This window comes from Pocillopora verrucosa, chromosome 13 (assembly GCF_036669915.1).
Source record: "Pocillopora verrucosa isolate sample1 chromosome 13, ASM3666991v2, whole genome shotgun sequence".
NCBI classification, from domain to species: Eukaryota; Metazoa; Cnidaria; class Anthozoa; order Scleractinia; family Pocilloporidae; genus Pocillopora; species Pocillopora verrucosa.
The window spans coordinates 8,085,915-8,143,122 of NC_089324.1; the positions used below are offsets into that span (position 1 = coordinate 8,085,915).

Sequence of the window (57,208 nt, forward strand, 5' to 3'; positions counted from 1 at the left end):
TAGTCCCTCCTTTACAGTATTTTTTTATTTGTTTGTTAGGTTGATTTTTTTGTTGTTGTTGTGGTTGCTTGAGGAATGATATGGTTAATTCCATTTCTTCGATGTTAACCTGACTAAGAAAGCTAGGAACCATCTGGTTAAAGGTTAAGGACTGAATCAGAACACAAACGTTACAAATTAATTATTCTGTCTTGCGTGTGACTTACAAGCATTACCACATGCACTTGGCACCTGCATTTGCGTGTTTTAGCATGTAATTTGAGGCCTTTTTAGCGCGCAAAGCTCAATTTGCTGAGATGAGACTGACAAGATTTACCTGCCAAGTGCACATCTGCTAACGGAAATTCTACAGTGATGTCATTCCATGTGGCGGCTTGTAGGAGCACACGACACGCATTTTTTTCCATTGTTTTTCTCAGTTTGATATTTTTCAAAGTTCTATTCTAACCTTCAAGTCGAGCTGGATCTCTTTCAAATCTTTTCTTCCCTCTAAGAAGAGCTCTTTTATCATCAAAGTTGTCGCGAAGACAGGGAACTAGTAAAATTCGTCTGACTGTCATTTCGTCTGGAGTTGGCTATTTTGCGATAAGTCTAACGACTCCGTGGCAAAGACATAATTATGTAGGTTCTAGAGCGTGTCACAACTTACAATAACATAAAATCACACTATAAAATCCTTTGATGTACTAGCAGCTCAGAGGCTGAAGAGACGTCTTCCATGGATGGTAACGCTTATTTAGAACTGACTTCAGCTAGTAATTTTATAAGTCCGCGAGAGGTCAACATTGGAATCCACATAACTTGCCTCAATCTGCTGTTCAGTTCACTATTTGTGTTTTGAGAATCCATTGTATTGGCCATTATATGACGGCTAACTATTAATTTCTTTCTGTTAAAGTTAGAAGAAAAATTTAACGGTTAACCTTTTTTAACAGTAACGGATAAAATTCGACAATTTTTACACCTAATTTGCTAAATTATTTTACCGTCTTAAGGCGAAATAACTGTTAGTCCCATTTATTTCAAATTTAAAACAGCTTTGGTTTGCGCGCGCCGATCTTAGCGTGCGCTTAAAATAATGCAGAAGTTCGTGACACGAATTTATCCCGAGCTCACTAAAATCTCGAATTCGTGCTAGGAACGACTATACAACGGTCAAAAAATGTTCTACGTCTAAATCAACATGTCTCTTTCATCAAATTGGCATGGTCGACACTCGAATAAGTTTCGCTCATGATAAGATTAACGTTTCAGTCGGGTCTCATTTTCTTACTGTTGCTAATAATCTGTTCTTGCACTGTTAGTTTATTATGCAGTCTTGTGCAGGCTTTCTCATTTGTTAATTTTAGCCATTTTACAACTAACGATTGATTTTTTTTCCGCTAAAGTTAGCAGAGGAAAATTTCTCGGCTAACTATTTCCACTACTAACGATACAACTTCACGATTTTTTTTGTCTAACGGCTTCGTCGTTTTTTCTGTTTTACGGCTAATGGTTAACCCCGTTGAGATCCTCTAGTGACGAGGTTGAAAAACTTTCCTGTGGCGAAAAGGTTACGACATTAGGAAAAGAAAGAAGCAGAAAGATATCACGCTCGTTAACTTGAATATAACCCTTAGGTTAATGCCAATAATTACCAAATAACCAGGGAACCAAAATAAGTTTTGTAGAGTTTAAATATCCCCATCCAAAGCTACCATAGGAGCTTAGATTCACTGTCCTGAGTGCAGCCGTCTCTTCCACCGACACATCGGGTAGCGGGAGCAGAGCACAGGCCTAACCTCTCTTAATCAAAACCTCAAACTAAATAATTTGAGATAAGCTATCAACAGCCTGAATTTGAACACTTGGAAGACTGTTAAATTGAACTATCAACTGTAATGTTCTATTTACTGATGGTTTTTTTTCTTCCATAAATGCTCTTACAGTTTGATTTATCACTGGCATAGTAGTAGGAAGTTCAGTTTTGTCTGTAATGATACAAAATGATCAGCAATCATCATGGCTTTGTTTCAAATTTCGCTTCCTTTGATTTCTGAGTGATCAATAGTAACATATATGTAAGAACAATGATCAGAAATTTATGTAGTTTTGTAAAAAAGGTGTATAGATAGTCATGACCAACAAATGAGATAGCTACTTCTTGGGTATCTAGTGTTTCTAAATCAACTGATAGTTACCAGCCAGACAAAATCTGCAGCTAGATTCAGTTACTGCAAGTTACATGTAATGTTGTTACAGCATGTGTATGCACTACAACAACTTGAGGGTCATCTCAAAGAGGGCGCTTGTGCTTTAGATGTTGGTTCAGGGAGTGGCTATCTCACAGCTGCTATGGCTTATATGGTGAGTACCAATTAGTATTAACATGCTCATGTATAGTAAGAAATTGAGAATTTACTATTGTCCATCATTTTTATCTATTTGTGAAACATTAACTCCATTATTATCTGTATCACTGTCATTATTGTATCAGTACTCTAGAACTGTGACTGTGGTAGTAAATTGGCAATAAAGACAACAAGACAACTTGGTTTAATCAACTCAGTTAATAATGTAAATTTTCCTCCATGAAGAGGTTCTAAAGCTGACGTGTCGGTGTTGGCCCTAGGTTAGATCTCATTCTTTCCCATTTTTTAAATAAGTAAATCAACTTTATTTGACAAGAGTATCACTTAACAGTTATTCAACTGAAAAACTAGTGGTCTGAATCCTTTGAAACTTCAGGTTGGAGAAAGTGGAAAGGTTCATGGAATTGATCATATTGATAAGCTTGTCAAAGATTCTTTGGCTAATATTAAAAGAGGGAAGCCTGAACTTCTTGAAAAGGGCAGAGTCAAAATTGTCTGTAAGTGTTTCATTTTCTTGCATAAGTGTGGCTGTAGAAAAATTTGTCCAAATCAATTGTTGCTGACGGCTGCATGTCACTCCAATTGAAAATTGCATTTGTTCCATTTACTGCAGCTGGTGATGGGCGCAAAGGTTATGAACCTGGGCAGCCCTACGATGCAATCCATGTGGGAGCAGCTGCAGCAGAATTACCGTCTGCTGTGAGTAGAAGATAAACTTAAATCTTAAATTTAACATGAACCCTTCTTTGGAAAATGTGGATATGTGATTTGTATACCACATTTACAGTAGTTTGCTTAACCTTTTAACTCCCTTTGTGACCAAGGCAGAATTTTTCTTGCAATATCAATACAATATCAAGCAGACAACTAATGCGCAGCATTAAATAGCATTCTTTGAAATAGAATAATCTTTTAGTGAATAACATTCATTTATTTTCATATGTATATACATTTTTTACCCCAAGCTTCTAGAGCAGCTTAAACCAGGAGGTCGTCTTATTTTTCCAGTGGGAGCAGAAGCGCGGAATCAGGTTCTTGAACAGCATGATTTACTTGAGGATGGTCAGATTATGAAGAAGAATCTGATGGGTGTCATCTATATCCCACTCTGTGATAAAAAAAACACCAGTGGTCAGGTTGTAAGCTGTCTTAAACTTTTATGGCTGTTTCTTAAACTGTTTTGATTTTTGTTCAAAGTGGATTGAATATTTCCTTTTGCATGTATGTGTTCCAATGGACCTACAATCTTATGAAGAATTGAAAGAAATTACTGTTTTCAGTCACTGAGTTGAATGGGAGTCAGCTGGCATAGATTTGGCTGAAAGGGCCTTAGCCTGTGTTGGTTTGTCAATCAAATATGAAAGTGTATACAGGCAACACTGGGTTACATGAGAGCTGTTTATTCCAGCACAGTTTATATGATCTCTCAATTTGCTCCTCTCTTTTTCTATTTTTAGAGTTCTAAATAAAAGAAATAGGCTACAAGTGGATTTTGAAGAAAGCCAATAGCATATTTCAGGCTTTAATGCTAGTTTTGTCTGTAACTTGTTACTGTTCAAGCATTCTTATCAATGACATAAAATCTTAAACAGAAGCTCTCTTCAATGAAAAGTTCTGCATACTTTAGTATGAAAGGTGAAAAGGAAGAATGAACAATTTCTTCAGATGGTTTAAGCGGAGGATCTTTTAAATGGAAACAATACTAAAAAGTGTGTTTTTATTACTAAGATATTTGTTATTTGTCTAGTTGTCAAGAGGTAGGTAGACATTATCATTAAAAGTTCAACAACAGCTTACACTGGTGTACACGCGTTTGAGGGATCATTGTTCATACCTTCACCTGTCAACTGAGACTAACTCCCCCCTCTAATGTCCAAAGTTGAACCCCATACAGAGTGCTTATTGTGGTTGCTAGTCATGCGCAAAAGATCGTTCACATTGCAGCCGAAGTCACGAAACCAGAACAAAGGTCTTGCGATCGATCAAACATATCAGATGGAATATCACACCCCTAATGGTTTCAAAAAAAGAACAGCAGACCATAGATATAATGTATGAATGCATTCATATCATACAGGAACTAGAGAAAAAGTTCATATTCAAGACAGCCGTTCTGCTTCTTCGCATGATGATGAAATTAACAAATAGATTCCATGTTGCTGTGCGTCTTCGCAGTAATAAATAACAAACGATGTCAAAATGTGGTTAGACCAATTATTATATATTAAAGAAGGAAAATCTTGTTGATGGTGACGTGATCTATGCGTCTGTCCTCCTATAGATCATGAGAAAGAACCAATCAAAATTGTTCGGCGGACCAGAAGCTCTTCCTCTGTTTTCATGTATGCCCTTTACCTGCCAGCCAAACGTCTAAAAAGAAGCTCCACCACGTTGGCCGATTTGTGAACGGGCAAGAGCTAGGAGATGGTTGTGCATGTGTGCCTCTTATGCGTCAGCATGGCTTTTCGTGGCCCAAACGCATGAGATGCATGTCGTTTCCTGAACTCGTCGGTGATAAGCCGTGCATGGAAGGAAACAGAATTGTAGCAAATGGAACCTCAAGGACACCTCATTCCTCAGTGCCTGTTCTCCCAACGGAAACAACCCAGTTAAGAAATGTGAGAGAGTGACGAGTGGCTGTTCTTTCAACGAATAAAACCGCAGAAAAGAAATGTGAAAGGATAAAAGTACCTTTGGTGAAGATGTTGGCTACAACTTCACTTTCATGTCAAACATGACGTAAAAAGAAGCAGCGCTTGAAGCTCATTAATTCCTTCCGTCTATCAGCAACCAGTGCTCCCCAGTCCTGAGGCTCTTTCTCTGCTCCATTTGTGTTCCCACCTGTCAACCAAATGTCACAGACCAAATTTCTCCTTGCCACTCCCTTTTTACTCAAGGGAAAAGGTGTGCACCTGTTATGTGCCAGTATGGCTTTCGATGGCTAGCTAGCGGCAACAGACTACGCGTAATAATTAAATAGATTCCATGTTTCCGAGGTTCTGTCTAATAATAAGTCACAGATAACGAAAAATGACAAAATGACAAAATGTGGTGAGAACAAACAGTGGCAAACGAGGCACAGCTAAGCGCGTCGCTCCTACAGATCAAACGCATATGAAATACACAGAGATGTCTTCGTCAAACACAACATTGCCGATCAGATTAACAAAAAATCACGTTTTGATAAAATAAGAGTAAAAAAAAGACTAATAGTATTCTGTGTCAAATTTGAATTTAGCTATGTCAGCTTACTGATCGATATCCGAAATAGAACTTGTTTGACTTGCGGGTGAATGGTGAATCGACTATTGCAGATAAACTGACAATAAACTAACTCCTTTGAAAAAGACGTACCACCTAGATTTTTCAAACAAACTAAAACTAATTAAAAGGTGAGGTCAATGTGATTGTTTTCCTTGTCTTCCCCTGCAATTCCGATATTCAAATGGTCCTTTACTCAGTAATTTTTACGCGAGAAATTTTCGAAAGAGGGGAATTTGTTATTATCTCGCTAAATATGTAGAAAAAGGGTAGGATTTAGAGCGTATTTGTTTTCAATTGGCTTCAATCTTTCATTTAAGTGCTATCACATTAATAGAATGAGAAATGGGGTTAAATTTTGAGCTCGGTAATGAATTAGAGAAATATGTTTTTGGTCACATCACGAGCATGGGAAACAGGAGAATTTATGAGTCCCTCTTGAGGAATGGAATCTCAGACCTCCTTGCTCTGGCACTAAGCCACTAGCTCACCATAACGAGTTTCGAAGGATTCACAGTGAGGTACGCGATAAGGATCCGCAAATTCATTTTAAACAACTGCAGAAAGTACACGAGAGAGCGTGACCTCGCCTTTTACTTGTAAATTTGATATACATGTGAAATACACCAGAAAAGCGTTTGAGAAGCATGTCAAAAGTATGTTACCATGCACACAGTGTTTCCTCGATTTTTTTGTTTAGTTCTTAAGCCTGCATGCGAAAAACGTGTTCTCAAACTTCAGAGCCTTGCACGTTTTAGAGGCTTGACAACGATTTGTGATTGAGCCTGAACAAGGCGGAATTTTAAACCTTGGGCCTTTGATCACCCGCGTAAATATGATTTCCTTTTTAAGAAAAAATAAAAACCAAACCGCCCTTGATTAAGGTCGCATCGGAAACACCAAAAATTTGATAAACGCTTCGGTGTCACAGCGAATTAATACGGTATCTGCATGAAACAACCATTCTATCTGTTTCACTCTCAGAAATGAATTACAAAAATTTTTTGAATAAAAAACTGGAATACTTACCAAAAATTACGTAGAAAAGATATGCTTATAACGTACTTTAACTTTACTTTAATCTTTAATTGCAATTAAATTGAATTCAAAGATTATGTCTCTGAGATGTATAATTACCGCATTAACTCCACTAAACGTTGCGGCATTTGATAGTGTTTTGATTTTTTTTTTTTGCGTTTCCGATGCGGTGTTTAATCAATGGCTGCGTTTATGCCAAGATCTTCTCTGATAAGTCTCTGACATCAATTACAGAGGATCACCTACAAATATATTTCAGAACCGCAGCATGTTTAAAGCTCCAGTAGCTCCCATTTTGAAGATTCGTTTGAAGGGAGTTAAAGTTAAATGCATTGTAATGAGCCCGTAATTTTTTGTTGCTGTCGTTTTAATTTTTTTAGTCTTTGTTTTTGCCTATTTTGGTTTTATTGTTTGTCTTCTTTTATTGTTCTTTTAATCCTGAATAAACGTCGCTTTCTTTCGACTGAGTGAAATTCTCATTTGAGGGCGGTGTATCCCTAAGTGGTGTAGAAAGGTTTTCATTTGCTCAAGATCCAAATGTTAATCTCCTTCTAAATTTTCAAGTACTACAACATTTATATCCACTTATGTTGCTTAGAAAGCTATTGAATCAGACGTAGCGCTATCTCCCGAAGTTTTAGGTATTGTTAATACAAGGCAAGACCATCAAGATGGATGAAGAGTCCTTGAAAATGTTGATTAAGTACATGAATGTCTCTTAAGTCCCTGCTTGAGTAGAAGAAATCCTTCACTCAAAATTAATCAGCTTACTTATTTTGTTTTTGTTTACAAGGGCAAAGATGAAAACAGAGAAGGTACACTTTTGACGCGACGAGCCTCTTATGCAGGCGGTGATCATCTTCCACCTGTAATCCTTTCAGCTCACGCAATTTTCTCTTTATCTTAATGTAACTTGATAGTAAAATTATTTACATGCTGTGTCCACTTCAGTTTTCTTGAAAAGCAAAAAACTTCCTAGCTCTGTATGGGCCTCTTTCGTATCCACGAAAATGTAAGCCAACTGGAGGGTAAAAAAGAGTTATACTCTAATGTAAAGCCCACATCAGTCTAAGTTATATTTTTGGCACTCAGTTTCGATGTATGAATAAAAATGTTTAGTATCAAAGAACATAACTTTTCCCGTTAGATTAGGGTATACACAAAAGAACCGGAACAGATGATTTCCTATTCAAGAATTGGGGCCGGGTCGCACTTGAGCCAATTTTGTTTACTTCCAATTTTTGGCGAGGAAAAAATTGGCAAAAATTTCGCGAGGGCCAAATTTTGGCGGTGGTCGCATTGGACCAACATGTTTGAGCCAAAACTTCGCTGATTGACATATATGTCATGTCACGATATCTACAGTCAAGAAAACATCTCGTGCATTGCTTGTGCAAGAATGGATCGTCATATACAGGTGACTATTTTCGCGGCTTTCGGGCTTTTGTTGAATTTTGTGTTTCAGTCTCAACAGAACAACGCAGCGTTTTTAGTATTGTTGATGCACTATCAGCTGGCTTTTCAACGGTTAGTGTCTGCTGTTAGAAGACGTAGGGTTCGCTTGAATTGGTGCCGATCCAGGGTAGGAGTCATTGGCATTTCCAAAAAACTGCCGCTCGTATTCCGCGTTTCCATTGTAAAAACCATAGAAAGAAGGGTCAGATAGACCGGGAAAAAAATTATTTTGTCCCGACATCGTACGTGCTAACCTGCACTAGCCGAACAAAGTAATTTTTCCCGCCGTAACTTGATCCAAGTATGTTTGAAGAAAAATGGCAGCTCAATGGTTAAACAAACAAAATTGTTTGCTTTGCCAAAATTTGGAAGCCTTCGAGGCAGCACTTCGGCTTCTCTGAAGACTGGCGAAAATTTGGCAATCCGCAAAAAATTGGCGAGTTTTTGAAACTGGGGGTCGCACTTATTTTACGTTACTTGGTGACAGATTTATTACTTATACAAACAAAATTGGCTAAAATTCGCTCTAGTGCGACCCGGCCCTTGGTTAACCTATTTCCTTCGCGAATTCCTCATTTTAAATGCCATCGAGGTAGAATTTCACATTCTTTAAATGCTTAAACTTTTAAAACTGTCACTATGGGAGTGTGTTAAAAACTTGAAGCTCATGCCGATCGATTTTGCTTTCATAATCCCACAAACTTTAACTGAAGAATCGAGATCAACTCACACCGAGTAAATGAGAAATAGAGCAACAACAATCGTTATTGACTACTGGGACATCAGTCTCGAGCTGATTTTGCTGTTTTGCTCCTGAAAACGTTTTCGAACTTGGGGAAATGGCAGAGAAAACTTTGCCGGAGATTGATCAAAAGCCATAATGATTAATGGGCGCTAGATCTTTGTTAACATGAAATGATTAATCTACAAGAAATTAGGGCTAAACTGATTAAAGTTGCGTTGCACCTTTCTCGACAAAAAGATTTTTTACAGACGTTTGGTGGAGTTCTATTTCACTTTAAGGCAAAACTAATTGAAACAAATTGTAGCCAATAAAGATTTGCGCAAAGCTATAAAGCTCAGTAATTAAATCCACTATTTTCGGTAAATCTCGTTTAGCTAATCGTATCATTTGTACAGTCCAGACAAGGTCATTGCCATTGACTGGTTAACGAAACCTTAAGCTTGGATAAACATTTTATCACGATTTTGACAAGAATTACGTACATAAAGGGCTTGAGTCAGATATCAACAACACTCTCACAATAACCATTGCAATGGCTGAAATTCAGTGCGTCGTTTTCACGACCTTGCTGCTTTTGAGTGCGCTCACCTGCGTTTCTGGTAAAATAGGAAAATGTGAGAAGATCAAAATACCATTGTGCCAAGGCATTGGCTACAACTTCACTTCCATGCCAAACATGTTCAACCACGACACGCAGGAAGAGGCAGCGCTTGAAGTTCATCAATTTTGGCCGCTAGTAGAGATCAAGTGTTCGGCGGACCTGAAGCTCTTCCTCTGTTCCATGTTTGCTCCAAACTGCCAGCCAAACGTCAAAAAAAGAGTTCCACCATGTCGTTCGATTTGTGAAAGGGCAAGAGATGGTTGTGCACGTTTAATGCGTCAGTATGGCTTTTCTTGGCCCAAACGCATGACATGCAAAACGTTTCCTGAACTCGGTGGCGATAAGCCGTGCATGGAAGGAAACGGAATTGTAGCGAACGGAACGTCAACGACAGCTCATCCTTTAGAGACTGTTCTTCCAAAGAAAACAACCCCATTTAAGAAATGTGAGAAGATCAAAATACCTTTGTGTCAGGGCATCGGCTACAACTTCACCTACATGCCAAACATGTTCAACCACGACACACAGGAAGAAGCGGCGCTTGAAGTTCACCAATTCTGGCCGCTAGTCGAGATCAAATGTTCGGCTGACCTGAAGCTCTTCCTGTGCTCCATTTATACTCCTATATGTCAGTGGAACTATGGGAAAGAAATTCCCCCATGTCGATCGCTTTGCCAAAAAGCAAGGGAAGGTTGTGCGCCTCTTATGCGCCAGTACGGCTTTTCGTGGCCCAAGCGATTGAGATGCGAAAATTTTCCGAAACTCGGCCATAAGATATGCATAGGACCAAACGGAAATTCAGCCAAAGGATCCGTAACGACATCTTTACCTTCAGTCGCTGTTCTTCCAACGAAAACTTTGACCGCTCCAAAGAAATGTAAAAAGATAAAAATACCTTTCTGCCAAGGTATTGGCTACAACCGTACCTCACTACCAAACATCAAGGAGGAAGATGCCGTCTATTTCCAACAGTTCAGGCCACTATTTGGAGGCAAGTGTTCTCCAAATCTGAAGCTCTTTCTTTGCTCCATGTACGCTCCTGAATGCCGACCGAATGTCACAGACCCACTTCCTCCTTGTCGCTCGACTTGCAAACAAGCGAAGAGAGGTTGTGCTCCTTTCATGCGCTTGCATCACGTTCGTTGGCCCAAGAGATTGAGATGCAAAAATTTTCCAAAAGCTGGAGGCAAGAAGTCGTGCATAGACCCGAACGGGATTGTACATAAGGGTGCATAAACAATACCTCCATAACAACATCTGCAGCTACTACCAAACAGAGCGGAGAACCAAAAAGACTGACTTTTAAACCGCAACATTTGGGCGCCATTTTCTAATATTGGATGTCATTTATATCATTAATCATACATCGTCATATTTTGCGTTAGATGTGTTATTTGAAAAAACAAGCCATACGGTAATGATGACGTGGATTACCGAAAGCTTGCAATTTTGAATCTTAAATTTCATAAGCAGTTTTAAGCCTTATTTGAACTTTAAAATTGATCGTTCAAGTTCACTTCTACTCTTCTTCTATTTCTGAGAAAGATGTGCGCTAGCGGAGAAAAGTAAATAAATATTAATTTGTATTGAGGTCAAAGTAAAAGTTATATGAAATATAATTTTCAAATGTGATGGGAAGGTTGTCTTGTAAAGATCCCTTCCATATAACAGTCAAGTTTTAATTACCCCATAAAAAACAAAAATATCAGTAATCTTTGAAATAAAAGTTATATTCATTGTTTTTCTTGGTCGACCAGTGCACAAAAATCCAATTTGTGTGAAATAAATAAATAAAGTGTTCTCTTGCTGTATCACAGAATAGAAGTGTGTTTCGGTTGCGTGAGGTTAATTCATGCCATAGCAGTTGATAACGGGTGATTTTGTTGATTCACAACAATCACTCTTGTCTAAGGCGGTTTAGCACTAATCTTCATGTGTTCGAACACCATTCAGTAGACATCATATCCTTGACCCTATGCGGTGGCCCATTTGAACAAATCGTGCACAAGGTATGGCTTGAGCCAAGGTGCCAACCGAAGATCGTTGTTTGATACCTCGTGTTGATTAATTCAGCTCTGCTAAGTCTTCTCGCAATCAAAGAATATTCATTGTTCTCTTGAAAATAGCGTCATAATGTCAATGAAACGTCAACTTTTTGGTAAACTTTCTTCTTTTGTATCTCCAAATTTAAGTTTGTATTCCGGCTTTTACACCGTTCCCCTGTTAAATAAGGCTATTGTGTTTGCGCTTGAGTTGACCCTTAAATTCCAATGATCTAATTCTCCCTGACTGCTACGCATTTCCTTGCAGAATAGTCACGAGAATCTGGTGTTAAATCAAGATAACAATCTCTACCTGATAAGTTTGAGTATTCTCATTACCTGTTTGTTAAATAATGTATGAGTGTTATAGTGAGAAGTTACATGTTAATCCGGCATTACTGGGAGTTAAAGTGTGAAGCTGAATGAGTGAAGCAAAATGGCCTGGTTACTAACTTGATCTACATGCTGTAGTCCAAGAAGTATTAAATCAAAGATTCTAATTAATCGGTGTAATGATACAGGACTCTTTCAAACACAGTTTCCGTGAACCGGGTAAATCTTGAGCAAATGCTTGTCCAAGCAAACAAATAAACGCCTGAGTTGAATTTAATTCCCCTAATTTCTATTTTCATCACTATTAATATTATTATCGAACACTATCTCTGATTTAAATGTAATTTACTTTTCTTTCTTTTTACTTTGGCTTTGGAGACCTGGAAGAAAATATCTTTGTAGTAATATATCCGTTTGGAATAAAACCAATAAAAATAAGAGCTCGTGTTTATTCCAAACATTGACAAAGGAGAGTTATGTATAAAAAATTTTCCTTCCTTTGCTGGCTCGTTTTCTTCGTTTTTACAGAGTGAACCTACAGTGAAGAATCAAAATCAACGCGAACAAAGTACATCAGAGATAAGACGACACAAACAGATTGTCATATAGTATTTTTGAGACAGACCGGGCGTAGTCAACGACATCTGAAGAGTCTGGACCCGGAAAGATGGAAAAATACAAGGGAGGAGGTTAAAAAAAAGAACAAAAGTTATGTTCATTCAGAAATAGTGCCTGATCTGCGACACCCTGAAGGACTGGACATTATTTCAGCTAAAGTTAGCGAGCCTCTTCTCTTTCCTTTATATGATATTTAAAACACAATCTCTTAGATCCAGAGTTGGGTGACAAAGTTCAAACCGCATCATTTTTGCAGTGCCTTACCTCTCATAAATTAACTAAAGTAGTTCTCTTATTTTCTCCCTTGAAAGTTTAATCTAAAAACAGCGGAGTGAAATTATTGAAATAACCTCTTCTTAGGGTCTTCATTGTCGTAATTAAGAATTTATAAAAAAGAAATATTCCCACCTCTGCAGTATTTTTTGTTAATTTGTTTGGTTGATTTTTTTGTCGTTGTTGTTGTTTGAGGAATGATATGGTTAATTCCATTTCTTCGATGTTAACCTGACTAAGAAAGCTATGAACCATCTGGTTAAAGGTTACGGACTGAATCAGAACACAAACGTTGCGAGTTAATCATTCTGTCTTGCGTGTGATTTAGGGGCATTACCACATGCACTTGTCACATGCATTTGCGTGTTTTAGCATGCAATTTGAGACCTTTTTAACACGCAGAGCTCAATTTGCTGAGATGAGACTGACAAGATTTACTTGCCAAGTGCACATATGCTAATAGATGTTCTACAGTAATGTCATTCCATGTGGCGGCTTGTAGGGCACACGACACGCATTTTTTCCATCGTTTTTCTCAGTTTGATATTTTTAAAGTTCTGTTTTAACCTTCAAACCGGGCTAGATTTCTTTCAAAACTTTTTCCCTCTAAGAAGCGCTCTTTTATCATCGAAGTTGTCGCGAAGACTGGTGACTAGTAAAATTCGTCCGACTGTCATTTCGTCTGGAGTCGTGGTGTGATATCTCCAAATTCTACAATTTCTAGTTGGCTATTTTGCGATAAGTCTAGCGACCCCGTGGGAAAGACATAATTATGCGGGTTCTAGAGCATGTCACAACTTACAATAACATAAAATCACACCATAAAATCCCTTGATGTACTAGCAGCTCAGAGGCTGAAGGGACGTTTTCCATGAATGGTAACGTTTATCTAGAACTGACTTCAGCAAGTAATTTTTTTAAGTCAGCAAGACATTGGAATCCACATCACTTGCCTTAATCTACTGTTCAGTTCACTATTTGTGTTTTGAGAATCCCGAGGAGGCTCATTTTTACGAAGTAAGCTGCTTTATTTCATAATGTATACTGAGTTATGGCACTTAGGGGCCACCGTAAAAAAGCTAACAATACAGAATTTTTCGAAAAAAATATATAAACTATTTTTCAGCTTACCGCTGTATTAAGTAACAGTCACAAAAAGTATAATACTTTTACATTTTGCCACGAAAAAAACTAATTCAGAAACTTGATTTTCTGCCGTAATAAACAATCAGAGTTGCCGGAACCTTTTAGTAATTACACAGCAGCACAGAACGCTAAAAGAAAATAAAGAGCAATTAGAAAAGGTTTAACAAGAGGGTCTCAAAGGGATGATGGCTTTTATGGCTGACGATTCAGATTTCAACCATTATATGACGGCTAACTATTAATTTCTTTCCGTCAAAGTTAGAAGAAGAAAAATTTAACGGTTAACCTTTTTTTAGCAGTAATGGATACAATTCGTCAATTTTCGTCAATTGCTAAATTACTTTGCCGTCTTAAGGCGAAATAACTGTTAGTCCCACTTGTTTCGAATTTGAAACAGCTTTGGTTTGCGCGCGCCGACCTTAGCGTGCGCTTAAAACAATTCACAAGTTAATGACTCGAATTTATCCTGAGTTCAATAAAATCTCGTATTCGTGTTAGGAATGACTACAGGACGGGCACAAAATGTTCGACGTCTAAATCAACATGTCTCTTTCGTCAAATTGGCATGGTCGACACTCGAATAAGTTTCGCTCATGAAAAGATTAACGTTTCACTCGGGTCTCATTTTCTTACTGTTGCTAATAATCTGTTCTTGTTTTGTTTGTTTATTATGCAGTCTTCCAGCCTATCCATAACCTTGTTTAACTTCCTCTATCTCGAAGTGTCATTTTCAAAATTTCCATTTCAAAGATATGTCAATTCATTGCTCTTTCTCCTGCTGGTCAAAGAAGCTTTCTCATTTATTAATTTTGGCCATTTTACAACTAACGATTGATTTTTTTTCAGTTAAAGTTAGCAGAGGAAAATTTCTCGGTTAACTATTTTCACTACTAACGATACAACTTCACGATTTTTTAGTCTAACGGCTTCGTCGTTTTTTCTGTTTTACGGCTATTGGTTAACCCCGTTGAGATCCTCTAGTGCTGAGGTTGAAAAACTTTCCTGTGGCGAAAAGGTTACGACACGTTACGCTCGTTAACTTGAATATAACCCTTAAGTTAATGCCAATAATTACCAAATAACCAGTGAACCAGAATAAGTTTTGTGGTGCTTTAAACATCCCCATCTAGAGCTGTTATAGGAGCTGAGATTCACTGGCCTGAGTGCAGCCGTCTCCTCCATCGAGACATCGGGTAGCGGGAGCAGAGCTCGGGCTTAATTATTACCATCCCGATTTGAGCACTAATAGGTCTTGGTCTTAATAGTACAGTGTACGCGTCATCCTTGTAATAAGACAGTTTAATGCCTGTGTAAGTGGAACACGTCATGTGCGCGCGCTGTTGTCGCGTATTTCGCCAATTTAAATGTTGTTTTTTATGAAAACGTATTACCAATGCCTAGTTACTTTCTCAAATTTTGTTGAACTTTTTACAATTGGTAACAGGACTTCGTGTCTTCCAATTCTGTCTGTAATCTTACTTGCGATTACCATTATTAATCGCCATCTTTCGAAGCAAAAACCATATCTTATTGGCCTTCCAATTAACTGCCTCGCCCCTGATACAACTCTTTACATTCCTAATGTTACATAATAAAACTACCTCGTGACATTCCTAATGTTACATAATAAAACTACCTCGTGTGTTACGTAATAAAAATACCTCGTGCAGTTCTTCCTGCTTCAGTTCTTTCATTTTCATCCCCTTACAACTTTGAATTGTTTCTTTCATTGATCCATCTGGTCATAATTTTTCTTTCACAAAGCTATTTAACACGACTTATTAAAACATTCATTTACATTTATCATCCAACGAATATCTTTTCTTACGCACGATTGGTCTAAAAACATCACTTGACTCAGCTAAAACTGGGGAATATCCGAGGATACACCACAAGTAATATTCCCCAGTTTTTTAACCTTCATTCCACAACAATCAGTCTTAGTTTAGAATTTAATTTAAGTTAAGGGAGCGTTTTAGAAGAAGGAATTTGTACCAGAGAACATTGAAAAGTGAACATCCCACGCAGTAAAAGACAATCTGTCAGTACACATCTTTTTCCCACGTGTTGAAGGATGATAAATACATGAGCCCCCCTTCGGCGCAAAAACTACATATGCTGGTATATTTGTCCGCGGACATATTCTGTTCCTTGAACTGAACTCTTCGCATCTCGGAACAGATAATGTTCGCGGACAAACATCCATGCGTACTTTTGAGCCAAATAGAAGATGTTTGTTATTCATACCTCAGTGTGGGAAATTTATGAAATGGAAAGTGGGAAATTTGGACGATTTTAATTGGAGTGGAAGTCGCTTAAAGGAAATGAAGAACAAAAAAGATCATCCACTTAAAAGGACAGTGACATACCTATCCACTTGAAATCACATGAGAAACAGATTCTGTTTACATGGAACTATGCAAAATAAAACAAACTTATGCAAAAAAACAGCTCATAACATTTCTTGGCTCACTTAGCTCACTTAACAACAGGCAGAAGAAAAATTGTAGATTCGAAGAGAAGGCGGGAAAAAGATGAACCTCACCAACAAACTGCAGAATACCAACCTCACAGATTGTTGGTTTCTTCTTTTCGTATCAAATCATTTTTCAGTTCTACCTTACACTTTTTTAGTCGTCCAAATAGTGATCCTCATAATTACCTGTCCTTTCACCATCGTACTGAACGTTATGGTCATCTTTGCTGTCAAGAAAAGAGACGACTGCAAACCACGTCCAACATAGCCCTTGCATGCCTAGCGACAACTGATACGATCGTCGGGATCTTTGCCTACCCAATTATCATATCTTATGAAATATTGATTCTGCAAGGGGAAATCTCTGGAGAAGTATGTCAACTTCAGGAAGCAGCCAGATATTTAGCGAGCGTTGCCCTCTTCTCTTCGTTCGTTCACTTGGTTTTAATGACCGCAGAACGCTACATAGCCATCAAACATACCCTCACCCACCATGGAACCATCACCAAGACACGCGTGCTAATTGCCTCTGTCGTAGCATGGATTGTCAGCGCTGTCTTACAGATCCTTGGGATAATCGACCGTAAAATTTCCATTACTGTTAACAATGTGTTCATAGTTGCATTTCTGGCGTACATCATTTTCTGCAACGTAATGGTTTACCGTGAGACTCGTCGACATGAAAGACAAATTGCAGACCAACAAGTTTCAGTGGAGGCCAGGCAAAATTTTTTAAAGGACAAAAAAGCCTTTAAAGTTACAAGGACTGTTGTTGTAATAGTAATTTTCGGTTATTTGCCTTTCATGACTTTTACAGTTTTCAGTAACACTATAGAAGTAGCAATCTCGACAAAAGTACGATATATAATTTTTAACTCAGCAATATTTTTAGCTCTCGTCAACTCTTTACTTAATCCACTCGTTTATTCAGTCAGGTTACGACAATTTCGTGTTGCTCTCATTGAAATACTTCTGAACAAAAGCCAGGCTGAAGCCGAAAAGTTTGACGATAGAAGATTTGGGTCAGTTATCGAACAAATAGGAAAGAGAAATAAAGATGTCAACCGCGTGGTGAATGCCGCTGACATCGAACTAGGAACAAACCAGGCAGGGAGACAAGTGAGGACCAATTGAATGATCCAATGAGAGCAAAATAAGCGATTCTGAGAATAATAAACATAATTAACCTTCTAACTATATACTACAAAGGCGAATAGTCCCTTTCATGCGCGCTGATTGGCTGGTTCGGAAGTGATTAGCAAGCACTATTCACCTCAGAGCGGAGAAAGAAACAAAATCGCGTGTCAACAAATTAATTTCCGATTATTTTTTGGTATATCGACAGAATATATATATACTAAGTTCTTTTTGTTTTTGCATGGTGTTTACTAAAACAGTTGTTGACCTCCGCTTCGGTACATAATTTTTAACTATTTAGGGGCTCGATTTGCCTAGAGTCTCGGACATGGTTCTTTTCATACTTGTAACATGTGCAGAACAATAAAAAACCTAATTGGAATAGCGCTGTGGTAGAGAAATTTATAACACGAACCTTAAAAAAAAAGAAAGGCCGAGTATAGAACTTGGTGATAAGTTCCTTGCATTTTCTTTGCATCATTTTTGGCAGTAAAATATCAATTTCCATCGCTTTGTGACAAGACTTGCCCTGGAGAGTCGTCTTTTTACAAAAACTAAGCGATGAGGAAATGACTTGTAAATTATTTCCTGCCCCAACATCTGCACTTCATACATTTGAACAATGTAAAACAATATGTGCCTAATTGCCTCCTGTTTGGCTATTTCCGTCTCTGTCATTCCATTTTGCAATTTTCCTCCGATAACTTTATTGCAATTTCGTTCATAATCAACCTTAATTTGGAATTGTTTTGAAATTATTCGGCTTTGAAATCTTGCATCCTTGGAGTTATTTTCTTTGTAAATTTTCATTCACGGGACAAAATTGTTGAAATTAGGCAATTCAGGAAATAAAGCTGTTTTTTTTCTCAAGAAAATTCACGTCCTCCTAAGATTTTTCCACAAAAAAATTTTCGGCCAGAGTTCGTCGAAACTGCTCAACGAAAAAAAAAAAATAGAAAGAATTCTCATGCATGTTAAAGTTTTTCCAATAACATGACGTGTGAGGCAGTGATCAGTTCCGCATGTGTAAGTTCTCCCTCTTTACAATTGCGTCAACTCAAAAGGTTTGCGATCACAAAACAAAATTTCACCTTTCAGGAAAGTTCCTCGCTAAGTTACTTTTCGAAGACTGTCGGACTGTGGGACTGACAAATTTAATCCTTAGCGACCAGATGAAGAGCATTTTGAAAAGCTGGCTGACTTTTAGTTGGATATACATGATTGTTTACATGTGATGGTACTAGAAATAAAATGATATCATATAAATTTTTAAACTACTCAAAAACCCTGAGAAGAGACGCGCCCAGCCTTTGTTTAAAAGAAGAAGAATAATAAAAGATTGCTTACATAGGCTCAGTTATCAGAGGACTGAAATAAACGTAGAAAGTATCTGTGCCAAACTCTTAATATTCCCGTTAAGGCAAGCGTGCGTCCTGGGAGCGCAGTTGAAGGGAAGTGTAGGGGAGAGGTTTAAAATGCGAAAAAAATTCAACTAGCTTAGTTATCCTCGAGTTCAAAACAGGCTAAAGCTCTCGTCACGTTAACAAGGTCAGTTTCTATAACGGCGACGTTTGGAAAGTTTCAAAACGAATGCATTTGTAATTAATGATTAGTCGATAGTGTGAGTCTTAGTTCTAAATTTTTTCATATCAGTTTTTCACGATGAGAAGTAAATCTTATGTTCTTGTAACTTTATGAATAAACACATTTCTTGTTTCAGTACAATCATTAACACGCTTGTAGCGAATAACCTGCTGTACCGATTTGTAATGGAAATATAACTACGTGGAGACCGGTTCGGTCTGTAATCATACGAGTATTAAAAAATACGAGAAAAAAAACTAGCCATTGCCGGGGTAGACGTTTTTCATGAAAAAAACTTTTAACTCGGTGAAATGCACGGCAACAGCGCGCACATAAGACGCGTACTGTCCAATTATACAAGCTCTTCACTTACCCTTAAAAAAGCCTGAATTTATTGAGAAGTACATTGTAATAAATAGCTAAATAAATGCAAGGACGTACAGAGGACTTTTTGGCCTACATGAATTGTGATTCACAATGTTCTAGTGCACCAAAAAAACAAACAATTATATTTACAGTATATTTTACATCCGCCTCCAACAACAACATATTTTTAAATTGATTTTTTAGAAAATTCAGGGCTGAACTTTGGACAACACAAAGCAGTTAAGAATTCCCCACAGAATTGGGTGGTTGAAAAAATTCTCTTGCCATCAATCTAAAACAAAGCAAGAAAAACACATGAATAAATGAAAATGTTAATGGAAAATTGAAAACTGATACAGGAAAATAAAGATAAATGACAAACAACAAATAGATAAAAACTCGCATAAAACCGAAAAAAAATTATAATCAAAATCGAGATAAGTTTACAATAACACGGAATCAAAACATAAATTACGTATAACAGACGACAACCTTACCTACTAAAAATATACAATAGAAAGAAATGAAATTTACACGACACAGATAAAACAAAAGACACAGATCAGCATATGGTAAAAATGACGCGAATTAACACAACACATGGTACAAATAACGTCGTTGACACCAAATAACATTGACACGAACAACTAAGGCGAAACAAAAGCACTAACTTTGAATACATGACACGTGATACAAACATCAAGACAATAGAGAACACAAGCATGATAAGTGTAAGAAAATGTATATAAGGTAGCTGAACTTGACACAAGGTAAACGATAACGCAAAACTGCAACTAAGATAGAGAGCACAACTGAGAAGATATACGACAACAAACACACCAAACTATCAAAACACCACTAAAGGTAGCAAAATGATGACCCGTCTGAAACAAGCCATTTAAGGTGAAAAATGCCCAGATGGCAACAAAAGGCAGAGTGTATCCACAAGTTAACATCATAGCAAGATTGAAATCACACACATCGGCCAAGTTACACACCAAAATGAACGCAAGCACGATACTTACGATTGCATAGAGCTCAAAAGACAACAGTAACATACAATACCAAAAACATAAGATAACATGGAACACAGAAAAAAGTGAAAAAACACAGTAATAGAATATGAAAAAGGACATCAGCGGACCCTAAGGACATATTTTTAAATCATGCAAGGTACAAGGACGTCTGATGGGTAAACAAGGAAGTATTCAGCATTTAGAGCGTCAGAAATAACTGTAGTCGTCTTCCAGTTGCTATTATGGACCAACGAGTCTGTGGTTAAGCTCCTCACTTTCAATAACACAAAGAATGCTCATTTTTTAAGGTTCCCGCAAGACTTAACTAACATCATGATATTAACATGTAGGAAAAATCGACACAAGAAGAAAAAGAAACAAATATATACACAACAGCAAAGAACAGAGACTGCTTACTTCGTGGCTTCCATTCGTAACAATTGTAAAACAACTGTTTAACATTAAACCATATTAGAATGTGATGAGATGCAGCAAACAAATCAATAAGAAATACATAATTAAGTTGACTGGCCCTAGGCGAAAGAAAAGATAGATAAAAACAGAATTTTCATCACGTGATTACTAGAATAGTTCTAATTCCTACTTGAAGAACATAAAGTAATGAAAACTGCGAGTGACCATAGACACAAGGTAATGAATGACACATAACAAACAACCAAACACAATGACAACCAAGACAAGACATACGAACAACATGCACAAAAACAACGATAACGACAACGACAACAAAAACATCCAAACGTAACAAAGAACATAAAATTGTTAAAAAGGTCATTGACACTACAGACACAATACAAGGTACAATTGGAAACCAAGGGGTAAAAGTTAACGCACAGTCAAATAAACATGAATAAAGCCGAGAGAGCGTGAAAACAAAAGGAGTTTAGTTGACTGACTGAAAATAACACATCATCACAACTAGTACAACGAAGTTAAAACGAAACAACGTGCAGCTGGTGATTACAAACACTAAGCGATGAACGACACACAGAACACAGGGATATTAACATATGTAAAATTACTGACACATAACAAGAACAACGTTGAAACGCATTAAAACGAACCCATAAGAGCATGGACTTCAGTATAAAATCAACCCATTCATTTGTCAAATATCATCATAATAAAAGCTTAAATATAATAAACAGAGGCTGACACAAATAAAAGATGACTGACCCAAGCCGTAAACATAACATGACAACAAAAACACGAACACCATTACAATAAAATGAACGCGGAAAACAAGGGACACTTAGGCCAAAGAAGGCCGTGTGAACGCAACAAGGCGAACACGAAACTCAACAACAACATGAACACTACTACAATAAAATTAACACGGAAAACAATGACAACTAAGGCCAAAGAAGGCCATGTGAACGTAACACAACAGAGATTCACACAGTTACAACATTACTGTCTACTCACATGAAGTATGACGCTAAAACAAAGCCACAAACATAAACACAGTAGAAAAGAGACAAGCGATGGTACATGAAGTGTCATGAAAAATTTACAACTTAATGGAATCAGTTCAAACGAATAGAAACAAGTGTAGAGATATGACCTTGATTCACTCGTAAGGCGAACATGATTAAAGTCTTTAACCAATGGTGCTCAAGACAATGAAAGAACATGAAAATCGACAGTAGACAATGATCGTGGCACACTACACATGCGCGCAAAGCAACAAAAAAACAAAACAACCAAAGACAACTGTTGGAGACGAAACACACAAACTACTCATAAAAATCTTGGAGACAAATAGCTGGTAGACATAAACACAGTAACAGATGGAAAACAGCAGAAACAGTCAGTAAACAATAAAGACTTAGCTTTCACAAATTGAAGCATAAAACCGACATTAATTGCAACAACAACAAAAAGTAACACGGGGAGATTATAAACATGGACAGACGTAGGACTAATAAAACATGATAAGGACAAGGCAAAGAGAGAATCACGACAAACAGAAAGGAAAATCAACGGATTCAAGGCAACAAAAACTAAGCAAATATTAAGACAAAAGAAAAGCGAATCCGGTGTGAGCAAAATGCAATAGACTGACATTGGATACTACGAAGATGTTACACAAACATTCACACGGTATGATATCGCGCACACAATACAATGAGGCGTAACACAAGCATCCAACACGGGACAAAGACAATGTAACCAATACAAAACAAAACAAGTTAACCGTGAACACAGAACACAGAAGTACGAAAACAAAGCAGTAAAGAACATAAAACAACCTTGGAACACAAAACAAAGTAACTTCATATGATCTGTGCCAGGAACAAAGTAAAACAATAAAATCACGACCTGTGGCATTTTTTGATCGATTATTGCACACGTTTAGGTCAACATGACGTGACATATAAAAAAAACTAACGATAAAATAGACACATGAAGGATACATCAACACAACTTAATAATGAATACAGACGCGCACAAAAATAGTACAAACCAATACATTCATAACAGGAGATAGCATTAACAATATAAACACAGAAGCGAAACATGAATATGGAGCACAAAAACATCACTTTAATAGTTTTAATCATGACTTCTGACACCAGTAAACACTCGCACAACATAAACACCACGGTGAAAAACACAGCAACGTATATAGGTATATAGGCTGATGGCATAAAACATCAGTAACGACATTAACACCATAAAGCGACATGTTTGACAATTATGAAACCCCACGCTTGAAGAAGAAAGGGAGAACTGAGAAATAAGAACAAAAAAAAAAGTTACGAAACACAAACGATTGCGGATCAGCATATTAGAAATAGAGGTATAAAACATATACCTCGCAACCAGCTAAAAAACAAATATGGGTAAAACATCACATAAATTGGGTTAAAGCAGCAACTTGTACAGACGTGAAACTAAAAAATGACACTGGCAAGAGACATGGAAGACACAAGAGACATGGAAGACGTAAGGCCAAGCAACAGGGCGTGATGACGGAAGAAACAAATACAAAACAACAAGTAGGTAACAGACAAGTACACAATGGATTACAATTATCCTGACAACATAGGATAGGCATAGTACACTGTTGTGGATTGGGCATGAGAAACACAAACATTGACGAAAATCGAGCGTAATGACACACTAATTAAATATGCATTGACACCAAACTGTTTAAAGGGAAACACACAATGGAGCATCAAATAGATATAAAACAATCACCCCAACTGACAGACGGTGTTCGTTTACCTACACTTAAATCACAACACAGCCGTGTACACAAACACCTACATACACACAGTGATCTTACTGAAGGATACAACACATCACTGACAATACGGAAACAAACAACGCTTTTCACTCTTCTACATAAGACAACTTAACAAATAACGCCTTCGTATTACACAAGATGGTAAAAACGCATTTAAGTCTATATAGTGGTGAGCTTTGTGTTGAACGCCGTGATCAATTGCCCGAGAAAAACTATCTGCATGACTCTGAGTGAGAATCGTGTGCAACATGTAGTATTTGTTAGCAACAGTGGTCATATGATCATATTCTGAACCCTGACCTCAAAATGTAAAAGTTTTTAAAAGTTTAAATTTAGTTGATGAATGTGGTAGTTATATCAGTTTCAATCTCACAAGTGCTTCTCGCTGCTGGCAAACTGAATTTTTTTTAAGTGATAGCGTTGCTCGAAGCCTTTTCGACACGAATTATGGCATAGGGTTGTTTCACCCTCTTCGACACCTAAGATCTTCAAAAATCAACATTTTTTGACGAAGTGTGATTAAAATAAAAATGATCACCATCATTAATTTTTTTTTTTAACCAAATAGGCAAAAACTCCTCCTCAGGCAATTTCTCGCGGGCGTCTCAGTTCGCGTCAGAATAAGTAAGAAGTGTTATACGTATCTGCGTTTCCACAGCATTTCAGCGTTTTGTCAACTGTACATTAGCCGACCAGACATAACTGTCCGTGTTTACGTCAGTCGTCCGAGATGTCAAGTTAGTCCAAGCCGTTTGTCAGAGACTGATGAGAAGTCGTCAGGGCTTTGTTCATTGGTTCTTCCCAAGAGTCTTTGTGGTGAATCTCTGCTATTTGTTTCATCCGTCGGTTACAGTATGTTACGTCATAAGGTTAAAAAAGGTCGTTACCTTCAAAGAAAAGCAAAGGAGTTTAGAGGTTGAAGAGGTAGTGGTATATCTGTTAAAGCAAAGTCTGAAGTTAGGCGATAAATCGTTACTTGAGCGTGAATTGATGAATTCATCTTGAAATCATAGATTTTGGCTGCAATATGGAGTGTAACGGATGTTTCTTTGGATATTCACGGGAAAAGTAAAGAAAAGCACGAATAATTATAAATGTCTTAATAAATAATGAAGCCTTGACTCTGCTCTGGAAAAGCCAGGGAAAAGTCCCGGAAATGGTCGGACATTGTACAATTTAGCAGATGGCGTGACAGCTTTAGCTCAGCTCTATGCTTTGTACTCTAACCAATGACGACGCGCGTTGTATTTGAACTTTACTATAATAATTTTTGGCTGAAAAGAAAAAATCCTCATCCGCATTCAGGAACTTCAATTAATATTTAGCATACTTCAGAATTTTACTTCACTTTCGTCAGGTTATTCATTTGTTATTTACTTTAAATGGGAAAGTATTGCTGAAATAAAGTCTAGTGTGATACTTAAGTCTAAGCAAAAGGAATTAGAGCCTTTTGTACGTAATGGTTTCTTTGCAAACCTCCATTTCGAGGGTCCATACAAGCACAATATGAAAGCCCCGACAAAGAGGAATTAGGGTGATCTATTTTTCCGCCTTATGCCGACCGTCGTCTTCGCAGCTCTGACCACCTTGAAAAGTCCAAAATCTTCTTCTATCGTTGTTGGGAATCTGTCTTCTCATCGTGAATGCTCATCCTCAGCCGAAAATGTGAAAAGCGAAAATGATTTCTGTCAAGAAATATGAGCAAAATTCCTTGAATATAAAATGAAAGACAACAGAGTCTTAAGTGCAACTCGTACGGACAAGATTGTTCCTCTTTTCAATTATATCTAAGTACTTTAATGGTGACCAAGCGGACTCCGCAGCAGTCAAGGAAAATATTGTAAGAATTTAGATTTATGCCATTCCTTCGTTACATTCTCTTAACCACTTTTCTGTGAAAACTGTCTAAATCGTTGTATTTATTTTGGTATAGGATGAGTTCGACACATTGAACAAAAGACTCTTCTAACTTTGGGGCTGTTGCAGGTTAGACTTAAGCTTAGCTAAAGTACGTTCAACTCTCAAGAAGTAAAAATGTATATAATACATCTGCCATATTAGAATTCTATTAGTGCCAAGGCCACTTACCAGTTAAGTCTAAAATTTTAATCGAGTCTACTCGGCTGCTTGGTTTGTCCTGCTCAATATTTAAATGGAACATAAACCACAGAATATTTTCCATCCCGGTAAATTTTGCGAAGGAATTCTTTACCATAATACCAGATTTACGGAGGTCCTAAAATACTTTACACTCCTACAGAAGAAACAAAGCATTACGATTTTCTTTATTAAAGTTTGCCACACCTTTCTGAGCTAATTTACATACAAAGTTGACGTCACATAAATAAGCCAATCACAGTGTCAATCTATCCAACATAAAACCTAAGTTTATTTCGTGTTCTCTAATAATGAGAGTGAGATGAACTTCAGGTACATGTCAATGTGCTGTTAATAAAGCTGATGGATATTGATTACCATGGTGACAAGTTCTTTGACATGTACTTGTTCAACCTGTTCATACCACCAGTTTTTTTTTTTATTGTTTTCGGCACGCTCCAAAAGTCTTTAACCATATAAGTTAACGCCGTTTCACGCTATGAACAAAAAAAATATCGTTTAAATAACTCGTCATGTTATGATCCCTTAAAATCAAGGAAAACACTGAGGCACCGCATTATGATAAGCCCGAGATGGTGAAATTAATGGACGACGAGAAAATTGTAAGTTTAATGTCACCATTTCATGTAAATAAACCCAAAGCACATTTATTTAACTCTTTCCTTCTCTACTCGGAGAAAAACCTACGGCGTGTGGTATGAGAGAGAGTATATCAATTACTGCCTTAACTCAGAATATTTACAGATGGATGTAGAACGAAACCAAATTTGTGCTTTATGTACAAAATGTATGTTAACTTCTAAGAAATTGCATAGCTAAAGCAAAATAAGAGTTCACTGGTAAAATTATCTACATAAAAAAGCATCTATTTAGGATTCAATCGTTCAAATACTTGTAAACGATAAATATTCTAGTTACAAAGAGAATTATCATAATGCCTTAACGCACTGTTTTTTTGTTTTTTTTTTGTTACTTTGTTACCCCATCTTGAATCCTCCAAGTGGAGAAAAGGTTCGTGAAGAAAATAACTTATTCCAGAAGGGAAAATAAAAAAAAATGACAGCCCGAAATGCAAGCAAGTTCCCTTTCGAAAACAAAAGCATTGACAGTTGATATCTTTCTTCATTCGAAAACCTTTATTTTAAATTTCCATCTTTCTCGTAATTCAACAGCAGTATCTTCCGACTGTGCTGATCCTAGCAGTATGCAAGAGGGGTGATATTTCACTTCCTCTCCGCGTAGAAAACAAATGAGACATCGACCATTTTCCTAAATCCCGCAAAAAAACCAAATGGTCTGGTCTGTTGCATCTCATTTGTTTATATGGTGTTTCTGAAATTCAAAAATTTGGTCCTTTTCTTCCATTTTCAATGGGAATTGAAACATTGTAACTTTTGCAATTGCAATCCGGAAATAAAATCTTAGAGTGAAATACTTAGTTTTTAAGAATGATTTCCTATGGCATAATGGGTGCGACTCATTCATACAGTGGATGTATCACTTGCATCTTACTAAATGCAGACATCAATGTCGTCATGGTAACGGGGTTTCTTGATACTGCATCTCGACGACATTTTTTTCAAAAGGGTTTTTTTTAAGACCAATTTATGAACATTGCCAAGGTTTAATTCACCCCATTATTTTTTATTTCATCATTTACCTTTTTTTAACAGAGAGAAAAATAGGTTTAACGAGAAGTTGGTTTTTAATGAAAAAATTTATCGGCATGTTTTTCTGCACGCTTAATTTACGTGCAGACAATCTCTGCATCCAGTGTCTTGATATGTTTCTGAATTTTCCTTGATTTAAATATGCAGCTGAAATCTGATGTACGTTAAACAGTTAAATTGCACGTTCGTTTGTAGATACAAATTTATCTCTTCGAGTCGATAATATTGTCGACTTAAATCCACGCACGGCCATGTAATATCCTTAACATATTTTTCACAAAAACCTTTACATACGCCTTATGATATCCATATATTCATGTCAAGAATGAAAGTATAAGGCTTATCATATAATTTACACGTTTTTCTTGAGCAGCATTTGCTGGATACAAGAAACAATCTCACATATCGTAGTTCTTATTGTGCGACAAGCAGCGTTCGTACACAAAAACATTTGTTCTCTCGCCAGCAAGTGGCATCTAATATTCTTGCCTGTACGATGGCAGTGTTTGAGTTGAAGACTCGCTTATTGGGGGGGATTTTTTTGTGCAAGTTAACGTGCTTTTGCTTTGGTGGTGTTTTGACCAATTATTTTTTGAAGAGCATTTTTGTAACCACTTGCGAACATTTTTCTGTCTGCCACGACAGATAAAAAGAAGGGTCATGCATGTGGTCCACTTGACCAGGTAATGAAATACTTCCTATTATGAAGTCTATAATTACACTTCGGTCCATTGCAATTGTTTCAAATAACTTCAAGATCTAATAATCATGATAATTAAACATGTCCAAGGCATTTCCCCTTGAACATCTCTAAATGACCATCTGTACCAGTTCATCTTTGTATTTGTTAATCCGAAAATAGGAAAATACTTTAGAGACAACTTTTGATTACCAAATTAACACACTCAAGAATCAAGTGGAAATGAAGAAAAAAATCAACAAATATCAAAACAATTCTTAGCCCATCTCACTTTCTTGTCACGCTCATTCTTCGGCTACCATCAAAACTCCATACTAAGTTTTCATCGATACACTTAAAAATCTATCAAATCGCAAATGTTATGGCGTTAAAAGGGCAGGTTTGCGTGCATGAAATTCAGTCTGTTAACAGACATTTTTTAGTGAAAAATTTACCAAAATGTCAAGGGGCATCTCAATTAAAGTCAACAATTTACAACATTAATCATGTTAACGGCGCGCAAGGCATGTTATTACAGACCCTAGTAAAGGATCACTCAACCGTGAGATGCACGTTTTATTTTTTTTAATTCCGAAATGGTGCCAGGAACCTCTTTAAAGGTTCGCGCCTTTTCTTGACAGGCCGTGCCTGCCACCGGCGTTTTTCAGGTTTGTGAGTTAGGTCATATTACGCAATTACTAATTATCAGGTGGTACTATTGACTTTCACACAAAACATTAACACCAGCCAATCAGGCTTCAGTTTCTGTCGCCATGACGATCGCCGAAGGGACCAGATTGAGTCTCAATTATGACATCAATCAAGTGGCATGGGATTACTCACTGATCAAGAACGAGGCGTGTGGTAAATCACCTCCCGCCGAAATTCACCCCGACCGCCGAAGATTGGAAGATTTTAAACAAAGTCAGCCATCCATGCCAGTTCCTTTGGGTGAGTACTTAAAATCCGCAATGTGAAGGAGACAAAGGAGAACGAGGCGCCCGTAGAGTAGTTTAGATGGAAGAAACGAGCGACACTCCCTTCTATCAGGATGAGGGGATTTCATCACACATTATTTCGCCCTACCTCTTTGACAAGTCAGCCTTGCACTTAAACTTACAGCCTTTGGCGGAGGATCCAAAGATTGGAGATCTAAAAAAACATGCAACGCCTTCGGAGCTACGGTCACCCGATCTGGGTTTGCTTAAGCTTGGTTCACCCGAACTGGAGAAAATGATCATGTCTTTGCAGGGAAATGTGACAAGCGTCTCGAATGTTAGCTCGCTCTTTAACTCAAACGTTCACGCACCGGTCAACGCAGATCACGATCACGAACCATATTCACGTGGGTTCACCGATGCGTTGCAAGACCTACATGATCGACAGATTAGCAGAGAGTCTTCTCTTATAGATTTAGCGGACAACGCTGCGGAGTCTACGGATCCATTTTTAGGGCACACTACCGTGAGAAATGCATCCTTTTTGACGACAGTACCGGCGGCTACGATAAGAACTTCAACGGAGTCTGTCGTGTATTCTTCAAACTCTTCGCGCGTGGATGCTAGTGATTTCTTTGCGAGCAACGGAGGGTCTTTTTCTGCCCCAGTAAAAGGAGGCACAATTTATCCTTATAATGCCTCAGGTGTACCGGGCTACACGACGTTGTATTCGTATCCATCAGAAAATCCTCCATATTCCGCTTATCAAGATTTTAATCTTGAGAACACCGCTAATTTGCGTGCTTTTGCGTCTTATAATAACGCGCTTGCTCAAGAAAAAACGGAATTGTCTGGGTACAAATTGGAAAATCAAGGGCAGATAGTTTCCGATCATGGATCTTTGCAACCAATTGATCTGGAAGTTCAAGAGATCGTGAAACGAGAGCGGAAAAAGCAACGGAACAGAATCGCTTCTTCTAAGTGTAGGAAGAGGAAACTGGAACGCGAGGCGAGGTTGGAAACACGGGTCAAAGAGTTAAAAGAGAGGAATATTGAATTAAACGCGGTAGCCAATGCGCTTAAACAGCAAGTCTGTGATTTGAAGCAAAGAGTCATGGATCATGTTAATGAAGGCTGCCAAATTATGCTAGCTCACCAATCCCAAATGTAACCAACAGGTATCTTCAGTCATTCCAAGGTACGTGTGTAAATTAACAATTGTTGATAAGCATGTTTGACAAGCGTAAAATCGCAACCACTTCAACTAAACAAATTGCACGGGTGACTTTGTTACGTTTGGTGTAAGGAGAGAACAGAGTTGATCTGTATCTATTCGCCTTTTAACACAAAATTTTCAAGATAATTCACATACATCTCTAGTTATATTTGTTCTCGTATCGTAAGTTTGCCTTGCCAGGTAACGTAGTTAATTTGAGAATTACCTCATCAAAGAAGAATACATAAAACTCATTGTAAATAAGCCACTTTATCAAAAGACCGGTTTAGTTTTCATCTAAGAACGGTTGAAGACCTCATTTTAATAGAGAAGTTTAGCTTAAACAGATATTTATCCCCGGGATAACTTGTATATAGTTGCGATCCGCAACGGTTTAAGATTTAACGCTTTTGCGCATGCGCAAAACAGAACATTACAGGCTTCGCTGTCACGATGGCTGGAAGGAGTGGGAATGCTTTCTCAGTCTCAAATTTTGACTCATCTCCAAAGGAGTTTGAAGAATATTAATGCACGCTCAGTTTCTGTTACAACAGAATTCTCTTCTTCCGATAAAGACATGTTATCTAATACGGATTTTTTCTCATTCGAAGAGCGCGTAGTCAACCAATAAACAGACTTAATACGTGTTATTTATCACAAGAATCTTTTCCCTTCTTTGAGCCAGGTTGTTGGAAAAAACTGCCGAGCCATTCTTAGTCTCCGTAGCTTTTTGCAGTTTCCTTTTTGCATTGCGATTCTTTAACTTGTGCGTAACCAAACTAACTCAAGTTTCGCGTCTCTCTCGACATTGTTTCTTTAATTTTAAGTTTCCAGAAACGCTTCTCTTTGAATTTTGGGATTTGAAGATTCAGGAAAAACTATTATGGTCTTGACATGACTAAAATTGAATTCTTGAGATACAAGCTTAATTACCGTAAGTTATGATGTAATCCTCAGCCACTCGAAGAAGAGATTTCACCTGAGAAATTTACCAAAAAATTGTCTACTACACAAAATGTTACATAATGGTTTTTCTCCTGGAAACTGCAATATTAGTAGCTCTAGGACTAACAATGCCACGGCAGTTTTTATTGTCTGCTGACATTTACTTCATTAAGATTTCACGTGGGCTCAAAAATTTGCACATAATTTATTTTTGCTACGATTGTAAATATATTTCCAAGGTTTATTTTTTTGTGTTGGTTTAATTATTAGTAAATAGCAAAGCTATTTGAGTATTTTAACTTCTTTTTTGCCGACACTTTCCTTTTTGGGAAAGACTGGTGTTGAAACATTGACTCAAGTGAGTTACTAAATGTATAAAAAAACTCTTATGAGCAATAAATCATTGTAACAAAAGTCTAACGTAAGAGAACAAACTATGATAAGGAGTTCTACATGAACGCCTCATTCCAGAAGTAATCCCTTTCAAGCTATTTTTTGACGAAGGCATCTTTCGATTTGTCTCGAATTTACCATCATGCATTGTTCCCCACCAAAATTGATCTCGTTTCTTGGTTCTCTCTTCTTTCCGTTTGGTTCGGAAACGAGAAGGGGCCTGGGAACGAGGCTACAACTAAACATTCTAGCTAACAGACACTAAGTCTAAAGATAATTTGAAAAGGGATGTATTTCTCCTTATTAAGGAAAATATACAGGGAAATTATTCTCTTAGCTGATTTTCTTTTGCCGATTCTAACTTGTTTCATAGGGCAACAAGGCATTTTATTCAAAACTTAGCGAGGTCACCGCAATAAATGAACTGAACACCTACTTTCATGCAAAGCAGTTGCTATAAATTTGACATTGCAATTGGTGTATAAGCCTGGAAACAAGTGAGAATTGTAAAGGAAATTAAAGTAGACCAGTTATTGCTTAAATCTCGAATTTTGCTTTATCAATGGCGGAGTCTCTTTGGTAGTTTCTTAAAGGTGCCTACCACAAGTCACTGAGAACTTGCAGGCGAAGACGAAACTGAAGAAATTTCCGTAATTTTTAAGAACTGAGTCCAACCAGATCAGTTGTTTTTAATGACAGCCTTCACTTTGATGGAATCGTAAAAAGTCGATCACGGGAATACCGTTAATAAGAACGATTTCGATACTCAATGCAAGACTACTCTCAGTTCGTTAACTGAATACACACGTTTAGAGAAGAAGGAATAGTATCATTTACGCATATTTATTCACGAATCTTCAACTTATTAAAATTTCCTCCTTGAAATATTAAATATTCGTTAATTCCCATATTAAAGCACAATTGTAAGATTTAAGCTGCAATAAATATCACACATTTATCTTTAACTTCCGTTTCTCTGAATGAAGTCGGAGGAGGAAAAGTTCACAGACTGAATCCCTCTAAACAGGGCCTATTGAAAAAAACTCCCTCCCAAGTAAAAAGTATTTACCGAGGCGGAGGTGGCTAGTGGTGGATATTTAACGAGCCGCGAACCGAAAATAGAGCATCTATTTTGATGTATTAGCGATTACTCCATGAAAAGTGCGCCCGAACAACTTTTATTCACGTGTTACGATGCATCAAGAAACGAACGAGTAAACACAGCGAACGAGTGAGTTTTTTAATGTATCACAGCGAGCGAATAAAAATCGTTCAAACAATTTCCAAGGTAAGATGTTTTTATTTCATACATGCTGAGATTCTGCACATTTCAATTGAAAGATTTGAAGCCACCGACTGTGAAAATACATCGTTCACCTAATCGAAGACACGAACAACAATACTTCACAGTGTAGTTCGCAGTATGTATTAATTTATAATACGTTTACTCAGAGGCAACTCCTAAAAGCAACTGCTCTAAGAGAACAGAACCTATGTATCTGTTGGCGCAAAAATTGCTCGCGCTCCGAATATAATCGCAACTCTAGTTGTGACCGTAATCTGCTACCGCAACAATTTAAAATTGCGCGTGAACTACGCAATCAGACGCAATAAAAAGCTGTGCACGCGGACTGCGCGATGGAAAGCTGCGCGCGCGGGTTTTACCATTTAAAGCCTGGTTAACAAGTAAGACGTAAAAGCAAACGCAAACCGCGCTAACCACGCAACATAAAGCTGCATGCGCGATATATCCAATTAAGGACTGCATGCGTAAATTATGCAATTCAAAACTGTGGCAGGAACTACGTAATGAAATCTACGCGCGCGATTAACGCTGCACGCACAAACCACGCAACAATCGCTGCGCACGTGAGCTATGCAATTTAATATTGCAAGCGTAAGCTACGCAACATAAAACTTTGCGCGTGAACTACACAATCTAAACTGCACGCGCGAACTACGCAACATAAAGCTTTGCATGTGAACTACGTAATTCAGAAGTGCACGAACAAACTACATAATTAAAAGCTCAGCACGCTATTAAGGCTACACACGCGATTTACGCAACATTAATCTGCATGCCCTTTTTTTTTTACTTAATATATTATTAAAGCTAACTTAAACGAAAGTATCTTCCTGTATTACAAGTTCTTTAGTAGGTTTGCAGCCAAGTTCTCACGGTGTTATTCGTGATTTAATGCTGTTTACTCGGATTAGTCCACATAAGCAATAGTAAAGTGGACGTGTTTTTGAATAAGAGAACACCAAGTCATTAAACCAGAACAAAACCTGGTGGTGGGGGAATAGGAGGTGATTTTAACTTCAACAGAGAGTTATAAAACGAATTTCTACCTCAACCACAACGACAATTGAACTTATGAAAAAACGATAAAGTAAAGCTAAAACTTGGCGTATATCAGGATCGACCGGACAGCTAGGAAGGGTTATTTTCTCTAAGTTAGACAGGTCTATATTTCAGAATAGTTGAGCTAAAAAAGGACATATGATTACCAATCGGCTTACGACAAAAATCCTTCTTAAAATATTGATTTAATTCTTTTAAAAACTATATTCATATTCATTAATATTTAATATTCAAGATTCTCGTGCTCTTAAGTGAGAGATTTTCTTTCTTAAAAAGTAATATTCTGTCAAAAAATAGTTTATTTTAAATCCTACTTTAGCTTCAACATCAAGACATTTAACATTAAAGGAGAGAGTACCAGTTATATCTTTAATGACTCATTTGTTTTCAATGTTAATTTCATAGAGCCACTATAGTTCTTCAACATAGCTATATTGGCCCTGGAAAGTTTTCTTTCTTTTGGTAGAAATTTTGGTTTTAATAGAAATTAAATGACCCAGTTTACAGCATTTGATTTTTGTGCAATTTTTCACAGCAGAGTATTTCACTACGGTTTTTCCATGGCTATGCCCAAGGTAAATATCCCACTTACACGAAACTTAAGTTCTATTTCACACCTTTTTAAGCCGCGAAATCGATGGTCGCTTTATCTAATATCACATGTCCAGTTCATCTCACAGCATTCACCTGGAATACGCTTAACCTTCAGTGAGGGATTGATGCACCCACGCGGCACCGGAGGAGGGCCTGGGCACTGTTTATCGTGAAGGAAGCCATTTCTACATTCCATGACCACTGCACATGACGCATCAGTGAGTTTCTCTCCGTGCGATAATTTTAGGCCATCATATTTACAACTTTTATCTGTGGAAGGTAAAATTTGATTGTAACAATACTTCGTATAAATTAGGTGAGGCGTACAGTCAACGACAAGGGCTGGTTTTTGACCATTCAAATTACTTCACCTTCACCCGTACATATTTTTCGACCGCTTATTGTAGCATTAGGATAATTTTCTTCCTCTTCGGCGAGTAAAGTGATTACTTACGTAAAGAATACCAAGCACATATAAGCGTAAAGTTAAGGGACAAATTTTTTTCTCGTAGCTATCATAAATGTTTTAGTAACTCTATTATAACACATTTATTTTGGCTTTTTTCCTAATTTTATGTATTTTAAAAGCTTAAGCTAACTCCTCGACCAACATAGATGCAATGCACCCAGAGCTGAACGCAGTCACTAGCTGAATACTCGTGTCTCCCTGTGCTAGATTCGATTAACATGACGTGCTTCTTAAAGATCTCAAAGGTCCCTTGTAATATTTTCGTTTGCAGTTGTAATAAAATGAGTTGGATCTTTACGATATTCAAAAATTTCAGCTTTAGTTAACTTCGCACTGTTTTAAATTTTCCCTTAAAGACACATTTGTTGAAACAATTTCCGCTAAGATCATTTTCCAGTAACAACATAGATGGTTCTTCCCTCTCGAATGACCGTCTAAAACACTCCATATTTTGCATCGCTCTGGAGTATATCGATTTATTTTCCCCTTAATTTTACGCTTATTTGTGCCTGGCATCCTTTAAGTGAGTAATCACTATACCTACCAAAGAGAAAGAAAATTATCCTGATGCAACGATCAGCGACAAAAAGAAATTGGGATGTTAAGTAAAATAACGTTTCCTAAGTCCTTTGAATGGAGGGAGAGACAAGCACCATGGTAACTACCAGGTAAAAAAATTGGCGTCCCAAGACTTTTGTAAATGGGCTAAAGGTGAATATTAGTAATATCAGTAAGGTATCGACTTAATTTCCAACTACCTGAACAAACCCAAAGTTTCTTGCAGCATTTTCCAGGCACACTAATAGTCTTCAACTTGGGTCGCGCACAGTCCTTGGGTTTTTGTGGTATTTTTGGGCAGTATTCCATGTGTAACTGACCATTATAACAGCTCAAAACTCCCGTACATAATGGATCACTCAACTTGTAACCGTGCTTGATAACACGATTATTGAAAGTACAGTGTCTTGCTGTATTCAAAGAGATAAAAACCAAACAGTAAGTAACCATACACTTAACTATTCGCTCTTTGAGCTAACGAATGAATATAAAAGTAGGTTTGCAAAAGAATAGCGGGAATTACATTCGAGCACCTTCACTTTTTGAAATGAGTGAAACTTAAAACGGCGAGTGCGACGTAACAACATAGCCGCTCCCAGTAAAAATTTCGTTTCGCCGGCATGGTAGTTTCATTCACAAACAAGGTCAAGTAAAAGAAAATTACACGAAAAATTTCAATGTTCTGAGCTTTTAGGCTTGGTTTCCTCAAATTCCAGGGTAGCTGATTACATCTGCTTCGAGAATTCTTTGAAACTTGTGTGGGTAGTGTGGAGATGCCACATAGCCGCCCTTGAAATTTATATTGCCTGTGTGACATTTTCATTAAAATAGAGCGGAAAAAAATACCTATATTCTCCTCGTCTATCCTTAGATTTTTCTAATTTTCATTATATTTGGTTATGGTTTGTCATGTGTAAAAGTTTGATTAATTGTTTGTTCTTCTCCTTAATTATGCTGAACTATTAGAAACATTGGTTTTTTTTTCTTTCCTTGTAAACAGTAGAGGATGAGAAAGACACAATGATGAAAGCCCGGTGAAGGTTTTTTAAAAGGTTAAAAGCACAGTAGAAACAAGGTTCAGTCGGGATAGTTTAACCCTTTACACCCTAACATCAGTATGCACAACCTCCATACTGTCATCTATACATTTCCGAAGGTGCTGACAAGGAGAATTTGTTTAACAATCAAGAGCTTCTTTAGCTGGTGATCATTTCCTTTATTCTCATGATCTTAAATGAATGATTCAGCAGTGTTACTGTCAGGAGAAACTAGATGCTGGTCACTCTTAGGGTTTAAAGGGTTAACTTCTACAGAAATAATAATGTCATTTCTTTTCCATCATTTATATAAAACAAGTCTATCACCTTTGCATTTCCATTTCATTGTACAGCATTCTCCTTTTCTGTGTCTTACCACCAGTCGAGGCTTGGTGCAATCATTTGGTTTAGGTGGAATTCCCGGACATTTTTTCACAGTAGCTATGCCATCTTTGCACGTGACAACTCCTCCACAAAGCTCACCACTCCACTGTTCATTGTTTTTCAGCGTAAGATTCCCGTATTCACAATGGAACACTGAAAAATAGAGATAAATAACTATGTGATTCCTCCATGTGTGGGAATATCCACTATGTTCATGAGTTAATCTAACTAGAGCACACTGGAACAACGGGAAACATCTCAATGAGAACTCATCCGGAATGACGAATATTTTAGAGCGCTATTCGACCGAGTGTCGTGAAACCAAAACTTAAGTGTACAAAACAGTCAAAAGAAAGTAAAACACCTCTAAGAGCAAATATGAACTTAAAATAAAACTAGTCAAACAACCTTAAGCGCGGGAAAACGCGGGAGACCAAGTCGTGATTGGTGTCAGTTTTGCATCTGATTGGTTGAGAGAGTGGCGCAAGTTTTCTGGGCCAATCACAAAGCGAAGTAAACCAAAACTAAAGTAACTCCTGATTACTTTCAACACTCAATCTAAAATTACTCAAATCCATTTTGCTCTGTGATTGGTTTTGAAGAAACACGTGACCCTCTCAACCAGCACTGCGCGAAAATAGAGACTAAACGCCACTTTCGCTTCCCGTGCCGATGTTATGTGTTATTTTGAGTTTTCATTGCCTCCTAATGATATTTTCCTAACTAACTTTATCCATTGTGATTCCCAAAGTTTACGATTTGATTTAAAACACCTGGGTCCGGTTGTATAAAGGCCAGATAACACTATCCAACGGATAAAACGCTATCCGGCGGATAAGTGTTAAGTAAACGTACTGTGCTATCCACCGGATAGAGATTTATCCAGTGGTTAGCGTTATCCATGCTTCAAACAACCGGGGCCTGAAGGAAATATGCTTCAGGGCCCAGTTTCTGCTTAGTTGTTTCTAAAAAATCTAAATAAGGGATATCTACCTCGGTTCTTCTCGATTTCTCCTCTCTTTTGCCCCTTACTGACAAGCCCAAGTTGAGAGAATACGAAATGTGGATGAGGGATTGGTACAGGTTCGCAGAGCTCCTTGCTGTAACAGGCCACACCAAAACAATGCCCATCAATCAAAAGCGCAACGTCACACGTGTGCTTACTGCAACACCGCTGAAGGCAAGCGTGCATGCTCGGGGTCTCACCCAGAGTATCAAAATGTCCAGCTCTAGTGCTGCCTTTTAAGGAATGGCCAGAAAAAATCTTGTCCGTATGACACATCTGTGATGAACCTGAACAATAAAATGGACATTTATAAGTGTAGGGATACGACAACAATTCCTGAGCATTCAAAACTGGGTTTACTCGTTTTACTCTCTTGTTATTTTTCTACGAAAAATTGCGAAGTGTATCGGGGTCTTAGGGTAATCGAGGCTCGGAAAATGAAATTATTTTGAACAGGAGCTTTGAGATACCACTTTGAAGGCAACATGCGAAGAAGTGTAGTGGAATCGATTCTTACAAGAATTGCTGTTTTAACAGCTTGACCCCTTAGAGTGATTAGCGTCTAATTTCCCCTTACAGTATCACCGAGTCAAACATTAGGGTTTCGAGACTAGAAGAAATAACAACCAACTAAAGAAGCTCTTGATTGTGAAACATATTCTCCCTGTCAACACCTTGGGAAACGTATGGAGAATATGCATATTGATGTTCAGGTGTAAACGAATAACATAACGAAACCATTTTGAGACGCTTTCACTGATCCTCTCTAAATATCTTCTCGTTAGGTTAAATTTTGCATTGTACCTTTATTGACAGTCTTTTTGTGCACGACTTTTGAAAGTTTTTTTGCCACCTGTGGATGCACGACATGGGATGTCATATGATTGCCGTGCACTCTCTTTCTTGCCAAGTGTTTCACATGAGAAACTCCAACGGATGCTTTCTTCACGCTCTTTTTCCGCACTCCCTCTTGTTTACGAACAAGGTCTACTTGTTTAGCTTGAGGTTTTGATCTTCCTTCATCTTTTGTTTTCTCATTAGGAAACGTTGTATTCCTTAGAAGTTTCGAAGCACTTTCATTTACCATGTTTTTAGCTTTGTCTTCTACCGTAACTGAAGTTTCATTCGAAGAATTTCTAGGAATATTTTGATGTAAACTCGTTCCATTTTGTGGCAGCTCTGTTTGGTTTCCTTTCACTGTACTCTCTTTATGGTAAACCTTTTGGTCATCACTCTGCTGAACTAAGGCAGCCGATGAGCCCGAGTCTTGGGCTGAAGTTTCTTCGTGATTCCCTGTTTCCAGTTTTTCAAGTTGTTCCGCGTGTCTGGATTCTTCTAGCACCATTTTGATCAAGTTTCTTGGCTTAGATCGGTGCACACTCACAGCAGGTTTTTTCTCTTCTGATTCGATGAGTTTAGTCTGTCCTCGGTTCATGTCACTGCTTCCTTCGATTTCATCCCTGTTTGCTGAAGCGTCGTCATCACCATCTCCTCCAGAAACGTGTTCTCTGCTAAATAATTTTTTATACGATTTAGTGTTAAGCATAGTTTAACCAAACCACTGTTAAGCAAATTTGTTCGTTTGAGCTATCGCTTGGTGATATTCTTGAAAAAAAATTACACTTTCTGTGTAAGGACACCAATAAAGAATACCAACAGACTGACTGGCTATCTTTCTAACTGTCTGACTGTCTAACTGACTGACTGACTAACAGACAGACCTGCTGATGATTAGCTGGCTGACTACCAGGCTCTCTGACTGACTGACTAACGGACGGATGGACAACCAAGTGGAATTTTTGTTCCGTTAACGCACATGACGCTCTCGAAATTGCTGTTCCTAGCGGTATACAGGAAGCGTGTCACATATGGACCCAGTTACGGCCAAACTCGCCGTAGAGTCTCTGTGGCTCAGTGAAAGACCATCTGAGCACTGGATCCGAGGGTCTGTGGTTCGGTTCCACATGGAGACTCTTTGTGCTAACACCCGTAAAAAGACGAAAAAAAAAAACTTTTTCTGAACTACTTAATGGCTGACGGACCAACTGAAATACGGACTGACTGACTGGCTGGCTGGCTACTCAGGCTATTACGTAACAAACATCAATCAACTGAGTTAAGCTTCACCTTGCATAAAAACTTTGATTTCTGCCCTCAGCACTTCCACTTTCGCCAGCACTGCGTTCACTGTCTTCAGAAGAACCTGAAGACCAACCTGCTTCATCCAAACCGCTTTCGTCATCATCGTCATCATCAATGCTCTCGTGCTGCTGCTGTTGCCGCTGCTCTTCTGACATCGCATTCTTCTGATCAATCTCATCTTTCTTACGAAGACCCGAAGAGTAAGAGCTTCTGACACCGGTCCTCGAGTTCTGATCGTTTTCTTCATAGTCCTCATCTTCATCGTCGAATCCCTCATCTGCAAGTTCGTCATCATCGTCACTCGCTTTATCGTCGTCGTCCTGTACATCAGAACGTTTTGCTCGTTGATATTCCATATGATCGTCATATATCAAATTGTCCTCTGGGTAGCTTGTAATAATGTCTGGAGCAATGTCGCCTATAAAAAGCAATGTCTGAGTTATCATGTTTTGTTTCAGTCATGTTGTGGTAGAATTAGGAAACTAGCAGCGCCTAGAACTGAAGTACTACTACTCAACAGTAACGTAATTTTATTGGTCTCCTCTAACAAACACATGCTGAAGAAAGCGAGGTCATGATCCAAACCCAGACTTTCGAGGGCTCATCCTTCATTTCAATATAATTCTTTCAATGATGACCTCCTTTTTAGTCACCTTTACAAATTATTCCACCTTTCCTATATTCAAATGCTTATTAAAAATCATTTTCATTTTTCAAGGGCAAACAGGACGTTTCAGGTTTGCATGATCCCCATCTTGATTAATGGTGTTGGCTATGAAGTATCATCTTCACCACGAAGTAAAACCACTGTCGCCCTCTTCACTCTAAGATGTGCGATATTTTCAAAGGCACTTACCTTTTACATACAAAGGGAAGAAAACAATCAGAGCCTAAAGAAAGAAATGGGGAGAAAGCTTAGGGCTGATAACTAATATCTACAATACAACAACTCTGTGTCTCCACTAGCCTCCCATAGCCCAAGTGACAGATAACATTGAAACACTAAGAATTGTATCTACAATAAATTCGCGGAGGTACACAACCCCCCACATTTGAGTCGCGCACCGTCTCCTCACGCAAAACTATTAGTATTACTACTCAATCACGCATGTGCAAAATCTGAGAGAAATCGTAAGGTCAAAATATACAATAATTTAACTTCTGACCCGTTAAAAAAAAAAGATAGCGCTGCAATAGATTATGTTAATTTATCAAAGTTAATTCTCCCTCAGTACTGCGTATTCTACAGTCGACTGCGTCAGTCCTTTTTGCTCGGACCCGCTCGTTCCACCGCTCAGGCTCGACTAATGACCGTAAAACTTTCTTTCAGCTATCACATAGAAGCTCTGTCAGCCTTGTCTAGCGAGCGCCTGCATCGGAATGAAGACTTCCGCTAACGAAGATTAAAAAAACTCTCCCCCTCCTTTTTTCCAGATTCCTCCTCTTCACCTCCATTTGACACCAAGTTACATGGAGATAATCGATTCGGATCAATTTCGATGTCTTTATAATCAAATTCACAGCAAAGACGAACGAAAGATTTTAACCTTTACTTTGGCTCAGCTCAGGTCCTTGTATAAATTCAATATCTGCATGATCTTCTATTCGTAACAAACGTAGATACTTTCACATCATCACATTATTGCTCAAAAGGTGATAGCAAACGTTAAATTTTTGTCGCATCTCGATCCGGTCGCAGGAACAAGCACATTAGCGTAATTTATGTAAAAACGCCATAATGTTGTACTGGATAACAATGCATTTAAAACTGGCGCAGTCTCGACTACTACAACGTTACCAGAGTTGTAATGAGGTCAAACTGATGCCTTTAAGAAGAAACAATGAACTAATTTAGGAAAAGTGAACTTGACTCACCGTCACGATCCAAGACCCAAAGTGGTTTGCGATGGCAGACATCTTAGGCTGATAAAAACTAACTTACAGTCTCACCTAAATAACGGATAAATCAACAGCAGCTTCATCGGAAAAAAAAGGAAATCGTAAACGTAAATGCTAGGCGTTTCCGATGAGCTAAACAATATCAAATTTAATTTTGTAAACAATACAAGACCAAAAATGATTGCAAGATCAAACGCTCGAAAATCATATTTCTGCTATTGCGCACGCGTCTCTACCATTTGAAAGGTCGCAACACCGGTTGAACCTGGTAAGCAACAGGTACTTGAACAATGACTGTCATGTATAAACCAAACATAATGTAGTGTGAACAAATATCAAAAATGGAAAGTTAATGGACTCCTCTAATTTGGGGAAAAAATAAATGTAAATTAACTGGCATGAAATTCTGAACTGTCAGTTGTCATTCAGTCAAAGGAGTTTTTGATGTAATCAGGGTATCTATAATACTGGTCTGACAGAGTTTACAGAAAGCGTGAAATTTTGGAGTACTCTGACCATTCATTTCAACGGTTATTAACCGCTAACATATTGTGATTTACAATGATCTAGCAGTACCCTCCCCACCCCCTGGGAGAAAGGGAAGAGAGGGTATCCTACCTGGAGAGGGGAGGGCACGGTTACACGTAGGCTACCAGCAGAAAAGTTGGAGTGCTGGACAATGGATCGAGGGGCATGGGTTCGAGCCGTAGCCAATTTAACAAGAAGATTTCACAACGCTTCTCTTTTTCGGGTTTGAAAGACGTTGCTGTTTTCACGAAAACCCTTGGTCTGATCTCTCACATTCAAACGACACTTTAGTTTTGTCCTCTTCAAAATATTCAGTTTTCAAACGTCCGTAATGGCCAGCAATTTCTTAACATCTCCACTATCAGGAACATGTTAAAACCAAATACGCTTTCAGTGACCGATTTGACCAGATACGCGACAACACAGTAGTGCTGGAAGAATTTTCCTTGCAGGGAAGATGTTCGCTAACTTCTGACCTAAACTTCAGGATTGCCAGGTTGCGCTTAAATATAAAGTTAACAACTTAAAATGAAATAAATTACAAAATAATTTAAGTACAATTTTCCCCCTTTCAAAGAAGATGGTCGCGCACACAGCCCAGGACGAGCCCTTACTCCCTTATCTACGCCTCCCCCTCCCGCCCAAAATGCGGAAGACCAATCGTAGACGAAATATTAGCAGACAGTCACGCAAACATGTGGACAGACAGGGACTTTGACGAGCGGACCACGAAATAAACAGATAGTCTAAAGTTTCGCGTATTGCAGATGGATGGTAGTTTTAACTTTATTTTGAAGAAAGATTTCCCTCAAGTAAAAACCCGTATAACATTTCCTAGCAGTATGACAATTAAATTCAAAAAAAATATCTAAAATTTAAATATAAACATATTAAAAGATATGAAACATCTTTCACCAAGCTGTATTTGATATCCTTGTTATTATACGACGCCAAGAGAATAAAGCCTACCCTTCTGAAAATACTTTTTCTCTTGTGACATGTACATACAAAAATGTGTTTCTAAGCACTTGTGGCTTATCTTTCCAAAAATTTAAATAACTTTTAATATTTATTTACTTATTTATTTCATCATTTTCACACAGTGTTAGTAGATTAGTTTATTTATATCTTAGTTTTGGTCAGGCAGATGTTCATAAATGGGCATACTCGCTATAACATACACTTTAAATATGCTTTCAATTTAAAACATTTACAAATTCAAATTGAATAAAAAGGTTTTGATAAGAGATGGATAGTACATGAGGTGTATAACCTATTGACCTCATTAGTCAGACCCAGATTGGGAAATGAGCCTAAATTGGGGGAGAACCCACTGTAAGAACAGTGGAAATTGAACCTAATAACCTTAGTCTTGACACAAAATTATAGTTGTGCCAATGTTTAAGTTGACTAAATACATTTTGCTGCAGTGAAAACTGGCCAAGATATAACAGCAACCAATCCTGCAGGCCCTACGTGCATGTACGCTACATCAAAGTGTACTTTTTCTATTTACATAACTGTCTACTCCAAATCAAATGGTAAAACTGTAAGGTGAGGTTAAGAGACAGCTTACCAACCCAGAGACCCACATGGCTGTACTTGTCAGGGTGTTCCACGGTCAAACTGTGAATTATCCTACACCTGAATCTGAATCAGTTGAAAGATCCCCTACCAACACAACAGAGGACCTCACTGAATCTTCAGGCATAAAACTGCGTTGAGTCCAATTTGTAAGGCCACAAGATCCAAACTTTTCCTTTTCTAGATGTTCCTTAGTTACAAGAACTGGTTCAATTTCTATGGTATGCTTGTGAAAATGTTTCTGAATTCCTGATGCCATTTTCTCTGAGTACTTAGCATAAGAGTACAAGGCTCCCCCAAGGGTATTCAGGGAAACTCCGATGAGTGTTAACGGTGTGGCAGCCACTCCACCAAATGTATAAAATCCAATGATGGTCGTCAAGACACCTTTAACAACGCCTACGAGGCTAGCAAGAAAAAAGAGTAAGTTTCCTAGGGTATTTTTCTATCTGGAGCACCAATCAGAAGAGTACCATTTTACCACTTAACCAATCATAATATAATTAGAAATGTTCAACCAAAAAAAAACAAAAGGAATTTATACAGAGACCCAACGACAACTGAACACAAATAATTTTAACCAAGTTGCAATTGGTTTTAATCTTGGATCACATTAGAGTTGGTTACACAAGTTTTTTTTTTATAACCAATGACAGAGGGCAGCAATGAAAAACCAATGCAATCCTGGATTATTTTTGAGACTCAATTGTTATACTGCCCCCTCCCTCCCCTTCCCCACCACCACCCTTCTCTCTTTAACCCTTCAACTCACAGGATCTGGTTGTTAATTCTCATTTCTGGCTGCTAAACATTTCCTTGTAAATAAGTTACAAGAAGTTTGGTGTCAGATGGAGATAACAACTTCAACCTGATAAGTTTGAATATTCTCATGACCTGTTTGCTGGATGATGTTTAGATATTATAGGGAGAAGTAACTTCTGGGAATTAAAGGGTTAACCTGAAAAGCAAGTATGTGGTACTTCAACTTCTATTTCCAAGTAGCAAATTAAAGTAATTTTTCAAAGAAAAATATTTTTCTGTAAATTTCATGTATGTGTTGCCCCTGAAGAAAAGGGATTGTGATTATTAAAATTCTGACATACATTATTGAAGTTAGTGGCAAATATCATGACGACAAAAGTAACCAGTCACTTTTGACAAACCAGACACAGTAAAACATTCAACTTAAATAAAGCTTTTACAGCTCTGGTGATGACACGAAAAACAGTCATTTTTAGGGCTTTTAAAGGATTTTTCATCTTCACCTGGACAATAAAAATTACAGTATAAAATCACCTAAAATGTCAAAAAGTGCTCAAGTGCTGTCAGTGGACTGGTTACTAAAAAAAATTCATCACCAAAAGTAAAATTTTAAATGCAGTTTGGAATAAATCAGTGAGGTTTAGTATTTCAAAATCTACCAAATTGCACAAGTCCAAAGGGCAAATGAAATTTGTAGTTCTTGAAAAAATTACAATGGGTCTTAGGCTCATCATCATCCCCAACTTTGTTACAAACTGTTGGGTTAAGTCCTCAGGAGTTTTGTGCATTGCATTCAGTTTTGTACTTTTCAATACTTTCTTTTTTCCTTAGGGCTGAGACCTCAAGACTTTTAGCCGCTTGTTTGTGCTTTGCTTGGTTTTTTTTTCCCTAGCACTTTCCCTCAAACACTGAATTGTTTTGATGTGTTTTCTCTACTCTACTGTCAATCAATTTACTTTCAACTTACTACACTGTTTGAAATTAATTGACAAGTTCTTAGCAAAAGAACACACCAAAAGTTTTTCAATAAAAATTGTTATCAATAAAAATTGTCATAACAAGAAGAGCAAAGCCAGCTCTGATTTGAAGTATCAGAAGTTTCAGGACACCAAGGATTAAGAAATTGGGATTCTACTCAAATGTGTGCAACACTCTAACATTCACACACATTTGGATTATTGAACATGTGCAAAAGTAAGCATCAAAATAATAATAGATGTTTTACCTTGTTGTCAATGCTGTATTTATTGTTGTGCATAAAAATAGAGAATAACTCAAGATACAGCCCATCCCAACATCAAGCAAAAGTGCAGCCTGGAAAATAGAAACAAAAATGTTATGGTTATAACCATTTTAAAAGTAATCAAGGGTTTACCATGATAAGGACATCTTCACATTCACTATTTACAAGGCTGACTCAAGTTTGCAAGGCAAATTCACTTTCATTTTCAATTCTCAGTTTCTTTTTTGTTAGAGTTAGCATTTTTAACACTCTTTGTGCCATAGGGCTCTTTTTTCACTTTCAACAGCTTCTGTAATAATAATAATGTAAATGCCTATTCTGAGACAAACCTGAAATTCAACAACGTAGTATCCATCAAACTTAAGAGCTGCCTGCAGCTCTTTATTGCACAATGTGTAAATGAGCAGAAGAGGAATACAGTTGATACTGTTTGTGTGAAGTACAGTCAGGGCTGATAGACCCTTTTCCGAGCCTGTCTTTTGGATGTATGTAAGATAAAAAGACTGGCAAATCACACTTAGCAGAGCAGAGGCATAGGCAAAGGCTGAAAACTCTAGATCTCCAAATCCTGAAGGAAAAAAAAAACAAAAAACAAAAAACATTAGCATAGAGTCTGACCTTCAAAACCTTCTAACATTGCCAATTTTTGTTGTAAACTTTTGTTGTTGTTTTCTTTCTTTTCAATTTTCTTGTTGTAATTTGAACATTAATCTGTTATATTCACCATCATAGTGGACAACACATTCTGCAGTATGAGCTTGGGGATAAAATATTTCTCTCAATTATTGGGCAGTTTTTTCACCATCGCATCATACATGACTTGTGTTTTTTAAAATGTAAACAAAAAAATTAAAGCTTCCTCAAAATGAAACAGTTCTCACCTGCTGTAATACAACCAATTACAACAAGCATAACAGAAGTAACAATCATAAGGGATGGCTTCTTTTTCAACATAAAACAAGCAAACAACAAACTTGTCAGAGGGAGAAGTCTTCGTAAAACATTGTACCTTAAACAGGAAAAGGAAACAATAAGTCAAAAATTAATTAGTGAGGAATTTTGCTGTACCTATAAGGAAGGGCTTTTTAATAATACAATGATGTTTTTTACTAAGTCATCTCAACTATTCTCCCTCAAGAATTTAAGCTGCATAAAAATATTCACACAAGAAAGACTACAACAACTTATCAGCATTCTATCACTACTGGTGCTATCTGATAAGCTATGCTATTCACCTCATACTCCAAGACAGATAGTGAGTTAAGTGTGTACTGCAGCATGCAGCAAAAATTCTATTGTACTTTTCAATCACCACATTTTGATGTTTTCTGTCATCTGTTAATGAACAGACTAATGGTTACATGGAATCCATTTTCTTAATTTTACCTACTTTTAATGGCAGAACAAATAAAGCAAATTTTAAAATTTCAAAATTATACCCTCCTTCATGAAACAACATCTGGCCATAGTTACTAAATGAAAGGTGTTGATTATAATATTGGTATCAATTTCAAATGCAGTTTGAAATTTTTTTGGTTTAAAGTAGCATCTAATGATTGTGGGAATATTATGCCACATCCAAAAAGTAATACTAAAACTTAGACAAGCAATTCAAAAAATAAAAAGTACAGTCAATTCTCCACTAACAGACACTCTTGTAAGTGGACAGTTCTACCTGTGGACACTTCCTCAATTCCCCTTTTGCCCCCCTTCTCTAACTGTTTCTACCTATTCCCATGAGTGGACACTCTCTTTTGACCAGATGCAGACACTTTTGAAAAGAAAATTAGCTTTTTCTTTTGTGTACACTCTCTTGTAAGTGGACACTCCATGGATAATAATTGACTCTTGGCAATTGAAATGTGTCTTAATTTTGCAATCAACAAAAAATATCAACTTTGACATGGCAACAGAACAGTGGGGATCAATTTAGTCAAATCTCCATTTGTCTGCCGGAAAGCACACTGTCTGTTCATTTGACAATAACAAGAGTCTGACATAACACTCTCAGGTGAGTGGGCATCCACCCTTGTCTTCTTTGGTTTCCACTTGTGACTTAAAATCTTATTATATCAGATCATACTTACATTGGTATGGTTAAATAATCCAGGGCTTGAAGAGCTAATGTTGTGTGAAGGGCAAAGCATATTGAAGGAATAAAAAACATCTTTCCTCTATTGAAATACAATCAAAAACAAAAATACAATTAAACTATGAATTCAAATTGTTTTAATCAGACTTGAAGAAATAACTAGCCATGAAGTGCAGATCACAGGAGGGTTAAACCAAAAGACTAACATCTTTTGTCATGACCTTTTCTGCTCTTATGAAATTGACAGATACCTTTAAAAGATATCCGTCAGCACTTACACCCTGGCAACACAATTACGCGTACAATTACAGACTTTGTTTCTTTTTTTGGTGTTCATTTTCAGGCCTACGCTCATTGGTTAACCCTTCAACTCCCAGATCAAATTTGTAATTCTCCTTATTGTTAACCATACAATTCTTACCATGTTAGATCAGAGAATTTAGAATTGGATCAACTAATTATACCCAGATTGACATTTTTCTTTATTCTCATCACTTATCTGGTTGATATTGTATTGATGTTGTCAGGAAAAATTCTGTCTTGGTCACTCATGGGAGTTAAAGGGTTAATTCAAATTATTTAAATTTTTTAAGACTGATATGTTCCACCGTGCATACAAAAATTAAGTGGTTTGGGGATTTTTTATTCACACTTGGCTTATAACATTTCTTTGGCATTTAAAGGGTTTTAACAGATTTTGAGGGCCACCAGGAACTGTCTTCTGGAACAGTTACTATTCATCCAATCTTTTCCAATGGTTATGCAGCCTGAACTTTGAAAACCACAACTACATGTACAGTAATGCAACACCCCCCTCATTCTCTGTTTTAATTATACAGAGAAGTTACAAAAAAGACATTGTCAAAGATAAATTAACTGGATTTGGGCCATGGTACAGCTGTATATCCTCCATATAAGGAAGCTCTTTGAAATAGGTTTCATATAATCCAACCTCAATTATCCACACTTACCGGGACTGGATTAAATACATGCAGTCTGGATAATAGGGAGTCCGGATAATCGAAAATATTAATATAAATGACACAAAATAAAACTGAAATAATATGTAAATCAGAATTAAATGCAATGGCTTGACGTATCTTAGAATTGAACTTCATGCCAAAGCTTTGGTTTAAAACATTTCCTCTTCCAAAGGAAACAACCCTTTTATGTATATTAACCATACCATAGACATAATAACCTAAATTAAAAATAATTCGTAATAATAGTTTGTAGGAATCTTTATGTACCTTGATAATATTTTTAAAAACCCTGAGCCTAAGGAGCCCTTGTTTGAAATTATGGCCTTGGGGTGGGAGCACATTCTGGTGAGGGCACCTTATTCAAAGAAATACAGTATTCTTATTTAGGCCAACAGCAGGCAAGCAAAAATATTTGATGGATTTTAATTAGAATTAGAGTATGAACTACATATTAATAATAAGATATACCTTTCTAGTGTGTACTTCGGCACATTGGAATATCCCAAAAGCCTCGCAACTTCAACAGTAATTGATAACATAATCACTTGAGCCAACATAAGGACATTAGGAAAATGGAAGGTATATGAGGTCAAGACAATCTGCCAAGAAAAAATCATTAACATAGAAGTGTTAACTTGCTGAGCTTATAACTGCTAACATTACAGTTGTTCCTTATTTTCATGCTATACCTCATTACTCTGCAGAATTTCCTCCTAAGGCACACACAGAAACAGCTCCTTTTTTTCTTATTGCCAGAATTTGCCAGAGAAGTATTTTCACAGAAAATTGGGTACATCAGCGGCCAACCATTGTAACTTTCTCTACTTAGACCTTAAGCTCCCATAAGTGCCAAGACAGAATTTATACTCACAATATCAAATGAATACAAAATCAAGCAGACAAGTGACCAGAACAAAGAAAAATTAATATAAGGGGATTGTTAGTTGATCTGATACCAAATTCTGCAAACTAACATTCCTAAGAATTGCATGGCTGACATTAAGGAGAACTACAGATGAGATCTTGGGAGTGAAAATGAACAGAAACTCTCTTTTAAAGATCACTGTTCATAATAAAAATTTTGGCCAATATGAACATGCTAGGACCTTTCAAGCGTTATCTCTGTTTATGGTGTTGGAGTTAACACTAGAAATTTTCCAACTTTGGCCAATATCTGATCGTTAATTCTCCCCTCTAGCTGCTACACATTTCCTTGTAAGTTAATTATGAGAAGTTGGTGTTAGATCAAGATAACAACTTTTACCTGATACATTTGAGTACTCTCATTACATGTTTTCTGGACAATGTATAGATACAGTAGGAAGAATTTACATGTAAATCACTTCTGGGAGTTAAAAGGTTAACAAGAGGCCATTGGTACCCATACAATCAGGGAAAATGTTTTGAAGGTGACTTTTTTTTGAGAGTCATCACATGTTAAGCAAGGAGCTCTAAAGATGGCCCCTGCATATGACGTGTTTTGGATATATAAGCTTTCTTTTAATCCCACCAGAAATATATTAACCATGGACCATATTATAAAAGTTCATATTGTAATTAACACTGTTTTCTTTTTGTCTTATATATAGTTTAAGTACACAAAACTTAGAGGATTAGCAACCATTGTTTGGGGAAAAGACAAATAACTAAAACACATCATGCAAGTATTTTTTGTCTTGTTTATGACCAGTGACACCAGTGAGTCTCACCCACACAATGCTATCATAACAGCACATATATTAAGTTTACCATTTGTGTGGATTTATCATCTTACTGTCAATTGCATCTACCCTTCCATGCATACATTAAAAACATGTTCTTTTAGCCTATTAAACTTCAATGCTTTGAAAACAAAACTTAAAAGTTTGTTAAAATTTTGATAGAATGTAAACAAACATATTACCATGGAAACTGTTGTTTAAGAGTTCTGTAACCTTTACCCAGCTGTGCAAGATATATCATTTGATTTCATAAGTTAGTGGTCAGTGGTATGCCACCCATGAAATTTCTGCCTTGTTTGCTAACTAGAAACACCATTGTTATATACCCAGACTTCCACTCAACAAAACAAGCACTGTGATTGGTTGATTCTTGGTCAGATGCCCTGATTAAATTCAAATGTATCCTGACCAGGATACAACTGTACAGTTATTGCCCAAAAGCCAAATACAACAGCACATGATCGTTTAAGGGAGAGTCAAACAAAGTACTTAATGTATGGTCCCTCAGGAAACTAGTTAGTTTTGTTTTCCCTCAAGTCCTGATGTTTCCTTCGACTTCACCTCAGGAAACATCAGGACTCTCGAAAAAAAAAACTGTTTCTCTTGGGACCATACATTAAGTGTGTATTGTACCACCATCACTAACACAAAACCTTTTTAAATGGGCAAGCAATGCAAAACCCTCATCCAAATGGGCAGGTAAATATTGCAGTTTCGTTGTCAAAACATTGAAATTTGATATGCCAAGAACATATATTTTTATTAAGTGTGTAGAAGGGTAGATGCAGTGTATATATTGTGGCACTCTAATCCCTTAGCTTCTCCTTGATGATTTAAATGGATGAAAAGATATCTCCAACTTGATGCTTTCACTCCCTTCCCTCTGGATTTAAGCATGATCAGTACCCTACTCTCTGAACCATATTTTTTAAGTTTAGTCTCCCTAATTTCATCACAAGAAACTTAGCCAGTGTATTTTATGAGGCTTGAATTCTTCATACATTTCTTGAATAAAGAAAACAATGAAAACAATGAGGAAAACAGTAGATTGTCTAAAGGATTACGGCCTTGTTTTAGAATAGTATGGAGTTATACGGAGACCACTCTTTTTGTAATTCAAATACGCATTAAACATAAGCGTACACTTACACTTTCCCCAACCTCAAAAGGCACACATGTCTACATGTCGTACGATATTTGGTCAGCAGTGAAAGGAAAGTTTAACATAGTGCGAGCTTTTTCAAAATTGGAACATGAATATCCCTAACTCGTTCTCTTTCGCTACAGTTTATGGCTTCTGTAAAATTTTTCTTACCTTATTAACAAAAGACATCGATCCCGAAACAATCCCATAGAACGAAGCCGCCAGGATCCCCGGTCCAAATGCTCTTGTAAAGTCGAGTTCTTCCAAAGCTGTGGAAATGTCGTAGTTGAGAAATCCAAGCTTGGCATTTATCCTGTCAGGCATTCCTACAGCGGGTATAGTTCAAAAATTAATTTCAGTTGGCAGACATAGACGTCTGCACAAAAATGTGGTCACTTTCGGAATGGCCCTGAATCAATATGTACGACTGCAAACGTGGCGAATTCGGTTGCCAAGCTTCGCACAATCAAACTCCATTCCAAGTACTAATATTATCCAGGTTTGTGGTCCAGATGAAAGAGGCGAGATTTGCCTCCGACTGCCCACCCAAATAGTAATACGCCCTCACAGCTTCGTCATATCAGTGGATAATATAAATGCTCGCATGAGCGGCGAGTTACTGAAAACACCGGCAGGCTTAATTATACTAACAAGAATTACACCGAAGGATTATTTGCGTGGATGCTCAGCTCGACTTACTCCTCTTCCCGTTCTCCCCGTCTGCTTAGTATGCGGAAATTTTATCAAAGACAAAAGTGATCAAACTAATCAAACTTCAATCAGAATCTTCAATTCATAGGCTAAATACCAAAACTGCGTATCAACGATACAAAGCGTCTAGAAACGAAGCAAGAACCATTTATTCAAAGTCAAAGGTGACACAGGTTATTTTGAAACAGAAGAATCGATTGCGTATGCGATTTAGATTAAAAATTCATAAACATGAACTTCTGTGATTTATTTTCGGCTGGCGTAAATACCATTTCCACTCATAGGATCTAGTTTGTATATGAACTGCACCAAATCAGCTTACGGAGAAATTGCAATTACCTTTTTTCTGTGGAGTTAAATTGCTTAGGCAACCAGTAATTGCATAAATTTACGGTGAAAAGTATCGAAAAGTGGATTGACTTGCTCGCCTAAAAGAATGTTTGTTAAAAGTCTTTCGACCGTTTGTAGACCAACGACTGACGGAGGAATAGTTGGTAGTTGACGGAGGAATAGTTGGTGACTGAATAACGGGCCAGTAAGAGACGAAGCAAATTGATTATGTCGCAAACTGTCTCTCTCGTAAGCAATGATGTTCAGCTACCGTGCGAGAACACTGTAAGTTTCGCACTGCGCTAAAGTTTGGTTAAAAATCAGTCTAATACCCCATTCACACCAGCAAAACATGTTTTGTTAAACTGGTTTTCATTGAATGAAAATTATAAACAGAGAACTGAAAAACTTGATTTTCCATTGGATTCAAGTACTTGCTAACTTGCATTTCCAATGTGCTACATTCAAGTCAAAAATATTCGGCTAAATAGTTTCTATGAAGAAAAAAAAAATTAAACTGTGTTTAACAAAACAACTTTTAAACATGTTTAAGCTTTGGTGTGAATGGGGCATAACATGTTCCTTACCATTAAGAGCAATGAAAAAGATAATTTTAGATAGACGTTTATCAAGACGGTTGTGTTTGCCCAAACTTTTTTCATATGTAATCAATTTATTGCTGATCACCGTGGAAACTTTCTGCTTTTCTAAAAAATGTCAAGTTGACCGTGTGTTTCAAAAAAACTAAAAGCATTAATAAATGAAAAAAAGCCACCGGGTTTTGCAATCGGCCAAAAACTTTGTTTGAAAAACAAAATCCTAAAAATTTAAGCGAAGACTTCGCTTTAAAGCGGTCAGAACTCTTCAATAACAAAATATTGCAACATCAAAGTCATTGATTAAACAATCGAAAAAATAAATGCATTTGTGTCGATTCAGCTTTAAATTTATTTTGAAAACGCGAATAGTCTATTTTTTAGTTTATAATTGTCGTTCTTTTCCAAAGGAAGAACAGCTGTACTTAAATCATTACGCTTTAAAGTTAATAGCGAATGCAGTGTTGAATTCACTAAAATACGTCCAAACAACTATATTTATACTTCACACAGTAAAAAAACTTGGCAACCCAGTACTTAAGTTCACTTACTTTCGAAGTTTAGAAAATCCGTCGTTGATATGCTTCCTTTGTCCGTGGTTGATTTGTGCTACTCGCAGATATTGTGAGGGATGACCGGATGAGGGTATCTAATGATGAACTGCACTTACGCGCAAATTACCAAGCGTTGTGTCTGACACTGCATAATTAGTTATTATGATGATCATATGCCTTCAGGCGACTTGTGATTGGCTCTTGGATGACTTGAACGAAGTTTAGTACCCATTGGATGATCTGCAGCGTGGGTCAGGGAACTAGTTAGTTAATCTCGTACCCAGATTCAGATCCTACCGTGTAACTGTAACTTAAATGTAACCGCTTGGCCGTTGAAGGTCTGGGTACGAGACTACTAGCTGGTTTGAGTAACAGAGCCATCTTTCACCTGTCAGAAAAAAGACAAGGATATTGATGAAAAAAAAGGGGTAAAATCTGGAGCAGTGGTTTCGACGTTGGAACCTTTACCGACACAAAGTAAAGATTCTAGATTCCACACATTGTTTGACTGAATAGCCAAGGCTTAAATTTTAAATACATGATCATGCCCATTGTAAAAAGACAAATTTGCCACCAATCAAGAGCTTGTGTATCTAATTTCAATACCTTATTTGTTCCTTATTTTGATGTTGGGAATTACACTGACTCCCTCTGACGAAGGCCTAACGTTCGAAACTCCAGCTTTAGAAAACTCTCTTCGGTGGCCAATTTACATCATGTACTCAGCCGATAATACCAAATTATCCTGAATTACTTAGTGAGATGCAGAAAAGTACACGTTGATCATATCCTGCTGTGACATAATAGTTTACTAAGATGATGCTAAGTACTTACTATTTGCTGTTTTGACCAACTCATTTGGCGGATTCGGTGAAGTGCAGATGTTCAGTTACTACGACAATTAGCCACTCTGTAAACTATGTGTTATGCAGTCACCACGAATAAATAGTTTTTCTTGCTTCATTTGACTGACATCTGTTCATCTCTTTCTTAGTTTCACATCGAATCCACCAACATTGTGCCGGACACTTTTTAAATCGCTCATCCCATTTTACTGATTTGCCTCAGATCTTAACTAGGAATGCAATTTTAAGATAAAAGTCGTTTTGGAAAGAGCAACTAATTTGAACAAGTTTGTTTTGATAATAAGATTCATTGAATGTGAATGCCTGAGAGATTTGATTCCTTAGGCGGGTGAAATGACACATTGACGGCCAGGCTACCGGCACCTTTACAAGGGCTAGAACAGCTGCTTAGCTCAAGAGTCACCCGTTTGAGATGTAGTGAACAAATATAATGAAAAGAGTACAAGCGAAACTGACAAATGTCGAGGAAAGAAATTCTTCATTTTAACAATATCACCCGACCGAATAAAGCTTGAAATTACGCAGTTGCGCGTTACACTCCAAAACTCGTTCCTCCTTGGGACAGAGAAAAAGATTTGCAAAGAGCAATGGCCGACCAATTGTAACGGAATACCTTCCAGACAAATTCCTTGCACTTAGCCGCCTTGCGTTAACAAGGTAGATCACCTTGGTATTTTTTAAGAACGGGAGTTCTCTCAGAGAAAGACAAACTATTTTGATCATTTTGAGAAAGAATGCAAAGAGATGACGTCAAAGGGAGCAGAGAAAGCTTTTGTGAGGAGATGACTAAAAAGTATGTTTGCTGATTTTTTCAAGGCATGAAAAAGTAAATACATTATCATGAAAGTTGAGGAGTTGCCTCACAATAACTTGACAGTGTTCACTAAGTTGCACGCGCAGTTTTCTTGATGACGTGTGGCAAAATTTGTCGTGAAACCGTTTACTTTACTCTTGCATCTTCGGGAAAGTTTATGAAGTTTGTCAAAATTTTCTCGAAATGCTGTTCGAGTGCAGAGATACATTTTAGAAATAGAGATATTTAGAGCGCAATTAAAATAAATTTTTTAAAGGAAAAAATGGGCGTGCTTTCCTCAAAATCATTAAAAAAAAGTGCTTTCTGTGAAGCTCTCTCCCATAGCGATGGCAAATGTTCATTCACGCACCTTTAAGGGGAGCGTAGTTAACGCTTCCTTGAGATGGTGAACTCGGTAAGTAGAAAAATTGTCGTAGTTGAAGAAACTGACTATGGAGGTGGCCTGTATGGACGTTTTAGAGAGCGGTTGCCGGAGTTTGTCAAGGAGACTCGAGGCCGTATGGCGACCTGTCTGTTTTCTAAAAAGGATGACATAAATAGATCAGCAAATGAACGCAAATTGAAAGATGCACAAACCTTGAGTTCTAAACGTAAAGGTATACACCTACATTATTAGCAAGGTTCCAGACTTCACACAAAGCGTCCAGTTGCTCATGCTTGTCTTCAGTGAAAAAGCAACAGAACCAAAAAAGTCCTTTTTACAAAATCCTCATAATATTTTTAGCCTGAAATATCAAGGCCAAGTGTGCAACTGAAATCTTCATTTGAAGCTTTTGACAAACACAGAAACTTTTTGTTACACTTTGTTAGAGCAATCACTCTACAGAACCGAGATGCAAAACTTTTTTCAATTGTTGTCACGATGCCTCCATGGTAACTGCTTGTGTCGTCACTCTTTGACATCACGCGTGATTTGAAGAGATGGACCTGGGCACCAAGATTTTGTTAGTTTAGCGCGCAGCCAAAGCAAGTGTAAAAATCGTCGATTTACTTCATCAAAATATTGTCGATCTTTTTCGGGATTGAAAATCTTGGGGTTGAGCGGTGTAGCGAATGTTGAAAATAGGATTTGTTACTCGTTGTACTGTAGTATTGACCTCTGCACTTGCTTTTCGTTTGGTTTAGAACGCGTTGTTCAGCCGGATTGAGAT

General features: G+C 37.4%; 5 protein-coding genes across 7 annotated transcripts; 3 read left to right on the top strand and 2 right to left on the bottom strand.

Annotated features, from left to right (window-relative positions):
- Window positions 1–2,229: 2,229 nt before the first annotated feature.
- LOC136277569 (protein-L-isoaspartate(D-aspartate) O-methyltransferase-like) lies at window positions 2,230–4,146 on the top strand. The gene is made up of 5 exons (XM_066159944.1): window positions 2,230–2,346; window positions 2,728–2,848; window positions 2,965–3,050; window positions 3,317–3,490; window positions 3,809–4,146. The coding sequence occupies exons 1-5, from the start codon at window positions 2,230–2,232 to the stop codon at window positions 3,818–3,820; spliced, it is 510 nt and encodes a 169-aa protein (XP_066016041.1). The 3' UTR covers window positions 3,821–4,146.
- Window positions 4,147–9,321: 5,175 nt separating this feature from the next.
- LOC131783108 (uncharacterized) lies at window positions 9,322–11,262 on the top strand. Its single transcript, XM_059099851.2, has one exon. It carries the CDS (start codon window positions 9,383–9,385, stop codon window positions 10,685–10,687), a length of 1,305 nt encoding a protein of 434 aa, XP_058955834.2. The 5' UTR covers window positions 9,322–9,382; the 3' UTR covers window positions 10,688–11,262.
- A 7,979-nt stretch (window positions 11,263–19,241) lies between these two features.
- Window positions 19,242–42,318, bottom strand: LOC131783124 (uncharacterized). Of its 3 annotated transcripts, none has more exons than XR_009340094.2 (11): window positions 42,106–42,318; window positions 41,087–41,120; window positions 40,216–40,648; window positions 38,893–39,599; window positions 38,076–38,375; window positions 37,026–37,235; window positions 35,862–36,071; window positions 34,658–34,904; window positions 25,805–25,970; window positions 25,193–25,401; window positions 19,242–19,718 (listed from the first exon to the last, which is right to left on the bottom strand). XR_009340094.2 is itself a non-coding variant. In XM_059099864.2 (8 exons), exons 1-8 carry the CDS (start codon window positions 42,145–42,147, stop codon window positions 34,687–34,689), a joined length of 2,154 nt encoding a protein of 717 aa, XP_058955847.2. In that variant the 5' UTR covers window positions 42,148–42,318; the 3' UTR covers window positions 32,614–34,686. The 3 variants fall into 3 exon arrangements, 1 of the variants encoding a protein (XP_058955847.2); XR_010716105.1 differs by having other exon boundaries at window positions 19,242–24,603; XM_059099864.2 differs by lacking the exons at window positions 19,242–19,718; window positions 25,193–25,401; window positions 25,805–25,970 and having other exon boundaries at window positions 32,614–34,904.
- Window positions 29,051–31,508, top strand: LOC131783125 (transcription factor Jun-like). Its single transcript, XM_059099865.2, has one exon. The coding sequence runs from the start codon at window positions 29,201–29,203 to the stop codon at window positions 30,290–30,292; it is 1,092 nt and encodes a 363-aa protein (XP_058955848.1). The 5' UTR covers window positions 29,051–29,200; the 3' UTR covers window positions 30,293–31,508.
- A 1,085-nt stretch (window positions 42,319–43,403) lies between the features above and the next one.
- Window positions 43,404–54,494, bottom strand: LOC131783128 (uncharacterized). The gene is made up of 8 exons (XM_059099869.2): window positions 54,375–54,494; window positions 52,358–52,512; window positions 49,790–49,920; window positions 48,334–48,420; window positions 47,128–47,255; window positions 46,576–46,814; window positions 46,229–46,317; window positions 43,404–44,648 (listed from the first exon to the last, which is right to left on the bottom strand). Exons 2-8 carry the CDS (start codon window positions 52,508–52,510, stop codon window positions 44,291–44,293), a joined length of 1,185 nt encoding a protein of 394 aa, XP_058955852.2. The 5' UTR covers window positions 52,511–52,512; window positions 54,375–54,494; the 3' UTR covers window positions 43,404–44,290.
- Window positions 54,495–57,208: the final 2,714 nt, after the last annotated feature.

Coding starts and splice junctions, on each gene's coding strand:
- LOC136277569 (XM_066159944.1), top strand. CDS start 2,230: ATGTTGTTACAGCATGTGTATGCACTACAACAACTTGAGGGTCATCTC. Junction 2,347..2,727: donor CAGCTGCTATGGCTTATATG/GTGAGTACCAAT, acceptor TTGAAACTTCAG/GTTGGAGAAAGTGGAAAGGT. Junction 2,849..2,964: donor GGGCAGAGTCAAAATTGTCT/GTAAGTGTTTCA, acceptor CATTTACTGCAG/CTGGTGATGGGCGCAAAGGT.
- LOC131783108 (XM_059099851.2), top strand. CDS start 9,383: ATGGCTGAAATTCAGTGCGTCGTTTTCACGACCTTGCTGCTTTTGAGT.
- LOC131783125 (XM_059099865.2), top strand. CDS start 29,201: ATGGAAGAAACGAGCGACACTCCCTTCTATCAGGATGAGGGGATTTCA.
- LOC131783124 (XM_059099864.2), bottom strand. CDS start 42,147: ATGTCTGCCATCGCAAACCACTTTGGGTCTTGGATCGTGACG. Junction 40,649..41,086: donor CTTCCCTTTGTATGTAAAAG/GTAAGTGCCTTT, acceptor TGCTTTTTATAG/GCGACATTGCTCCAGACATT. Junction 36,072..37,025: donor AATGAAATGGAAATGCAAAG/GTGATAGACTTG, acceptor CTTTGAATACAG/CAAGACACTGTACTTTCAAT.
- LOC131783128 (XM_059099869.2), bottom strand. CDS start 52,510: ATGCCTGACAGGATAAATGCCAAGCTTGGATTTCTCAACTACGACATT. Junction 49,921..52,357: donor CGATGTCTTTTGTTAATAAG/GTAAGAAAAATT, acceptor TTTTCTTGGCAG/ATTGTCTTGACCTCATATAC. Junction 44,649..46,228: donor AATACAGCATTGACAACAAG/GTAAAACATCTA, acceptor TTTTCTTGCTAG/CCTCGTAGGCGTTGTTAAAG.